This window comes from Sceloporus undulatus, chromosome 5 (genome assembly GCF_019175285.1).
Source record: "Sceloporus undulatus isolate JIND9_A2432 ecotype Alabama chromosome 5, SceUnd_v1.1, whole genome shotgun sequence".
Classification (NCBI taxonomy): domain Eukaryota; kingdom Metazoa; phylum Chordata; class Lepidosauria; order Squamata; family Phrynosomatidae; genus Sceloporus; species Sceloporus undulatus.
The window spans coordinates 37243883-37297773 of NC_056526.1; the positions used below are offsets into that span (position 1 = coordinate 37243883).

The 53891-nt window shown below is 38.6% G+C and overlaps 1 protein-coding gene across 1 annotated transcript; it reads right to left on the reverse strand.

Moving 5' to 3' along the window:
• Positions 1 to 4607: 4607 nt before the first annotated feature.
• On the reverse strand, positions 4608 to 52430 carry ENTHD1 (ENTH domain containing 1). The gene is made up of 8 exons (XM_042470366.1): positions 52400 to 52430; positions 48303 to 48438; positions 46186 to 46644; positions 43805 to 44011; positions 38208 to 38326; positions 19383 to 19476; positions 8577 to 9017; positions 4608 to 5226 (listed from the first exon to the last, which is right to left on the reverse strand). Exons 3-8 carry the CDS (start codon positions 46532 to 46534, stop codon positions 4646 to 4648), a joined length of 1791 nt encoding a protein of 596 aa, XP_042326300.1. The 5' UTR covers positions 46535 to 46644; positions 48303 to 48438; positions 52400 to 52430; the 3' UTR covers positions 4608 to 4645.
• Between the last annotated feature and the right edge of the window lie 1461 nt (positions 52431 to 53891).

The following is a 53891-nucleotide window of genomic DNA, read 5'->3' on the forward strand; positions in this document are numbered from 1 at the left end:
TAAATTAAATATATAAATAAATAAATAATCTTAGTCAGCCTTCTCTGGACACATTACAGCCTGTCAATATCCTTCTTGAACCGTGTGGCCCAAAACTGGTCACAGTATTCCGGGTGAGGGTTGACCAAATCAGAATAGTGTGGCATTATTACTACCTTTTACCTGGATGTACACTGACACTATTCATGTGGCCCAGAATTGCATTGGCTTTTCTGGCTGCTGCATCACATGTTTTATCTTGAGAAACTCTGTGGCAAATGGTGGGCCAAATAGACCTGTGTTAATGGCCTTTTACCCTGGGGCCAGGCTGCATCCACCAATTCCATCTGGCCCGATCCTGCCCCTGATGTTTTGGCCTGATCCGTCTAAACAGGACAACACGAGACTGAGGGAACATGGGCCTTTTGGCCTGTACAGACAGCCTTTAAGTCATGTAGTTTTTATTATGACTACTTTTTAATACAACCAATAAACTCCTATCTCTAATTCCCAAGCTCTGTTCACAATATACAAGATCTCAGCAGATTTCACCTTTAAAGAAAATATGATTTTGATGTCTAGACAAAATCAGCAAACTTTTCAGCCCTTCTATGAATTCTAAAGAGGTTCCCAGCGTGCCGCAATACCCAATATTGCTACCACAAAGCACAGCCTTTTTAAGTCAAGAGGCAGAGATTAATGAGCCACACAGGAGCCTAGTATGTGTGTATTGGTAGAGATTAATTATATTAATTGACCATGCAAAATTAAGTTTAAAAATTTCATTCACTGTTACAAGCATATATATATATATATATATATATATATATATATATATATATTTCAATACTTGGAAAGAGAATCTGAAATTATGCATTGCATTTCATTTATAATTTGTAAATAGTGTTTTCTGTTATACATAAAGTTCCTTAACACAATGAAACAAAAATATGAGCATGTAGAGGATTGTAACAGATATAATACTGACATTTTAATAACAGTAGCATAAGAAATGCTTAATACATATCACTTTCTGTGACAGATAAAACTGGTAATCATTTGTCATAAATGATAATGTGTTTGACTACAACTTGCATAGTATTTACTTATTACTAACAATTATATGCCACCTTTTTATCTGTGACATTCAAGGCAGCACACGATCCAGTATTATATTGCATTATGCATAGATTGTACTGTTTTGTGTTGCAGTGCAATGAAGAAACCATATCTGAAGGTTTGCATAACCATTAATGCAACTAATACAATAATATAAGTTTGCATTGTGTTTCTGTCAAGGCAAATAGGATTAAATCATTTCATGTGGTGGAAAAGGCATGCAGTATAGGTATGCATATTCATGGTGCAAAGTAGCAATAAGTCCTCACTTTTATTCTTGTTTTCAGTCTCCTTTGGACTCTTCTCACTTCTTGTGATTACTGTTCTTTCTTGTATTGTCCAAAGATTGTTTTTCCTACCTTATTCCCATAGACAAGGCAATGGAGTGGAAGTAGGGAAGGTATGAACATCAATTGCAAAACACACAGCATCTCTAGGCTGGGGTGCTATAGGTGCCATACACTGGCTATTTAATTTCTTCAGACACTGCAGAAGCAGGTGTCCAGTACCTACTTGTGCACACTACCTTAGATTGATCACAATGGGGCATCGCCCCACAGCCAATTAGAGGGGCTGGTTCCCAAGCACCATCTGGTTGCAGTTGTATAGGGGGAAAGGAACAGCTTGGAATAATTTAATATAAAAGGAATTTTAGTATTCATGCAATTCTAAAGCCATAGTAGAGAATATAAATCCAAGGATCAAGAGCTGGATCATGATGGTAATAGAAAATAAAGTTATTCTGTTATTATTGCCATCAGTAATATTAAAAATATTATTGCTATTCAAATGCTTACAAATATGCGATTCCTGACTCAGGGAAAGATCTGAATCACACAGGGTGACATTATTATAATTCTCATTACCTAATATCACATACTCTCAGCTCCTATTTTTTTCAAGTCATGTTCTCTGTTCTTATGTTCAAAATTATCTTACTCCTAGTTTGTCTTGACAGAAAACATGCACAACACACCATTAATAGTGTCATATTTTAATTTTGTAAGCGTCCTTTTGTTTTCCATAGGATTTACTACTTTCAGATGTTGCTTGGAATCATCTGTGAAAGAGTAGGACTACTATATTATCATATTATGTCATATTGTAATTGCTAAAATTGTATTTCACCAGCAAACAAATACTCGGCAGCGACGTTAGGAGCAAATTAATAATATTGGAAACATTATTTTACTAAAATATGTTTATTGAGAAGAATTATCCAGTGAAGTATCCCTCCCATGAATCTTGCCTTGTGAAATCCAGAAGAAGAAGAAAGAAAATAAAAGGCCAAATTGCTTCACTTTGTGGCAACAACAGAAAAAATACTGGAGTGGAAGATGAGGATAGTACAATGCCTACAATGATTTGTGTGTGTGTTTTAAATGATGCCGTAAGATTTACTAGCCTAGTGTTTTTTTCGGCAGATTGCTTGCTAATGAGCTAGATCTAGATTATTTAGTTGATGTCTCTTTATTGCAAGGTTGGGTAACTGACAGGGGTTAGAGGGATGTATTGCCCTCCTTCTCTGGAATGTAGGGGTTTGCACCCTCTTTCATTGCCCCAAAAACAATTTTGCAGGAATCTGGGGGCAATTTCACCCGTGTTTGGGAAGCTTCTGGGCTATTTTAGAAATAGAAGATGCTTTTTTTCATTAGATAGCACGTAGAAGGCCAATTTCCCAGGCAGTTTGGAGACTTCACTTACCCTACCTTTGCTTTATGGCAACAAATGAGTAAAAAAATATTTCTTGAACAAAGTGTCAGGAAATGAATTAATTTGAGCTGTTGGTCAATAAAAAGTGCAACACTGTGAAAGGACTCTCATTCAAAACCAGCAAAACAGAAGATGCTTGTTTCCCTTTTTGCCCCCTCCTCCTATCCCATCTGTCAGGGATGCTTTGATTTGGATTTCCTGCATGGCAGGGGGTTGGACTGGATGGCCCTAGTGGTCTCTTCCAACTCTATGATTCTATAGGAGTTTATCACACAGGAGGAATTTCTTGTAATTTTGAATGTAAAGAAAGTGGGGCCAGAACGCATTCACGTGAATTCACTAGTTCAGTGAATTTACGTGAATTCAAATTGCATTCAAACTGACTTCCCATTGCCCGAAAATAGCTTGCCATTGCCCAAAATTGTGTATGATCACCTCTCATGCAATAACGTGAAACCCCATGATTGTGTTCGGACTGACTTCCCATTGCCCGAAATTGCATGTGGTAGTCTATCATGCAATAATGTTAAACCCCATGATTGCATTCAGATTGCCAATGGTTTATACTTCCAATTTCCCTTGTCTAATAACGTCCATAGTTTTTTGTCACTGTGGCAGACATCAACCCCACCCACGCTGAAAGGCCACTATGCAGCATCATTCTAGTCACATTGTTGGAAGGATTCCAATCATGGGATGGGGTTTCTTGGTACATGTCCTGGAATCCCTCAGGCAGTATGGTTAGTGGTGAGCAGTACTGTACTACAAAAAAAATAACTTTCTCAAGCATTGGGGTGATTTCCTGTCTCGTAACAATTTGTATACTGGTTGTGTCAACATATGCTGTTCTTAAATATTTAAGCAAGTTATTGTAAAATCATTGTACTGTTCCAGAGCTTTTTTCCCCGCCAATGGAAACCAAAAGCTAAGTGGCACTGCTCTGGGAACTTCTCACCACTTGGGGGAAGTGGAGAATCTGCACTCTTCTCTATCAATCCCCAGACAGGGTCCCTGAGATTAGCCATAGCTGTGTTTTCCATTAGCGTGCAACATTTCCATCTACACTTTTTAACATCACGCATGCTTTTCTAAGCAACCCTCACAAGTCTCCCCTTGTTCCCTAAGTTCTTTATCAGACAGCATTTAAACTGTCACTTGAAATCAGGGAGCCAGGTTCTCCAGCTGGCATTTCCACTATTGCTCCCCACTGTAGAGACTCTTAAATCAACGAACCAGGGTTATCATTTTGTCTACTGTGTTTCTATGACTTTAGAGCTGCCAGGTAGCTTTCTTGTACAATGGTTTGTCTCAAAGGAGTGCTGCACACAGCTCTATTTCAGGCCCTTTAGTACTAACTGCAAGTACTCACTGTCATGCAAAACCCTACCTGTCCTTAAGAGTTTCATGGATAGCATGGAGTTTTAATCCATGTGATGGCATCCAAGAAGATTAAATATGGACTATGTTTGTTGAAAGCTGTTTAATTGCTCTATGATACTTCTGGGGCGCATGCTTTATTTTTTTTAATCTAGCTCACATGTTTAGATTTCAAATGTTCAACAAATCAAATAAATCAACAATGTTCTTTTTTTTTAAAGCAAACTACATTAGAAGATATAAACAACTTTATTTTCCATAACAAGAATATAAGGTGTGTCTGTACATATATGTATATGTCTGTGTGGGTACATCTGTGTGTGTGTACATATATGCACTTCTATATCTATTCATTTCAACTCTAAACTAGGAGATCTGATAAACAATGTAAAGCAAGATAATGAGGCACAATACATAAATCATTTATGGCACTTTAATTAAGTGGCCTTTGGGCTAACTATTGTTTGACAGACTCATATTTGTCAGTCTGGAGAGCTACAATGAATTGATTCATATTTTGAACAGAAGCCACTATATTTGTTAACTCACTACTAATAATATGCAGTTCCTGTGCTGCATTGCAAAAATCCCCTCTTAGTCCACAAACTTCATTTTTAATCTCTTCTAAAATACCTATGCATTTTGGTTCAACACTCATGCAAAGAAGGTCTTCCTCAAGAATATTCACATCAGGAGGTGTTTCAGAAGCTGGTGCAGAAGGTGTCTCATGCACTGTGTTGTTTTCCCAGCTCTCACCAGAAGCACGAAATGTTCTGCTTGTAAATCTATCAATATTATCCAGATGTGGACTTAAAATAGTAAGATTATAATCTTCATCAGATGCTGGGCAAGGAGAAAAGGAATGTGCAATTCTTTCCTTGAGATCTTTATAGAAAAGAGAAGATAGTCCTTGTGGTGAAGACAAATGAGGTGATCCATGGGGAAGAACACACTGGGGCTGTGGTGTATTGTTTGGAACAGCTGATTCAGGGGAAAAAGTAGAAAAGGAAGATCTTGTTCCAACTGAGCTGGTGGAGTCTAAAATGTATAGAAAAGAAAATACAGAATGTTATATGCTATTTATGAAAATTTGCATTCATTTTTAATACTGCTGGATCCACTAATGGAAATAAATATACATATCTTAATTTATGATGTGCTGTGCTTAACTAAAATAAAAGATGGCATCCAGTCCACAGTGGAACCTGGAATTTAAGAAAATCAGGTCTGTTTGTTAATCTATTTTCATTTGTATTAGATGTTGTTCCAAATAGAGCTTTTCCATTTAGTTTATTGGATATGCAAATTCAACAAAAGGCACTGGAAACTTGCCTTGAAACAACAGGACACTCAAGCCTAGAGTGATCAGACCTTGTTTCTTAGCCTAGGCCCTAGCTCAGTTCTTTCAAACCTCTGAATTCATCAAGTTTGGATCTGCTGATCCAGAGGGGAAAGCAGTTGTATGATCCCACCCTAGGTTAAATCCATATATTGTATATGGAGTAGAACAAAGAAGATACAGTACATAGTATTTACTAATGCTCAAAAATCTGAACAGACTATTGGTAACATGGCATTTTCTGTTTATAGATATATTTTTTCTATGAGAAGAAAATGAATGGATATAATCTGTTCATATGTCACATGTAGGAGATTATCGTTAATACCAAATGATGGGTCCATTACACTTCATGGACAGGAGAAGAATGGGATAAGTGTGTGGGACATGATCATCTTTTCCCTGATCACGCAAATGAGACGGGATAAGAACGGGAGCAATCCACTTTGCTCCCACTCTTATCCTCCACATGATAATCTCCATTGTAAGTCTACATGATATATATGTCAAAATGTTAAGAGACTGGGAAAACAGATATGGGCATTTCAATTTAATCCTTTAGTTTCATATAAATAATTGCTGAACACTAAGCTATTGCTATTGCTATCCTTTTTTTTTTAAATCGATTCAAATACCATCACAAAAATGAGCTATTTTGGCTAAATTCAGCCCCCACTGTCCTATCATTTCCAAAACAATTAAAATGGTTCCAACATGCCCAGTGTTCTGTCAAAACCAAAAACACTGTAACATCATAGTTTTTTGTGGGTTTTTTGGGCTATGTGGCCATGTTCTAGAAGAGAATTCATCTGTGGCTGGCATCTTCAGAGAATGCTTGCCTGGAAAGGACTTGGGTATATATATTGTGTGACCTGGAAAGGCAGCAGTGATTTACATGTGTATTGTTCTGTTGCTAAAGGCAGGCTTCAGAGTGGGAGAGTCTGCAAAAGAGGATTAGTGTCTGCTTGATAGTGCTCATTGTCTGCTGGGAGATTTCTCATTTGCATTTGTTGAGTCTTTATCTTGCTGTTTTTCAGGACTGGTAGCCAGATCTTGTTTACTTTAAGGGTTTCCTCTTTTCTGTTGAAATTATCCAGATGTTTGTGGATTTCAATGGCTTCCCTGTGCATCCTGACATGGTAGTGGTTGGCATGGTCCAGAATTTCAGTGTTTTCAAACAGTATTTTATGCCCAGGATGGTTTGTGGCATGTTCTGCTACTGCTGATTTTTCTGGCTGGCCCAGTCTGCAATGTCTCTCGTGTTCCTTGATTCTTGTTTGTACACTGCATTTGGTGGTCCCTATGTAGACTTGTCTGCAGCTGCATGGTTGGTACACTGCGGCTCCCTCGCACAGCAAAACAAGGTGCGGGCAGACCGCCCTTTTTGGGTGGTCTGTATCCTGCCTAAGGTGTTTAAATTAATTTGAATAAAACAACTCTTTAATAATATTAAGATGCAAGTAAAAATAATGTGAATCATCCCAATGCTTATGTCTTCATTGGTCAAAAGGCTGAAATTAGAAACAAAGTTATTTTTTACTGAGCAGTTAACTGGGTCAAATACTACTTGTCCATTTTCCTAATAAAAGTAAGTATACTACCTATAAATTTAGGAAAGGGGTTAAAAATATGCCAGAAGAGAACATGCTCTGGATGGAAAGACTGCAGAAATCAGCTCTCTGCGCCCAGAAATGTATGTAGGGGCATACATACTCTGCTACACATATACATAGGATACACTGAGCTATTTACTACACTGTGTATACATATACCAAAATAAATAAGATATCCAAAAGTACACAACACAGATTAAATGTCTTGTTATATTCATCCCATTGTGCAGACAATGGACTGGAACAGACCAGCCAGTAAAGCCAGCTTCCATGCAGCTTGAGGGGATGGCATTTAGACACCGCAGGCCCCCAGACATCCAGAAGCCAACCTGGCTGACCAGATATGGGCAGTTTCAAGACACTCCGGAAGTGTGGCGTTTACACACCACCGGAGCAGCTTGAATCCACCCTGGGGTTGCAGCTGGGCTGCCTAAGGTGGCTTTTTACCACTGAAATAGGAGCAGATCTTTTCCACTCCTATTTGGGCCGGCTCCAAGGAGGATTGGGCCCACAGCGTGTGGTTAGCGTGATGCTGGGCCGAGCGGCACCACAATCCCAATCTGCTATTTTCAGGCGGTCTGTTTCACCCCTATGTTTCAATAGCTTTGAACCTATATCTGAATTACCTGCGCAAGAACTAATTATCCACCTTTTCCCAACAACACCAAACTCAGTTAAAATGCAAGAGTCTCCACCTGCTCCAAATCTGACCAGAAACTCTGAAGAATTCCCTGAACATGCAGACTGCCTATGGATGCAGGGACAGAAGATGAGCATTGATGGGTAGGTAGAAGATGTCAGGAGGTGGTGCCTTGGGCCAGGCAAGCTGCTGACCTAGGGCAGTGTGCTAACAGTGATGCCGGTATTGACCCATTGTGTTGTGTAGAGTGCTCATCCTCCCCATGGATCCAGACGCCCCAACCATGCAAACACAGACTATTTTAAAGTACTTTTAAAAAAAAATAACCAAACTCTACAGTCACCTTACCTCTATCTCCAGTTTCACCTTGGCCACTGTTATCTAATGTTTACTATGTAGCTGTAGAAAGGAGACATTTAACCTGTTTGTAATCATGCTCACCTACTCTCCATTTAAGTATCTTAAACATTCTATCAGCTATATAAACAGATTGTTATGTTAGTAATTATGAGAGATGACAGCTAGCTTCTAACAGTATCATAACACACAAATCAGTTCTTTTTAACCTTCAGTCCTCCAAATGTGAAGTCCAACTACCAGAAGTCCCAGTCAGCATGGACAAATCTGAAATGTCTGGAGGATCAAAGGTTGAGAACCATTATTCTAGATGATGTGGAAGCCAGCTTCCTGAACAATATCACAAAATCATCGTTTTATATTAGTTACAAAGTATGAATGTGATGGGGAAGCAACAGATATACTTGTTTATGTGGTAGACAGAAAACTACAAACTCACCTGGCCGTGTGGGATGACTGCTCAAGTCAGCTGTCTGTCCAGTGCCTGGTATTAAGTAGTGGACATTTTGCAGGCTAGTTTCACTAGGCCCAGAGAAATGTACAGAAGGTGGAGCTGATTTTGTGTTCATTGTATTATCTGCCAAAGGATCAAAGGCTTGAAAGGTAGGAGACTTGTAAATGGTCTCAACAGAGGCACCAATGTGGCAGGAAGGGACATCTAATGTGGGAACCTGTTGCTTGTTGGTAGCAATAACTTCCTCTGGACCTGATGACCAAATATCATATAAAGCTGTCCCACAAATCTGAGTCTGTATGCTTGACTGCCTCCTTGGTGGGGATTTCAACATAGCTCTGGAAAAGATTGCACTCTTTAATTTTCTGCCGAAATCCCACTTTTGCATGGGTAATGCATTTCTTTCTGAAGGACTCAAAGCAGTGTCTGCAAAATAATAAAATTTATGTCACTGACAATAACTATTTTTAATTCTGAAATTTATTGCTTTGTTTGATGGTTTTTATAATCATCCCACTTTATTGTCAAATGACCTTAATGTATCTTACAATAAAGAAAATCTCCTTTCCTCAAATAAAAGAAAAGAATACACACAGAGACACACAGTGCAGAGAACAACAGTAAGATCAATAAATAAAAATCCACATAAAATATCAAGAAAATACAGAAACACAATTGAAAGAGGTGCCAATGCTGTTAAGTCATTAAAATTTGAAGTATATTAAGAATAAAGTAACTGTTAAGGAGGAGGTCATGCCCAGATTTTAAACATGTATTAATATGGCATGGTGGATTGTGTGCTACATTAGGACTTGAGTAACAAGTTCAGTTATCAGTCCCATTCTTTTAGCTTGCTGTTCTCTATGACTGATTTCTTTTCTCCCCAAGTTAAAATTGCCACTTTTTGAAAAACTGACATTCAGGATCAAAAAGGCACATGGACACTAGCAAAGGACACATTTGAGACACTTTGGTAGTTATTCATTATATAAACTCATAAAGAAACATTCCTTCACTGGCCACCATCCTCAAAACTTACTGTATATATTCATGTATAAAGTCTAGAAATTTCAGTTAAAAATTGATCCAAAAAATGGGGCCAACATATCCATAGGTTAATAAAAGTACTGTACTTTAATGTTTATCTAAAAATAAAAAGCATCCCCTTCTCTGAGCAGAGTGGGAAAAGGCAAGAGCATAATTCATCCTGGGAGCACCTAAAAGAAGCACCAACCTTTAGGGCTATTAAGCCTGCTAGAATTTCCTATCTTCTTTGGCATCATTTTCCTTTGCTCCATCCTTTACATCCTTTGTTACATGCCCTTAAGTTTTATCCTTGACTTTCACGGGTCATATCAAAATCCATAATTTTGGTCTCCAAACCTGTCCTCAACTTATACATGAAGTTAATTTATAGTATATATGATAAATCCTGGAAAAATCTATTATGATCATCTCATAATGATTCAATGCACCTAAAACCTATGTCCTGACTATTATGGCTTTATGTTCTTAAATCTACTGCTCATCTTCTCTGTTTACTTTGGCCCTGAAGCCTAGATATCACTCTGAATCTCATCTGAAGAAGTGGGTTTACATCTACAAAAGCTCATGCTAAAAAAAATCAGTTTTAAAGGTGCTGCTACATTCCTTCTTTGTTCCTCTCCACTGCCTTTTCTTCCTTTTTAGATAAGTATATAGTGGTCTCTCCACATTCACTGGGGTTAAGGCTGAAGGACCCCCATGAATGTGGAAAATCTGCAAATAAAAAACACTATTCTTTTTACCTAAGAGAACACCGCTCTATGAATCTCCAAGTCCTCCAGTGCAACTCAGTGGTCAACATCTGCTAGAATTTGACCACAAAAGTATGCTGGAGACCTTCAAATGTCTAGAGAAGTATTTTCTCTAGGAATTTCTAGGTCCTCCCATGCAAATCTGTGGTCAGTTTTCCACAGAATTTCTCCGAAGGACTTAGCAATTCCTAGAGATAACAAATTAATCAAATCCATAAATAATCAAATCCGCCAAATTCAAAGTCGCAAATGTGGAGGGCTGACTATACTTAACTAAGTAATCTCTCTTGGCCTGATCATTACCATCCCAAAAAACCTGAAAGAAACTTTCAGTGGCAGAATGGAGCATCTTCTCCCCATGCAGCTGACACCCAGTAAAGTAGGTTGGAGGGGAAGTTATAACTGTGGTAATAGTGTCAAAATCATGACTAAGTAGTGACTGTGAATAACTATTTCATGTTCTTGATCGCTACTTAGTAAGGATTTTGATGCTATTCCCACAATCATATGCCCTGCCCCCCAAACTACTAAACTTAAATCAGGAACAGCTTTTGGGATGAAAAACGTAGCATAAAAATCACGGATACTGATCCCAGGGACACTGGGAGCCAATACTCTTGAGATGTTTTACAAGCCCAAATATATACCTAGTTTGCATACACACATCATTCTGCTAGGCCCAGCTAGAAGGAAGACAATGATTTGGCAACAGAAAGGGACAGAAATACCATTTTAAGGTGGATTAGTCTATTTCGAAAATTTGGGAGCCACATTGGTCTTTTAAAAAGCAAGAAGCAAAACTTTCTCAAGATTATTATTTTATTAGAAAAAATACTTTTCTTTTTCGACTCAGGAGACTGTATGGGTTGGGACTGTACAATGTGTGCATGAGGGATCCCATGTTATAAATTTACAGTGGGGACTAAAAGTGAGATTTGGACCTTGAAAAGACACAATGTCACTAACATATAGGACTGATGCCAGGATGGCAGTACCATTGCCTTTATTATCAACCCTTTTGAAACAAGTATTAGTAAATAAATCACTTTTGGAGATGTTTTCCTGATTATACAAATATATATATATATATATATATATATATATATATATATATATATAGTGAAATATGTATATGTTTTAATGTATATATGCTGGGGAAAATAGTAAGTGAATAATCCCACTATGATTGTAAAAAATGTACTACGGCTATTTTAAATGTCATCTGCCATAAATCTTTGCCATTGTGACTTGAATGTAATCTGGAAAAGCTTGTTATTTCAAGTCTGGCTTCATGTTACTAGTTAGAACCAATCTGTGTAACTGCACTTAAATATCTATAATTACAAGCTATAATAATATTGTATTCAAATTTGTCTGCCTCGAGCTGAACATTGATTTGGTGAATGCAGTCTTTAATGGCTATCTGTCCTATTTAAATGCTAATCACCTAGAAGAGGCTTTATTCCCAGAAATCACCATATCAATTTTATACAGTAGCTTTATTATACAGTGCAAATCTCAGACAAAGTAAAGAATCCTCAAAATTGATACCGCATTAGGCTGTATACAGACACAGCAGGGAGGGAAAGAATGACAGCTGGAAACGTCTGACATTAAAGATCCACATACCTGACTTCCTACCCATGTGTCAGAATCAGGGAGTTGCTTTAAGCCAAATGCTTAGCTTGAGAAGAACAAAATTGCATGTATTGGGTTCAATTAACTCTGGGACAGAAAAAATACTGATGCATATTTTCTAGATTTCACTCAAAATCTTCCCTTCAGTTTGCTCTGAAGCCTTCTGCTTGGACTTGGCAAGCAATGGGACATTTCAAGAGGCATACAAAGGGCACACTTTTCTGACCTTTCCTCTTCCTGATCCCAGACAGAGCAAGTACAGAAATTCCCATGTAGACTTCTGAATAGTGGAAAGGAAAGAAAGAGGCAGGCTTAGGAACAGTAGCGATTGTATATCTTTTCCATTATGGGAAAGTATTGAGCCAACTTTCCTTTCTTCTGTGATGAATGGCAAACACCTTTACAGACCAAACTGATTATGAGCTAAATTTGTCATGAACAAACCAGTTTGTAAGAAAGTTTGTACTGCCTTTGTATGCAGGCCCTTCTTCTTCTTCTTCTTCTTCTTCTTCTTCTTCTTCTTCTAACAGGGTTGATGTTGATTGTGTGAATGGCAAGTAACATGCAGAGCAGAGACCTAAGCCCTTATCAGATGAGTGTGGAACTGGGGGTCTTCTGCACTGGGCGATTCAAATTCGCGTTATTTCGCAAAGTACTGTCATACCTGGGAGTCCTTCCGCATTGGCAGGATTCAAATTGGCCAATCTGCATTCGCGCGAAGTGCATTCAGTGCAGAATGTTTTGTCACACCGGTGCTCAACATGAGGATTGGCCGATTGGCTCTAGTCTAGTCAGACATCCAGCAACTCATACCCCAACTTCCATCTCACACAGAAGTCAATAACTGTCCTTTATAGACGACAGTACTAGAGAGCCAGTATGGCGTAGTGATTTGAATGTTGGACTACAACTCTGGAGACCAGAGCTCAATTCCCAGCTTGGCCATGAAACTCACTGAGTCACATGCTCTCAGCCTTGGGAGAAGGCAATGGCAAATGCCCTCTCAACAAAAGTTGCAAAGAAAACTCCTTGATAGGTTTCCCTTAAGGTCACCATGGGTCAAAAATGGCTTATGATCACCATAAATTGGAAATGGTGTAAAGGCACACAACAACAACAACAACAACAACAACAGCTCATGTTAAGTTGATAGCTAACATACATCTGTGCAGAAAAAGGAAGGAGATGGACTGACCTGCACAGAAGATTCTAGCAGTATGCATGGCTACAGAAAAATAACACTTAGTTGTAACTGCTGTTAAATGCCACTGCCACACATTTTGGCACATCTCAGCTGCCATTTACTTCCAGTGAAGGTAATGGGACAACACTTCAGAGAGACCTGTTTGTGCCTCCCATATTATCAGTCAAGATACGTGTGCAGTCTTTCCTAGAGCTTGCCTTTATGCATGGGGAGAGGTTAAAAGAACTTGGTCAATCTATCTAACAATTCCTCTGTGAGTGGGTGTTCCTCCTTCATGAAACAAGATTGTATTCTTGGGTTTTGCAATTTCCCTTCTCCTTAAGGCAAATGGAAAGCAACCTTATCCTGATAGCCAACCTTGTACATTTTTCCAGATATTATCAGCCTTTTACTGAAGGGAGATAACATTCAGTGTCCCTCTCAAACTCGCATTGACAGGACAAGACAAAAACAGCCATAGACACTGTAGATTTGTTTAAATGTTTCAGAACATGTCCCAGTATTTTAGAGCTTTACACCCTTTTTCTAATATCTTTTTCTTTGACAATTCTTTCCTGGGAGAACAAATTTTCTGAAAATTGATCTTATTGGATATTATATGTCATAGCAGTAAACTATTTCAAGTTGTAGAGAACTAGTATTAGACTCAGACATGAAAACTGGTGGAATATAAATAGTTTAAGCTATGCAGATGACACCATATTACTTACAGAAAATAGCAAAGATTTGAAATGACCACCGTAGAAAGTTAAGAAAGAAAGGGCAATAGCAGGGTGACAGCTGAATATTAAAAAGACAAAAATAATGACTACAGATTAGTTACATAACTTTAAAGCAGATGATGAAGACACTGAAATAGTTAAAGATTCCCCCTCACTTTTGCTCAGTCATTAGGCAGAATGGAGACTGTAGTCAAGAAATTAGGAGAAGATTTGGAAAGGCCGTCATGAAGAAACTAGGTAAGATCCTCAAGTGTAAAGACATATAATTAAATACCTTAGTAAAAAAAAAAAAGATCTAGGCCATAGCATTTTCAGTTTTTGTGTGGGTGTGAAGAAAGTAAAGAAATAAAATAAGCTCATCTGAAATGTGGTATTGGTAATGGGTTCTACAGATACCATGGACTGCTAAAAAGATAAATTAATGGGTCTTAGAAGAAATCAAGTCTGAACTCTGACTAGAAGCAAAGATGGCTAAACTGGGGCTGCCTTACTTTGGACACTTTGGACATAGCATGAGATGACATGACTCATTGGAAAAGATGGTAATGCTTGGTAAAGTGGAGGGCAATAAGAAAATAAGGAGAGTGACTACAGATGGATTGATTCAATCAAGGAAGCCACAGCCCTGAGTTTGCAACAATTTAGGACTGGGGCTTTTGGAGTTCTCCCATTCATAGGATCTCCATAAATCAAAGTTGACCTGACAGCAAACAACAACAACATTATCTGCTTTCACAGACATTTAGCTGTGCTCGTCTGGAATATGCAAAGGGATCTGATAGCAGTTAGTCAGTTAGGAATATATCACACAAGAAAGCAAAATGGATTGGGAGAGTAATGATTTTCTCCATGCCGCTGTTCTTTTCCCAAGGGGAGGTAGTCAACAAAGCATGCATTTTGTGGAATTGGAAAAATCCATTCTGCAAAAGGCATGCTTTGGTGACCATCTCCCCCAGATGGATTGTGGTTTGTATTTATTGCAGTCTGAATTATTGCACACCAAACCTCGCTTTTCTGTCATCTTTGTCAGTCTATTTAACCTTTCAAAGATGTTTCTGCTGACAAAATAATGGATGTTTTCACCATTTGAACTGCAGTCTGAAAAATATCTAAAGGGTGAGCCTCTTTGGCTTTAATAAATTATGGATTTTTATCCATGTGCCTTTGATGAAAAAACAAGAATGCAAATAAGAATGCAAAACCAGCAAAAAAACCTTGAAATTAAAACTCTGTGGAATTTTAAGGGGAAAGGATGAAACTACTAGTATTTAAGAAATGCAAGAGTAAACTCTCTCCAAAACAGATGCAACCTGTTACAGTAATTATAATTATGAGTCGTACTAAAAATTTGACTGCAAACAGTTCATTCTTTATAGTGCCTCCCGACCCCTGAATTAGCTTCCATGAAAATTAAAGATTTTATTGTATTTAAAAAAGTCAATAAATATGAAATTAGTAATAAATACTGCTGTCTATTCTGCAAGTATAGCATACGCAGTGCAGTCTTATGTATGTTCAGTATTGCTGTCCTATATATTCAGTGAGGCTTATTTCCTAATAAGCATGCTTAGGATTGTAGAGTAAGGCAAATTAAGCTATTTGAAAGGCATCTAAGATGTTGTTCCATTTAAAATTTTCATGTGCTTACTGATGGTTGTACTTTATTCCTTTAAAAAGTTTTTGATTTTCGTATGTTGTAATTAACCCAACATGTTTTGACTAATACAGTGGGTCCTTGGAATCTGCTGGGGTTTGGTTCCAGGACTACCCATGGATTTCAAATACGTGAATGCTCAAGTCCCATTAAATACAATGGCATAGTAAAATGGTGCCCCTTACATAAAATGATGATTTTTGGAATGTATTTTTTAAAAAATATTTTCAAGCCATGGATGCTGGAATCTGTGGATACAGAAGGCCAGATGTATTGAATGGTCTTTTTCAGGGGCTATACTAGAAGTCATCATAAATAACAATAATAAATAAAATTCAGAATGTAGAAAGAACACATATTTCTAATTAAATATGTATAAAATCCTAATGGTTTACATTAATTCTATTTAATATTTTAAAACATATACTGTACATTTGTCCGTCCACATTTGCGGCTTTGACTTTTGAGGATTTGATTACAGTATTCACGGATTTTATTAATATGTTCACTCTAGAAATATCTAAGTCCTCCAACACAACACTCTACCAAAAGTCACACTGAAGGACCAGATGTTCCTAGAGAGAATACTCCACAAAGCATTTGTAGCTCCTCCAGCACAATTCTATAGTCAATGTTTGGCAGATGTTGACCACAGAGTTGCAGTGGAGGAGCTAGAGATTTCTAGAGAGGTGTTCTCTCAGGTAAAAACATTGTGTTTTTCTTATTTGTACTTTTTCACATTCACTGTGGTCCTGGGTCCCTAACCCCAGCGAATGAGGAAGGACGGGTATACATAGCATGCCCTCAATCACTGGTTACACGCAAAGTAACATTTGCTTGTTTGACTGATGACCAACGTGGTTTTCTGAGAACATAGGGTGTGAATTTGCTGTTTCCTCATCAGATGAACATGAGTGATGATTAATTATATTTCAGCCAAATACCAACCTCATTAGTCGACAAGCGACTTGATGGCAAGCACACACACACACACACACTCATAACACTATTTCACTATTTAAAAAATAATTTCAGAATTCTAACACAGAGTTAGGCAGATAAAGCCTCAGTGGTTCCAAGTGCATCTTTGTAGTAGAAAAAAAGGAAATGTTATTCTCAAGATTCTTTTACAGGACTGATCTCTCTTGAATGGAACAAACAAGTACTGTACTCTGTTATGTAACCATAACAAAAATGAACCATAGTCAGGAATATCTTGCTGGCAGAACAATATATTGACTGCTTTCTAGTTAAGCATCTGTTTGCTTTTTGCTCAGTGTATATAATGGAATCAGTCTACCATTGTCTTCAGTTTTCTCTGAGAGTGCAGTGTGAGTCTGAAATAATCTGACACAAGATTGAGTGCCCCATCATTCTCAGACTAAGTTGGTGATTATAGTGAGCGCTGCTGTGGAACGCCCTCTTGGCTTGGTGAAGCTTGTCACTGTGGCTCCATCTTGGATCCTCTGGAGATTGGACAAGATCTTTGTATTTTGTAAGGCCTCTGCATGGGCTGGCCCAACAGCACTACAAGGCTAGTACAGTGGGCCCTTGGTATCCGCTGGGGTTTGGTTACAGGACCGCCCGTGGATACCAAAATCCGTGGAAGCTCAAGTCCCATTAAACATAACGGCACAGTAAAATGGTATCCCTTATATAAATCAATGTTTGTCTATGGGAATTTGTGTATTTTTAAAGTATTTTCAAGCTGTGGATGCTTGAATCCATGGATAAAAAATCCGTGAGTAAGGAGGATTGACTGTACTCTCATTTAATCTTACTGCAGACTTTAGCTATGTTTTAGTTTTAAATAGTTTTACATGAATTATTTTATGTGAACTGAGGTGTGGAAAGGTGTCATAAAGTTAATAAACGTACTGAAAGATACTTCAAACTTAGCTTGGTCTGCATGGAAGGTTGTGGAGTTTTTTTCTTTTGGAGAGGCTCAGGCCGACGGACCTGGTACTATGAAAAAGTAGATTCACTGATCATGCTGTTCTATTTATGTTTTTCTCATGCTCAATGAGACCTTCTCAGATCTTGCTGCAAGATCTGAATTGAAGGTAGGACAGAATCTACCTACATGTTCACCTTATCTTTTTCAGGACTATAATGATACTGCATTTTTCAGATGATTCACAAAGGCCAAAAACAGTCGTCCCTAAAAGAGTCTTTGTGTGCCGGATTGGGGCCTCAGCATCCACACACTGTAGCCCCAATCCGGCCTTTCCCAGGCACAAAAAGAAGCAGCAGAAAGCTGCTCCTTTTTGCCCTGGGGAAAGGGTGCCTTTGCCACTGCTGTGGCATTTCTTCAATGTTTCTTCAGTGTGCAGCGTCTAAATGCTGCGCCACTGAAACATCGAAATGCTGCCTGCCATCTGGTTGAGGACAGAGTCAGGGCATGCGGTGTGCAGACACCATGCCCCCATGCCACCCTGAAGCCGGTTCTTTTTGCCAGTCTGTACCGGCAGAAAGTTAATTGTTTCAAATCTTTACTCTTCTAATTTCATTAGTGCAAGTTCCATATACAGTCAACCCTTCTTATACATGGACTTTTTATACACGGATTCAAGCATACACAATTTAAAAATATTCAAAAAAAGTATAAATTTCAAATATCAAACCTTGATTTTCCCATTTTTATAAGAGATACCATTTTGCTATGTCATTATATTTAATGGGACTTGAGCATCCACGGATTTTGGAACCAAACCACAGCATATAGCAAGTGTCCACTGTACTTCTGTAGTCATGTCTGCTTCCAAGAATAATCATGCTGATAGTATATAGCTTCCCTCTAACATGTGTAGTAAACACAAAAATGTGTAGTTCAGAAAAATGTAAGTACACAAAAGTTGTTTAAATCTTTAATTACCTTCATCTATACATATTTTCTACCTACACAATTTTTTAAAAATTAGAAACAGTCAGGAGAAGAAAGATGGCAATAAAAAAGAGCCTGTGAGATCTCAGGTAGTTCAGTTCACCTTTGGCCGAAGACAAAAGATCTGATGATACAATAGAATCCCATTTTTTCCCAGTTTACAATGTCCACCAGCTTATTTTCCTGCCAATAATATCTTGCATCTGGGATCCTATCTGTCCTGCATGATATTAATTGGGTATGAGGCAAGAATTTGTGACCTCACAGAGAATGTGCTAACCCATGTGGGAGGGTGACAACGGTATTTTATTCATCCCCTTCAGTAAAAAAACAAAAACAAGACAAAGCATTTCCATTTATCCAGCTTTTGTTGACTTCAAGTTCAAAGATTATAAGAGAAGCCTCTAATGAATTATGATATGGATTGCAAAATGCTAAAGCCAAACATATTACATTACACAATGTTTCATTTACATGCTTCTAACTAACTACATTGCAGTTTGACACCACTTTAAAAGCTATGGCTCCATCCTAAAGAATCTTGGGATTTGTAGTTTTGTGAGGCACCAGCACTCTTTGGCAGAGTGGGCATCATAGCATGGTGTTACAACACTTAAAGTCGTGTCAAACTACATTATTTCTACAGTATAGATGCAGCCCACATCTTTCTTCAAAAGAGGAAACTACTAAGACCCCAAACTGAGCTAGAGGGAGGTTACCCCTTTTGAATCCCATAACATTTTAGAACTAAAAATCTCCTTTCCCACCACAAGCTATTTGTCACTGAAGGAAAATTTCCAACAAAACCTACTTTTTCTTTGTTACCTACTATAAATATTGTTGAAGTGTAATGTATTAGACATTCCAGAAGTTAAAGGCTACTGCTTTTGTACCTGTTGCCAATTCTTCTCTAGAGGCTTTAGCAGAAAATGTTGATTGCGCAGAAGGAGGAGGAGGAGACTCATCTTCGCTGAAGACTATCAAGTCCTGATGCAGAAGAAAAATAGAAATTAGACAAGTGGAAAGAAATGATTAAAAGCCACACTAAGAATTGGAAAGGGAAATGTCATGTGACATTTAACATAAGGGGCAGTGAACTAAAAATGGCACAATATTTAATATTTCAAAAGAATCTGCTGCCTCGAAGATTTTCTAAAGACACTATGGATTCTAAATCTCGTTATAATGCTTTTAATTTTGGGGGACTACAGTATTTTGAACATTATGACATCCCCCCAACACACAAAAACTGCAAAGTATTTCTTCTGGCACCATATTATTTCTTTGCCATTTTCCAGGTGAAGGCCAAGCTGCTTACAAACTGCGGGAAGTTTATGCAAATAGTCCACAATATAATCCACTTGCAATGCTTCCAGTTCACGTTCCCAGTTATTTTTCTTCTATCCATCTCACCCTGACCTGTCATGCCTATTCGAGATTAGCTCCACATCCTTCCTTGGAAAGATTTTGGAATATAAACACTTCTTTTCATACATGGTTTGGAGAATACTGTATTGTCTTTCTGTTATCTGAAGCCCTTCACATATGAATTCAGCTCATAATGAAACTGGATCTAAGGAAGATAGAAAGATGGTAGCTTTCTCTTACCCCAGCAATGGCAGATCAGAGCTAGAGAAAGGAGGAGTCTCAACTGGATCTAGGCCAAGGTTCTCAGACTACCTCATCTCGTCTCAGACACATGCTTGAATGCTGTTTTCTCTCCCTCAAAGTGTCCTCAGCAACATCCATATGTTATTGTTTGCCTTCAAGTCATTTCCAACCCATGGTGACCCTAAGGCAAACCTACCTTGGCAAGATCTGTTCAGAGAGGGTTTGCTTTTCCTTCTCTCTGAGGCTGGGAGAATGTGACTTGCTTGAGGTCGCCCAGTGAGTTTCCATGACTGAGTCAAACCTTTTTTTCCAGAGTTTTAGTCCAATGCTCAAATGACTACACCGTGTTGGGTCTCTTAACATACATCTACATTGTCTACATATGATGATGACCTAATGTCTTGGTACAGTACAGGAAATTCAATATAGAGTTCATTGCTACCAAGAAAGCGTCTCATACACTGTCATCAACTATTCCTCTGAAGCAGAGCTTGAAAAATTACTTTTACAGTAATTACAGCTATAGTTCCAATTTCCAACAGAATAGTTACTTTTATAGCTACATTCTTTTTTTTTTTTTTTAAAGTAGCTCTTAACTTTCCCATTTCCTGGGAGCAGCTGAAATTGATAGTTTAAATTACTTTTAAAAATAACAACCACAGAATGCATTAACATGAGGCATAGCATGGACCACAACTGGAATTTCCTTCTCAGCCATTTAGTGAAGCCACATCTTGTAACCTGTAACAATGACTTAAGCTGTAGCAATAACACTTCAAAAGGAGGGAAAATATTGGTTCCCACATCACAATTATATCTTCATTTTTCTTTTTCTGCTTCTTTATTTTGCATTTATATTTACAAATCCAATAAGAATTATTGCAAAGTAACTTTTTATTTGTAACTTGTTCAGTGTCCTCTGAAGATAACAGGGCACACAGTATAGTAAAGATGAAAGTAGAGGACAGGAATATTAATATGGAAGAAGACAGGTAGCCAAGTCCCGATATGTTTAGTACTTAAAGGAAGTACATGGTCCAGCCAAAATTTAAATCAAAATATATATTCCTGCTGACATTTTCCAGGCAGTTTTTAGGGGCTTCAGTGCACAGAGTACATTACTGTAGTCCAATCAAGAAGAAACCAATGCATAACGAAATCTTACTATATCTGTATGCTACACACAGCTGGCGCATTAGTGAAATCATTCCTGGATACATGTAATGCTTAAAAATCAAATAATAAGGTCAGTTTCAGGAGAAATTCCTAAACTACCAATCTGGTCTTTTAAGGGCGGTGCAGCCTTATACAGAAGAGTCTGCCATCCTACTTCTCAACCACTATGACTTTCTTGATTAATTTCCAAACTCCACAAGATATGATAGGAAGGAGCATACTTCCATACAACACCAGCATACTTTTAAAAACCACTTCCTCCATCAGTCAGCAAGTTCATAAAACAAAGCAACATTTGGAATAACTAGACCACAAATTTCCCCACTCAAAGTTCCAGAATGTTCACTCTAGATTCACTCCCCTCCCAGATAAAACAATCATAATTGCCTTCAAGTTTCTTAACAGCTTAAAAAAACAAAATGGAATTGTTTTAGCTAAAAATAAAAGTTTTGGAAGTATATTCATTTTAATCTAGCAGTTCTGCAAAATTAGTATCATTTCAGTCATTTTCTGTTTTCTGTATCATGCTCATATATACTACGTATTTGTAACTGCTCCATAATTATTCACAAACAATAAATTCACTTAACTGTTTTTAAAAACATTCTTACCATTATTTTGCTTTTCATTCCAGCTTGAATACTCCACTAAAGTGCCGTCCAATTAATTCTGATTTATTTCTATTAATTTCAGATTCAGATACTGCACTAGAATGCTGGATAATCTCAGTTTCCTCATTCATTTCACAGGATTTTGACAGCTAATCATTAGAACGTCTGCATATAGTTTGATCTCTTCTTCCCTGCTGCCAGTTATCTTGGCAATTTGGCTGACAGGTTGAAGCTCCTCATGATTTTAAGAGGTAATTGTGAACAGACTGTGCACCCCAATGCTGTTGATAATTAAACTATTTTAATTTATGCTCAGTTAGTCCCATAGTCTGCAGGCATGACAGGAACCCTGGAGAACTGTGAATCTCTAGTTCAGTTCAGTTCAGTTCAGTTACAATAATATGTGTGCTGGGATTCCAAATGCCCTTACAAAACATCCTGTTTGAACACTGAGGGTTTTCCATGCCAATTTCAGTAGCAGCCTGAATGTCCCCTCCAAAGGGTTCATCTGAACAGCTTTTCCATGAGTTTTGAGGGCCTACAACAGAAATAAATATCTTGTCTCTTCAGTAAAGGTAAAGGTATCTCCTTTGACGTGGTTGTCTAGTCGTGTCCAACTGTGGGGTGGTGGTGCTCAAGTCTGTTACTAAGCTGAGGGAGTCAGTGTTGCCAAAGATGATGCTGGTCATGTGGCCAGCATGAATAAAGGCCAAGCAGCATGAAATGCTGTTATCTTCCCAACCGAAGTGGTACCTATTTATCTACTTGCACTTTTACATGCTTTTGAATGGCTAGGTTGGCAGAAGCTGGGACTAGTGATGGGAGCTCACTCCGTCATGCAGTGCTTGCATCTCAGACTGCTGATCTGCCAACCTTGTAATGGTCACAGTGGGCATCTTAACCGCTGAGCCTGCATGTTTTAAATTATTTCAATTGTGTGATACAGGGGTGGATCTTGGTACAAAAGCATCTGACATGGAGGTTGTATGCACAAACCAAAAGGTGTATGTTCCCCCAAGATTCACATCATCCGGTTTGGACCTTGCAGGCCATTAGCCCCGGGCTGGGACTGGGACTGGTTTTTGCAGCTCTAGTGGATCCAGCTTGATCCTGGGGCTTAATGTGGATCCAAATGAGTTGCTGTTTGCCACAAAGTTTTATGGAAACTCCAAGGCAAACCATGGCAGAGTAGACAGCCCCACACACCCCTTGCCTTATTCAGCCATTGCCACTAGTGAGAAGCTCCCCATCACTGCATCTGACATGGAAATAGGGCACCTGGATGTAATTATGTGGACAGGTGTCCCGTTTCCCCATCAGACGTGGCAGCAGGGGGTTCGCACTAGCAGCACTGGCTGGGTAAGGTATGGGGTGTGTGTCAAAAGCTGGTTTGTGATACGGGGACAGGCAGGTGTGTAAACAACTACCCATCCTTGCACCAGTGCAGAGACCAATCCAGGGCTTGGCCCATGCTGTCGTGGCCCATCTTCTCAGCCCCATAGTCTAGTTTTATACAAATTAATTCCTTGCTGAATCCCAGGATTTCTACTACATGAGCAACTTTGTTTCCAAAACCTGGGTCTGCAGTTAAGTGGTTTTTATTTTGCTGCAAGATAACTTCAAAAACACAAAATGTCTGCAACATTGACCTAAACCGTTACGTAAATGAGGATTTTCTGTTAACATCTCTTTTAAGTTCTGTTAATAGCTATTGTATGCTATTAATAATTTCAAATTGTATATTTCCTGACCACTGCAACAATTTTAATTTGTTAAAGTATAAATTCTTTGAGTAGAAATTATTTCTGTGCTTCCATATGGGGAGACAAAATAAAATTCTAAAACACTGTAGAGGACCTGAAAATAAAATCTAGTTCTCTTCATTTAAAAAAAGTTTTTCAAGCAATCTGATAGGTTGGGCGAAGATTTCAGCTAACACAGCCCCATTACAATAAAGAAGCCGTGATGATTTCCCCTGGGTTAGATGGACCATACATCTTGCATTTCACTTTTTCTAATACGTGCTCCATCCTGCAAAATTAAATATTCCCCACACATTATGTACATGAAGGAAGTCCTAGCTCCCCAAAACATGTATCATACATTTTCAGACACTGGGCTTGCTACATGCATATGCTATATATTTAGATGTACATGTGAAAAGTAATGTGTAAAATAACCTTTGATCCACTTATAACATTAAGTCCTATATGATAAAGCAAAAATTGCATTAATTTTCTCCATGTCATAAATGCATCTGTTCAAAGTTTCCTGTGTTTCATGAGATCTAACACACTCAAGCACTTTAATTCAAATGCAAAATTCTTCTCACATACAGTATATATCTGAAACATTTTCTCTTCTTGAACAGTTTAAAAACAGTTTAAACTAGCATCTAGCATTCTTCACTGTATAGATTAAAGAATATAGTGCTTGAAATAGTTTAGTAAACCCAGATGTGTTCTGTAATAGAAAAACAACAGGTGACAGTGCTTAAGCTAATATAAAACTCACTCTAACCACAGCTGTAGCTAAGGGCAAACCGTATTTGGTGGTGTTTACACCACATCTTTTGAAGCAATCTTAAACAGTGCCTGTTGTTTTGGTCTTCCATACAGTTAAAGCCACCAACAGCAAGAGCAGCAACCTAATTGTGTTGTTTGAACCAACAGAGTAGCTTGAACTAAAATCTGAACTTTCAGAATAGACAAAAATAGTCCTGCCCTTTTTGCCATGTCAGATAAGCCCCAAGAGACTGGCACCAGTTTTCATGCAAGTATAATTCTGATTTGACATATGGATGCTGGCATTGATTCAGAGTGAAATGCAACCAAATGATCTTTTAGTTTATTTTTGAAGTTGATTAAGACAGACACATGGAAATAGAAAGACGTTTCCTGAGGAAAGAGGATGAAAGTTAGGAACAGAAAACTGATGAGCCCTAAAATGTATGTACAACCAATTTTGCTTAGAAGAACATATAAAACCTTTTAATTTCTTAGCACATGCTGACGCATATTATTATACCTGCATATTATAGAATGCAAATCCTATGATGATGTCATCGCTAGGAAACAAATACTATCAGGGACTTAGCTATGGGTGAGGCTCAATGTGAGGGCATTGCCTCCCCCAATAAGAACTCTGCCACCTCAAATATACATGAACGCACATGAATTTGGGTCTAAAGTTAATTGCTCTGTCTGTATGAAGAAAGCAAACCAGAACAGCCACCTGATGAAGAGAGGCCAAGAGTCAGTAAAGCTCTGAGTTGGGAAAAGGGCAGGATATAAATTAATAAAATAAAATATTAATATGAATTAGACAGGCAAATTGCTTACAAAGGTTGCTTCAGGCTTTACAAGGCAGCAAAGAAGGCGAATGTTATTTTAGCCTACATTAATAGGAGCACTGTATTCAGCTCTGGGTGCCTCATTTTTGGGAGGATATAAACATGATGGAGCAATTTCAGAGAAAGACAACAAGGAGCTAAAAGACTCCCAATTCCAGTCAAATAAAATGTAATCCAGCCACATGCACTTCACAGGGATTTGAGGGATGTGTGTGAAAAACTCCTTAAACTTCACAGGAAAAGACTGCACAGTTTTTACTAAACTGTCCACTGAAAATTGCAGAAACGTGCACATGCGGGCATCTGTCTGCTTCTCATGCATTTGGATGACCACACATTTTCAGCAGAAGAAGGGTGAACAGATGTGAATAGATGTGAATTTGTGCAGGAAAGTGAAGGCAATTTACCATCAATGGGAATGTACAAAAATGAGCAACAATTCACAAAGTACATTTACTTTTAGACTAGCCCAAAATGGTAAGAGGTATGGAGGACTAAACATATGAGGAAAGGTAAAAGGAACTAGTCATGTTCAGCTTGGTGAAGAGAAGACTGAGAGGTGAGATGATTACACTCTTTTAATATTTCAGTCACAAAGAGGAGGGAGAGGATTCTTTCTTGCTGCCCTGGGTCTAATGGTTTGAACTTACAGAAGAGTAGATTTTGACCAAACATGAGAAGAAACTTTTTGACAGTCAGAGCGGTTCAGCAATAGAATCAATGGCATAGAGAGGTAGTAGGATCCTCTCCTGGGAACATCTTCAAACAGGGGCTGTATAGCTACCTCCCTGAGATGTGTTAGCTGGAGATCTTGCACTGAGCAGAGTGTTGGACTAGATGCCCATGAGAGCCATTCCAACTCTATGATTCTATGATTCTGTGAATCTAAGACCAAAGGTGCGTTGACATTGGCTCCAGAAAAAAAATCAAAACCAGCTAAAATGCTGTTGATAAATTGCTATAAACTGGACTGAAAACTGAAAATTAGTAAGGGGGCTTTCACACTCATTTTTCTGTCCCAAGAAGATGCAGATCACTGCACTGATGCATATTGGGTTGTTCTCATTTTCTTTTGGGTTCATCAAACTCTTTGAGTCATTTTAACCCGTGTGTTATTCACACTGCCATCGTTTCAGGATAAAATGAAGCCGCCTCCCTTCTTTTGAACAATAAAGAACAATCTGAATCGATTTACAAGCTTATTCACACTGTTGATGATGTGGATCTTTTAGGAAAAATCAGGAAAAAAACCTGGAATCAAATATCTCAGGTTAAGTAGGTTTTGTGCCTGCCCCTGCCCCCCCCCCCCCCCCGCAAAAAAGAGCATAGAGTGCATTCAGAATGTGTATGAACAACAAGGATTCAACCTGGATTCATCCCGGATTATTTTTGTAGTGTGAATGGGGCCTAAATGTATCTTCACATATCCTGATATTAATCTTGGAGAGAAATTCATTAAGGACATATTAAACTGTATGTTAACAAGGGAAACATAATAATATTTATTTATTTATTTATTTATTTATTTGTATCCCACCTCTTCTGCTTGGGGATCGCGGTGGGTAACAACAGAATTTATGCAGTACACAATACAAAAACAATAAAACCCACAAAACCCTCCCTCCCAAATACGTAGCAAGAGTGTGATTGGCCAAGTTGCAAGAATAAAGCAAGAAAGAAAAATCTCAGAAATTTAATCTAATTTTGATATATTTGCCAAGTTACCAGTGGTGCTCCAGCAGAACAGAGTTTCAGATTATCTCCTGCCCTTAAACATGAAACATAAAAAGTGATACTCACGTTGGCAAATAATTGTGTCACAGTACTGCTATGCTTTTATCCTGACCATGGGAAACTGGGTGTTTGAAAATTTCCTGCTGTTCAACTGCTATAAACTACCAGACACATAATAATCCTTAGATTGCCCTTAAAGCATATTATATATAATTTTGTGTCATCTTATACTGCTTGTAGGATTGGGTGATGTAAAATGGGATTTAAGTTTGATCACATTTTGGTAGAGTTTTATACCTTTAAAGTTCTTAAATCTCCTAATAGTTTTAAGGTTACTGTTAATCTTGATGCTTAAAGTGCTACCAAAAAATTGCTATATATTTTTATTCTTTCATTGTTCTTAATTATTGTTGTGTATCATAATTTTTATATGTTACAAACTGAAACCAGTTATAAAACCAAAACTGTTATAAACTCTAATATGAGATGTAAATTTGAAGTATGGTATGAAATTTTATCTTCCCAAGTGTGCATGTAGAGGTGTCATGAAAAATGGTAAGTGGTTTCTACTGCAGCATTTTCAACTGTCTAATATCACTTTCTGAGACATCTTGTTACTTCCATTTCCAAATGTTATATTTCCCTCTTGACTTTAATACTCTGTTAGTGCGACTCATAAGTATGCCAGATTTCAATACATTTGTGGGCATCTTTGCCGATTAAGTGGTTTGTGATGTTAAGCTTTGTCCAATTCCCTTGCCTCCCCTCTCAATTTTGGGCTTGTTTCCCGTTGTGTTTCCAGTTTGCCACTCTCATAATCTGTTTCCATTCCAAAGGATACTTTCTGAGGTTTTTGAATATACTTTTAAAACTTTGGTAAGAATGCTAAGTCACCAAGCTGCACTGCCACTTTGCTAGTCAGTACACTAATCATTTAGCTCACCATACTGCTGCTTCAGCCTGCTGTTTCACCTCCCTGATCCCTGCTCATATATTTGCCTTGGAATTTACCCTCTACCCCATGGCTCCTTCCTATATTATTTTTTTAAAAACCTCTGTAATAAGAGTGTTAGATCACTAAGCTGCAGTGCTGTTTTGCTAGTCAGTGCAATATTCATTTGCCTCACAGTATTCTATTCTATTATATTTTCCACCCTATTTTCTGATTTGTGTGCAAACTGCCTTATTTTTCCCCACCCTGTAAAATAAATGCAGCTTTTTAATTTCTATTGTTTATTGTTTTTATTGTTTAGTGAGGTTTACTGTGAGGTTTGCCTTGGTACTAAATCTAGTCCTGGCTATGTGATCACATTCCACTTTTTTAGTTATTTGTCTGAACGCCCTTTCACAGTACACAATTATAGCATTATGTTTCCATTTTAACTGCCATAGCAATATCCCTGGGATTTTCAGTTTAGGAAGGGATATTTAGAATTCTCAGCCAGTCTTCTATATTGTTGTTATCTTATATTGTTATTATTATTTTTAGTTGTTTTTGATGATTGGGAGAGGGATTGGGGTATTTTATTGTATACTGTAAATTGTATTGTCTATTGTATTTTATTGTTGTTCTTGTTTTGTAACCCGCCTTGATTACTTCGGGAAAAGGCGGAATATAAATAAATTATTATATTATATTATATTATATTATATTATATTATATTATATCTAAAGATACTACAGGATACAGCTATGGCAGTTAAAGTGGAATCATAGTGTTGTGTTGTGTGAAGAGACCTAAGGCTCTAGACTGGAAGATGCTGGTTTTACCTTTGGTTCTTAGAAATCTTAGAGAGAGCTACCGGTAAGTCTCCCCTGACTCAAGCTGTTGACATAAGAGGTAGTGGCATCCAATCCTAGAATCCTAGAATCATAGAGCTGGAAGACACCACAAGGGCCATCAGGTCCAGCCCCCTGCCATGCAAGAACACAGAATCAAAGCACCTCTGACCATTGAGCCTCAGTTTTAAAACCTCCAAAGGAGGAGACTCTGCCACACTCTGAGGGTGTGTTCTACTGTCAAACAGCTCTTACTGTCAGGAGGTTCTTCCTAATGTTGAGGTGGAATATCTTTTCCTGTAGTTTGCATCCAATGCTCCATGTCCTAGTCTCTGGAGCAGCAGAAAGCAGGCTTGCCCCATCCTCAGTCTGACAGCCCTTCAAATATTTAAACAGGGCTATCATATCACCTCTTAACCGTCTCTTCTCCAGGCTAAAGATTCCCAGCTCCCTAAGTTGCTCCTCAAAGGGCATTGTTTCCAGACCCTTCAGCATTTTGGTTGCCCTCCTCCAGCATCACTAGTGTGTCACTCCAGAGTAATACCTCCATGGCTGCACCCATCACCCAGCAGAAGGTGTGGGGGGCAGTGGCATCACTCTCACCTCTTTTGTCCACAGAGTCTTAAGAGCCCCTCTAGTGTGGTCTCCTCACCTGGGCACAGCTAGGAAACCAAAATGTCTTAGGCAGCCCAGACACTTGGCAAGTAGAGTAGGAAGTGGTGGGCAGGTGAGGCACAAATTAAGCCTGTGGAGTGGAGAGCAGGGAGAGGAATGACAGGTAGAGGGAGGGAGAGAAACCAAGTGAGAGATGGTGGGAGAAAGTGCACAAGGAGGGATCTTTTGGAAAGGGCATTAAAAAAAATTAAAGGAAAGGCCGCCACCCTGCCCAAGGACTGAGCCTTCTCCTCCCCTCCTCATCTTGTCCTGACGGGAAAGGAGTTGCTTCAAGAAAGGGGATCTCATGCAGTAGCAGCAGCAGGTTCCTAAGCCAGGGTCTCTCCAGCTGCATGAAAACCACAACTGTGCCTGTTGTGTGACAATGCCTTTTCAAACACCACGGAACACTGAAAGGAAGAATGGCTAGCCCAGCAGTGTGAAACATAGCACAGATTATTATTATTATTATTATTATTATTATTATTATTATTATTATTATGCTGTAGATTTGCACAGCGCTGTACATAAAAACAATAAATATAAAAGAGTAAACCTGCCTATGGTGTACAATCTAAGAAATAATAGGATAATACATATAAAATACATAGCAATACAGGAAATGGTTCAATAAAATAAGTTTCTTCCAGCATTCTTTTTTTTTTCCTTTTTTTTTCCTTTTTTTTTTTTTTAAGGGGGGGTCTTTGAGACAGAGAAGGGGCCAGGCAATGGGAAGGGAGGCACTGGAACATACACCTGGCTCCAGTCAGAACTACTGCTGCTCTTTCTCATTTGCCAGTATTTCTCCTACTTCTATGCAGCCTGCATGCATGCCTCCATTGGGACCTCCAGAGGGCTGAGCTGGTAGCAGGGGTGGTGACAGAAAAAGAGGCCAGCTGCTCCCAAGAACTGGACATGAGTGCCTAATGAAAGTTCATGGCAGCATCCCCGAGAGGACAATGAGTGAGGTGGAGAAAGCAGTGGCAGCAGAATCCAAGGGGGTGCATCAAGGAGGGTTGGTGAGCTGTACTTGCTGCTCTTGCTCTGCCTCTTCTTTCAATCAAGCACCTCTCTCTGTGGTATCACCTGGTGCAGTGGGAATCCTCACACCCAACTAGTGACCCACTGGTGGCAGTAATACTTTGCTGGATTGGTTTGAACCCTAGAAGGGAGATGAAGGACCAAAGACTCAGGTTGGCTGGGTTGTTGCCCTAGGAATCCTGTCTCTTCTTGATCCCCTTCTGTTATATTTGGAGAACTGTGGCTTATTTAAACTATAATTAGGAAGAACAAGCCAGAATTCAATACACAAGAGTTGGGACTAACAACTGGATTTACGCCATTGGTTTTGGATCTTGTCTTATTTCTGAAATTACAGTTTAAGCAAGCATCTCTCCTATGAATTTGGACACCATGAGGAACTTTGTTTAAAATGAGACATAAAAGCTTCTGATGTAGGAAGAGATGAGAGGTGTGCTTGTGAGCTCAAGGCCCACAGGCCTTTTAAAATGTCAATAGTCACTGGGGAAAAATTAAGTACATATGAGTTAGCTCTAGCAATAACACATTTCCCGCTTGAACAAAAACAATCAGTATATGTGCTTCCATATTAGGATATAGATAGTAGATTTACACAGAATGGGAGTTCATTTTTGAGAAAATAACATTAAAGTCTGATAAATTTTCAGGTATTAGTATGGAGATTAGAAGATCAACACTGTGAAATTTGATGAGGGGGCAAATGTGTTTGGAGAAACATAATATTATAGTTAAGAGAAAACAAGGATTAAGACTGATCTATTCAGTGAACTGAGAGCATCATATTTAATATTTCACAGCAGATGGAACATAATAAGAAAAGCAATTTTCTTCTGACTGCCGTGGACTTTGTTATTTATGCATCATGATATTTAAAGATTATTACTACAACTATTCTTTAATAATTCCTCAGTAAAATGTGTTTGCATATAGGTAAGCAATTAATGGTATTATGTAAAATTAAAAGCATATTGTAATGAATAAATCCCCAGTTTATCATCTTCTAATTTACTCTGCTGCTTCTGTTAGGAAAAATTGTACAGAAAGGATTAATCACAGCCATAGAGAAAACACCAACAACAAAAAGGAGCACCTGCACTGATGGATATCTTTTCAGAAAAACCTTTATTAAGGAAAAAATGTTCTGCTTTTTAACTGTTTGGGACAAAGTTTTCTCTTGCAGCACACCTGAGCAAATGAGTGCAATGATATGCACACACAAGTCTAAAACCAACTGCTATTCTAAACTAGAGTCCACCCACTGAATCAATAGAACTTAAATGTTGATTTACAAGTTCTCATTCATTCAATGGATTTAGTATACAATAGTTGGAATCAGCAATTGGACTTATACCAGGGATGTGTGTTAATTTTAATAACATCCCAATGAAAGCTCTTTCCATCTCTCAGTCTAATTCACCGTTTTTTCATCAAGATCAGATTCTACAGTGTTCACTTTTTTGTTCTCTTTGCAACACAGGATGCTGGATATATCAAGTCAGGACTAAATTATCAGTAGATTCCTGCTATTAATGGCATTTGTTTCCTTTGGTCAGTCAGATTTACTGGTGATCTTACATTTGTTGTGATACTGTTTCTAAGGACTTTTTCTTACTACGGCTATGCAACACCTTCAATTCATCCTGAATTCTGGCCTTTCAGACTGATTTGCCCCAGGATCAGATTGGGCTAATTTAATTCCAGAGCAGAATGGTGCAGTCCAAAGTGAAGAAAGATTCAATTGTGTGTCTCCAACATGATCGTATAAGGGAAGTACCAAGGTGGTGTGATATGGAAGGAAAAAGGAAGGGGACAGGCCTTTATTCATTGACAATTTTAATGAGCAACCTGGAGCAAGAATCTCATCCTGCATTCTGCAATCACTATGCTATTGGGAGTGATTGTGTGATGACACTGAACCTATATAATCGATTATATCCTGCAACTCTTTATTTATGTGCTAGATTTAACTGTTACTGGCAGATGGTTGAAAAAATTATGGTAAGAGATCAAGAATAATAATCACACATGATTTACATAACTTTAAAGCAAACAATGAAGACACTGAATTGGTTCAAGATTTTCCATACCTTGGCTCAGTCATTAATCAGAATGGCAACTGCAGTCAAGAAATAAGAAGAATACTAGGACTTGGGAGGGCAGCTTTGAAGGAACTAGACATGATCCTGAAGTGTCAAGATATATCTCTGAATACTAATGAGAAATGGGGGAGGGAGAGAAGCAGTGGAATTGAAAGAAAGAGATGCCAGAAAAGGAATGGGGTGGCCCTTACCAGCAACATTCACTCTAGATTCTCAACGGCCTGTTACAGACAGGCCAAAATAAAGCTGCTTCGAGTCACTTTGCAGGTATGGTATTTCAATGATGCATGAGTCCTAAGAGTCCAAAAGCCACACCAAAGCTGCACTCCAGTCCTTAGGTCTAGAGCGTGGCTTTTGTGCGGATTTTGGACTCTTAGGACGCATGCATCATTGAAATACCATACCTCCAAAGTGACTCGAAGCAGCTTTATTTTGGCCTGTCTGTAACAGGCCAACAACACCAAAAATTTCCACCAGTTCTTTAAAAAATTTTGTCTCACCTGTAATAAAAAAAACCAGATAAACCCACATAGTGAATCTGTGGAAAAGACACAAATAACAATCATACTTGCAGAGGTTGTGTTAAGTTCTTATTTGTAAAACAGGAAATGAATGTACCAGTTCAAGCATTATGATACAGTACATTATCTGGGGAAATGTTGATATTAATGGCACCTAAAGTGATGCTTAGTCAACAGTGTGACTTGAGACTGTGAGGTACTTCATATAAGTGATAAGTATGATTAACTACAAAAACTGAAGCAGGAGAAAGGAGAAAACATTGCTCAGTATTGAAATTTCTGTTATGAGCAAGAAACATGAAAGGAATCCATATAATTTATCTCAAATCATTGTTTAACTGGTAGTGTGGACAGGATTTGGAATTGTTGCAACTACAGAAATGAGTTATTTCCAGTTATCAATGCAGTATTGTTCCCTTTGCTGAAGACCTCTTACAATATTAACAAATCATATATCACATAACTTCTGATTCTATTAGGACAAGTGTGACACTCCTACCTCCAAACTCAGGCAAATGCCTAGTAGCCAGCCAGCCTACTTCTGCCTGTCTCCTCCCATGTAACCAGTCTATTTAGTTGTACAGTCTCCCCAGATGAGAATTAAATATAATATTGTGAGTCTGTTCAACCAACATAATAGACTATTGATTTAAACGTTAAGAAATGTTACAGTGTCATGCAATGGAGGAGAAAGGGAACAGAAGCAAAAGTAATTGCTTCCTGTTGACTTTGGCTTCTCCGTCCAATGGATGCGCCCTCCCACCAGTACTGATGGGCATCAACTGCCAGGGTTACCATGCTTTATCGTATAGATCTCCTTTTTAATTGAAGAGCAAGTGCTTTTGAGATTAATTAGATGATAAACATCATAGGAATACAGTGGAAGAATGACAGAACATAACGTTTTTCAAAGAGATTTTATCCTGTTTCCAAAGCAGGGACACCATTTACATTCTTACGAATGTGAAAGAGGGAGAGTAGTTTCGTTAGGCACTCATATAATTATAGCAATAATAAACATAAGAACTGCCTTGCTGGATCAGACTAAAGTCTATAAATACGTAAGACTCCAGAACAGTTACTCTTTTGACTACAATTCCCAGAATGCTCCATCCAGATTGGCAGCTGTCCCAAAAGTAACTTTTCTGCATTTGGTTTGCAGGTGTAGCTGTCTTATGATAATAGCCATCAATGGATCTTTCTCCTCATCAGTTTCTCAGATGCAGAAGTTCTGTTTAGCTGAAGTTCTGTTTAGCTAAGTGCCACTGTTATTTTCATGTCCCTTTAGTGGAACAACACACACTGCTGGACATCATAACCTTTTATGGCAGCAAATTCCATGCTCTTCTTTGTGTGTAGTACTTCCTTTTTATTGTCTCCAATAACTTTTGATTTTATTGAATAGATTTGAGTTCAAGAATCATGCAAGACATAAAATAAATCCCTATTCACTCTCTCCACACCAGTCAATGGTTTTAAACCTCTCTCATGCCTCTATACTTCTTTCTCTTTCAATCTCACTCACAAGAAAAACCACTTTTCAACTGAAAGTACAGTTTAAAACTGAAAGGACTTTCAAAAGCTCTATGTGACTGTTGTGCTCAGAACAGTGAATTAATTTTGCACTACTCCTACTATACAGCCCAAGCATTCTTCCCTTAGACTTGGAAAAACATTTCAGGCAGCTGAAGGGAAGCTATGTTAAGAGAAGATCCCTGTCTTGTTCGTGAACCTGTTAAATGATCAAATGTAGACTGCTGGGCTTCAGAAAGTGATTTGTTGTCTTTTTCACTGAATATGGTACAGAACCTTACAAAGAGGGAGGTAAGACATGGAGAAATAATATATAGTATTATTATGGTCAAGATCTTTAGTTATGAGGCAGTCTGTAGTTTTAATAAATTGGTAAGTGACATTCAAGAGACTAAGCTATAAATAATAATAACAATAAAAATAACTGACAAAGATAATTACTGTGGAGCTTGACAATTACCAGACGACACCAGCATCCTATGATTTTGAAATTGTTGTTGTTAAGTGGCATCAAGTCAGCTTCAGCTTGTGGTGACTATGAATGAGTGGCTTCCAAGAGATATTGATAGTCCTGTTCAGGTTTTGTAAACTCAAGACAACAGCTTCCTTCACCTGTAATGGGTTTTCTCTCATTTCTTATTGTCTGCTAATTTACTGAGCATTATCATCTTTTCCAATGCCCAAATTACAATGGCCTCACTTTTATTCATTTTGGCTTCTAGTGAGAACCCTGACTTGATTTGCATTTTGGACTAATCTTTTCAATCGTCTGTGGCATCTGTAGAGCTCTCCTTAGGCACCTCATTTCAAATAAGTTGATTCTATCCTGTCACCTTTCTTCACTGTCTAGCTTTCACATCATATACACAAACCAGAAATACTATAGTATGGATAATCCTGATGCTGATATTCACTGTTATTTCACTGAAAGGAGTGCAACCATTAGTGCTTCTGAAGAAGTGAATTGATATCCATGAAGCTAGTGCTAAAATAAATCTGTTAGTGTTCAAGTTGCTGCTTGATCCTCTTCATTTCCCCTCACACACACTCTTCCATTTTATGCTGAGACAGACTACTACTGAGTATTGAGCTGTAATCCTGCTTTTACACTTTCTTTCTTTACTTTCTTCAGTAGTCATTCCAATAATGTGCTCTTTTCTGCTCCTAATATGGTTTTATATGTATGTCTCAAATTATTGGTGCTTCTTCCTCCAAATTTCAAACTACTTTCCTACCAGTCTAATTCCATATGATAAATTAAACAGATAGGGTGATAATATGCATTCTTGTTTGACATACTTGGTAATCAGAAATCATTCTGGTCCTCTATATTCCATCCTAACAGCGCTCTCTTACCCAGCATATAGGTTATACATCAGGACAATCAAATGTTGTGGCATTCCCATTTCTTTTAGATTCACAGTTTTTAATGATCCATGCAGTCAAGGCTTTTGCTGCAATCTATGAAGGGCAGCTCACCATGGCACTACCTTTCTCCAGAGGTGGGTTTGCATGCTCCTATGCGGCAAAAGAACACTAAACTAACCATCATACCAAAATACAACACGAACATCTACATAGAATTTATAGATAATGTCAAAATAAAATTGCACTATTAAGCCTAATAGGCTGGGAGTGAGAACTCTGGACAGAAGGCAAAGACATTGTCAAGGAGGAACGCTGTCAAATTAAAAATAATAATAATTGTAAGCCGCTCTGAGAGCCTCTAGGGCTGAAAGGCAGGGTATAAGTACTCTAAATAAATAAAAATATATATCTGCAGCCATAAAGAAAGACAATTCTCAATGAATGATAGATGAAACTCTTCAAGCAATTAAGAACAAATGAGAAGCAAAAGGAAAAAGCGACAGAAATAGGGTCAGAACTCTGAATGCAACTGTTCAACAACTTGTGCACAGGGACAAAAAGACGTACTATACTAATCAAGACAGAGAAACAGAACAAAAAAACAGAAGTACAAGAGATCTCTTCCACAAGATCTGAGAAATTAAAAGGAAATTTAAACCAAGAGAGGGGATGCTATATGATCAGCACAGGAACATGACCAAGTACAAATGAAAAGACAGTAGAAATAATACACTGAAGAGCAATATAAAATAGATGAAAGGATGGCAGATTCATTCAAGCAAGAACAATTTGAAAATGAACCTATAGTTTTAGAAAGTAAAGTGGAAGCTCTGATCAGAGCACCTGAGAAAAATAAATCACCAGGAACACCTGGCATACCAATAGAGCTGCTTCAATCTACAGAGACAGAAGCTATATATATATATATAAGATAAATTCTATAATCTCGTCATCATGCATCTCTATTTAAGTCTTTCACAGTTCCATGTTCAGAGGAGAGGCACATAAATACAAAACACAATATAAGAGTAAATACAAAGTAACAATAGAAGTCAGTATTATATGCCAACATGACCAAGGCTGTACCTCTGGCCAAATTAATGAACTACAAAGAAGACAAAACAAAGCTGAAAAAATGGTAGAGGAATAGAGAGAATGCTTGCAGTTCAGGAAATAAATGACAGAAAAGGATTGAGGCAAGGGTGGGAAAACTGCATTATCTTCTGATGCTATTGAACTCTAGTTCCCATGAGCTCCATCCAGTATCACCAATGTTTCGGTATCTCAACTTGTTAGATGTCAGATTTCCTTTAAATATATCCCATATAATAAATACTGATTTGAATGACATATTTAAATACATTTTTACCTTCCCTCCTACATAATTTAGGAGATTATCACAAGCAACTATCCCCAATAGGATAGACACATGTTTAACCCGTTGATGATGGATCTAACCACATTCCCCATAGGCAGCCCGTATGCAACCCAGGCTTATCCCATAGCTTTTCAAGAATGGGAAAATCCCATCCTTGAAAAGCTATGGGATAAGATCAAGGTTGCATACAGGCTGCCTACAGGAACAGGGTAAGATCTGTCATTGATGGGTTAAACACACATTTATTTCCCGTTGGGGGTCGTCACGTGTGATAATTTCCTAGTTAATTCTTCATTAATGGCACCATGTCACTGGATTTTCTTACTCCTTATTATCTCATTATATTGTTTTGCTTCTTGCTCAATTTTATCTCCATTTTCACCAAATCTTCATGGTTTCTCACTCATGGTTCTGTTCACACAACTTTCCTGAACTGAATCGAATTACTAGTTCAACAATGAGGAATTCTATTCTTTTGACCTCTTCTAACTAATTCTAACATGTATTATTTCAATTTTAATTTTGCTAACTGTTTATGTCAAAACCATTGTCATTATATTAACTGATATACGAGAATTACGATTTATGAATAATATTAGTATTAAAAACATTACTAAGGATTCTGTATGGTGTGGCATGGAAGAAGGCCAGTGGGGGCGTGTGACACCATGAGTTACCACATTAGATGACACCAATCTTAGTGATGCCATTATCCTTATGTGTACTCTGAAGGAAGTCGCATACAGTGTAATGAGGCTAACTCCCAGATTTGAATCTTAAGTCTTACTAATTGCAATATGAACAGTTAACTAAATGAATAATTCAACTATTTCTTCTTTCCAAATGCATCACATGATTTACCTCTGATGACTTTTTTGCAGCCATGTTAAGTGCTGTTCTTTCTTGAACTATCTCTGTTTTGCCTGATGTCTGAGCAGGCTGGCTTTGTTCGGCTGCAGTTGGTGCCTTGAGGGGAAGATCTGTCAAAGAAAAGGGTTGTATTTTGTTTTGCTTTTAAGAGTGGAAGAAATAAACAGGTGTTAAATTTCTGAATTAATTGAGCAAAAAAAATGCCACTAAAGTCTTGTTTGGTCCATTAACTACAATACTACTTGAGTGGCTGGATCTGAATGTTAAATTGTTTTATAATTCTCTCTGATAATTGACAAACTTGAACAGAACTCTCCTGTTCTTAACTGCTAACTCTGCTTATTTCCCCACTGTGTGAGACAAGTCGTCTTTTTTCCTCCACATGGGACAAATTAACATAAAGAGCCACCATTTCTGCTTGTTTATGTGAAAATTATATGGAGGAAACCAGAAAATTAAGGCCAGTATCATCTCTCTCTGTCACCAAATCTTCCAATTAGTATTTAAAAGAGGTGTTATTAGTGTAGCATGGCAGGCTTGTGTTTCACTTTATGAGCAGCTAAAAAGGAATTTAAGAGACTATTTGAAAGATAATGGGAAAACTTTTAGGTTGCAGCCCTGTAGCAGGGATTTTTATCTGGAGACAAATGGAAATATGTAGCAATAAATGAAGTGACGGTGCAGTCGCATTTCTGTTTTAATCAACTACTGTTTCATACTTTCATAATAAGAGTTCTCATACTTTACATCTTTTAAGGGCAATATACAATTCAATCAGAACAATATTTCTGTTTTCTTAGGCAATTAATTACTGTAGGCCAATTAACATGTTATGGATTAGTTCATATGTTGTAAAGAGACAGATTATTCTTGCATTGCTTTGTTCATATCTTTAAGCACAAATGTGACTTACAAAGACAACAAGATTGATCCAGGATATTTTATTACCTGAGATGGAACAGCAAAAGTGGACCCTTGCTTACCTATGGAACAGAGTACCTAAAGCCATCCAAGTTATTTTAGGACATGGGGTAGAAAGTCTCACAAATACCTCTCCCCATCCTAGACAGTAAAAATATAACAACAACCCATTTCCTGTCATTTCAAGGCACTCTAATCCTGGCAAGTTGCCTCATTTCAGCTCACAGTTAACACTGACCCAGAAGGATGTGCACATCTTTGAGAAGTAATGTGAGGCAGCCAAAAGTGAAAATGTCTCTCTCTGACCTGACCAAACAAGAACATGCCTTCTAACATTTCACAGGTGAAACCCAAGATACATGTGGCCAAGGAACATCACAGTGTGGTCAAAATGGCAAAAAACTGTTGATGAGTAAGAACATACAGGCTAGGAAAGGCTGCAGCAATTTACTTTTGCTTCAGCCTACTGGGAAGAGCAAAATTCCCACCCTCCAATCCTATCCTCTTTCCTCCCTCTCCCCACTGAGTTAATTACATGTAAACCCTTTTTTGCACTTTGAACTTAGGTTGCAGCAACTGAAGTAAGCTGAAGACAAAGGTGGAAAGTGGGAGATTGAAAGAAAAATGGACATTTTAAAAGCAGCTGAAATGTGGGAAAACAAAGGATTAACTGAGATTGATCAGGATACATGGAGGGTAAGCAACATCTTCACTTCTCCACAGGGTGAACAAAAAGTGGTTAACCACTTAATCTGTTTATAATTAATGGCAAGATGCAAGCAATAATGACTCATGGAATTTAATATTTAAGGACAAAAAAAATCACTTCTTTACCAGCTCTTTTATCCAGAACTGTGATCCATTGGTCACTCAATTTTTAATTAGAGCCCAGATGACACTGCATATCCTATCTTGTCCTCCCATTTTAAAATCCTGGTATGTGGTTCTTGTGTGTCTATTCGGTTCCTAGTGTAATTAGATTATCAACATAATAAGTGGTTTTTATTTATTTATATTCTAGGGTAATTATATGACCATTCTGTCCAGTGTAAAGCAGCAATTCTCTGTTGATTTTTTTAAAGGCTACTCTCCCTTTAATTAAAAACCACCTCCCGGTGGCTTCTGTATAATGTTTCCTAATTCTTAGTGAGGATATAACTAAACTGATCAATGATTAGAGTCTTCCTGTTGTTTGCCAAGAAAGGAGTGGTAGTTTAATTACCACTTTCCTTTTTGCAACCCACAGTTCTTCAGTCTTCTAAAAGAATATTGAGAGCACAATTTTACAACTGTGATAATTTTAAAAAAATGATAAACCAGACAATTGCTGTGGCTACAAAAAAGGCTGGAGCAGATCATAGGAAATAAAGAAGGTGGGTTGAGGGCCAGGGTTACCAGCTTTAAGGGTGCAAGACCTGGCAGGGAAGATAAAAAAATTCTGGGCTTAGCATTGCCAAAAGGAAAACTAGAGATGGCTCCTGTACCTTTAATGGTTGTGAAGAAAAGGGAAATTTAGCAGGTGTTGCTTGCTACCTGGCTGAATGACAAGCAACACTTGCTCAGCTGCCCACTTATAGACGATGAAGAAGCCTCTCCGGTTTTTAATATGGCAGCAATACATGCATTGGCAGCCTATAAACTCTCCCTGCCCCCAGCCCTGTAACAACAGCTACCTTGCCACTGACAATTTCTTCCCATCCTTGGACAGAAAAATTGAGGTACCCTGCCTTGAACAATGGCCCTTACATACTACACTACTATGATTCTACTTTAACGGTTACGGCTACAACCTATGGGACCCTGGGATTTGTAGCTTGGTGAACTACAAGAGCTGGGAATTCTCTGGGCTGAGAATTCTAAATATTCCTTCCCAAACTACAAAAACCATGGCAATTAAAGTGGAATCATAGTAGTATATTCACTGTGTGCTGTGAAAGTGATTCAGAAAGTGAATATATAGTACTATATTTACTGTGTGCTGTAAAAGTGATTCTACTGCTACTTGGACCTCTTCCTTTCAAGTGCCTTCTAAGAAGCAGAGCCCTCCCTCCAGTCCATCTGGTGCCATTCCACCATGGAGGGAGAGATGCAGGCCCAGCTCCATCAGGCCTGGCCTGGACTAAGAAGAAGAGCCCTCCTTCCAGTCTATCTGCCTTGGTCCAGGCCTCAGAGGGAGAAAAGAACTGCTGGACCTGACCCCCTTCACCACCACCATTCCCTTCTCTTTTTGTGTTGTGTCTTTTTGTATTGTAAGCCTGAGGGTAGGGAACTGTGTAATTAGAAATAATAATAAATGTAAGCCACTCTGAGAGCTTTTAGGGCTGAAGGGTGGGGTATAAATACCGTAAATAAAATAAACAGAACATCTATGTGAGGAGCACTTTGCCTACTCCCTTGGGTTTGCACTTCTAGGGATAGGAAAGCGCTGCAGGAATCATGCCAGCAGCATTTGGACAGGAGGTATAATCTACAGGTTTCCTCTGTGGTGCTGCACCTCCCATCACTAATACCACTTTTGCTCTAAAGAAAGGTGCACACTTTCCACAAAGTAAACTGCACTGCACTCAGTGGGGCTTGCAGTAAATATCCATTGGCTCTACCCATATCATACACAGACCTATCTTTCAGGTTTACACAAATTTGTTAATAAATAACAGCAGGAATAATTTGTTGTTGATTATGTTGATGTTGTTATGTGCCTTCAAATCAAAACTGACTTATGATGACCCCCCATCCTAGGGTTTGCATGGCAGTTTGCATGGAAAATTTGCCATTACTTTCCTTTCTTAGGCTGCAAGATTGTGACTTTCCCAAAGTCTGTCATTGGGTTTTCATAGCTCAGCAGGGATTCAGACCCTGGTCACCTGAAGTTCTAGTCCACTACTCAGACCTCTACACCACACTGGCTCTCTGGCAGTAATAAAAATAATGGAGCACTATTGGCTTACTGTAGTGTTTTGTTTAATAGAATTGTTACTTATCAGGAGGCACTTGGTTGTCTCCCACAAAAGCAAAGGATTAGAATGATTATTCATTATAACCTGAATACATTTTATTATGAAAGTATCAGTCACTGAAATGTTTCAAACCAAAACATTATTTTTCTTAGCTATTCCAAATTCCTACAGAAGCATCGATTTCAGCAAGTCTGCATAACTCTAGTAACATTTATCAGCAGCAGCTTGTAAAGCTATTCTAATGTATCTTAAAGATACTGCCAAAATAAAGCTGCTTCGGGTCTCTTTGGAGGTATGCTGTTTAAATCATGCATGCATCCTAAGAGTCCGGAGGTCGCACCAAAGCCACACTCCATTCCTAAGCACTGGAGTGCAGCTTTGGCACAGCTTCCAGATTCTTAGGATGCAGGCATCATTTAAACAGCACACCTCCAAAGAGACCTGTAGCAGCTTTATTTTGGCAGTCTGTAACAGGCCTATAATTCTAATTTAATGACTTCTGCATCAGAACTAGGAAAATGTTTTGGCAACCTTCATGTTATCTGACTGTTATTTGATATTTGCTTTGATATGTGATATTCAATGTTTTTAATTTGTTGCTTGTTTATTTTATCTAATGCTATCTTGTATTATTATCTATTGTTTTATATGTATTTTGTTATTATCCTGTAGAATGTACGCCATTGGCAGGTTTCATTTTTATCAATTTTTTAAATTGTATGTACAGTGCTGTGTAAATCTACAGCGCTATATAAATAAAGTTTAATAATAATAATCCAAGCTGTTTGTTTTTGATTCCTTCTTAACCTGGTAACATCACTTTCCTCTTCCCTTCTTCAAGGGATTAGTTTCTTTGGGGCTGCACAGACCGCCCAAAGGGGTGGTCTGGAGCCACCCATTCTCGCTCCAGAGGAGATCCTGCAGCAACCAAACTGTGCGGGCTCCCTCCGCTCCAAAAAGAACCCACTAAAAGCAAGTTATTTTCAGTGTGCAGGGAAGACATCATCAGTGCACCATTGGTGCACTGTGACGTGCTCATGACACAAGCACAGCACCCAGAGGTGTGGACACGGTGCCATGCTTACATCATGTACGCACATCACATATGGACGACGCCACCATCCATACGTATTAGGTTTGCAGAGCATGTGGTTGCAGCATGCTCTGCAACCCTAATTTTGGCACCGACACGGCGCTTGTGGCCTATCTGTACCGGGCCTCTGTTTCCTCTGTTTGAGAAGGGAGCATCCATGGGGTCCAATCCCAAAGATGGCTGCTAACTTATTTCCAAACATGAGAGCCAGCTTTAGGGACTCTTGTAACCCATTATAGCTTACCTCCTTTTGTGTATCTCCTTCCCTATCCTTGGATTGACCTCCTGGGACAATAAACATGACTGTTCTTCTTTACTTCACTAACATGATGAGTAATGTCTCCTGTCTCTGCCACAAGTTTATACTGTACTACTCCTGCACTACATAATATATATATACTAAATATTCCTAGAGGCCAAAAGTCTCTTAAGTCTAGCATTACGCCTCCCATGTCCAGCAGATGGTTCCTAATCACATCACCATAGCTAAGCCACTGTTACATTCTCATTTATAAGAGTAAAGACAGTTGGCATTTAACCAAGATCATCTAATGGGATTTCAATTGCAAAGGTCTGAAATACAAATACTTGTGTTGCAATTTAAACTTGCTGCTTACGTTGGACATCTGAAGGAGGATATTCTGAAATAGACTCTGAGGCAGGCATTGTTGGTAAATGACCTTTAGTAGAAGGCTTGGATGGGAACAGCATTCCATAGGAAGTGCGCCGCCTAGTCCGACGTGCTATTTCACGTTCATTGTGCAAAAGTTGCTCATCTTTTAATAAAGCCAGGACTTGCTTAGCCTTCTCCCTCACATGAAAACCTGTTGAAAACATACCAAAATGTACTAATATTACTACTGTGCTCTGTATTGCTTTGTAGGTCTGCCACATAGTCCTGTGGATATAGAAGATGCTGAAGTGTCCAGTAACATTAAGCTCTGGAAACCTAGGACAGAGTTAGCAAAACAAAAGGGGGAGGAGGTTGAAATCCAACACGGTACAAGCAGAAGGCAACCTTATAGAACAAATCTTACCATTCCCATACCATCTTTTTAGATCTCTGTATCTCCAGATTTTTGGGAGGATCTGCATAACATAGTAAAGTGTCCTGACTTCAGTGGGAGAAAGAAATAAAGGTAGGAATTTTTGTGAGCTCTGCAAAATTCTTTTGCCTGATCACTATTCCAAATATACTGTATACCTAAGAGCCTCTCATTTAAAAAAAAAAAAACCTTACAAGCAAGTATATTGGCTGTCATGTGTATCATGACCACCACAGAAGTAAGGAAGATTCTATAGCTGCTGCTTCCCATCCACCCTGAATCTGTCCTCTCAGAATGCAAGCTTACAAGAAAAACTTCCATTTTCACAGATATTGCTCTTTGCCCCAACTCATCTTTTTAATAAGGTAATTCATTTGCTGCAAAGTTATTCACACAATACTAAGAAAGCTTTACACATGCAGTTCTTGATGTAGTTTTGTCTTTACAGTACATTCTAACTCTACAGTATATCCTAAGCTTTTCTTAGGAAGTTTATTTAGAGATGTTTACCATTGCTATCCTCTAAGGTTAAGGGAGTGCAACTTGCCCATGGTCACCCAGTGTTTTTTCATGGCTGAGCAAGGATTCCAACCCTGCTCTCCCAGAGTCCTTGTCCAACTGGCTGTCACACTGCAGTTTTTGGCACTGCCCAAATAGATTTTACAGGCTTATCACAGAGTTCTTCCTCATCATCTATTGCCAGATCATTACCTCTAGGTTGAAGAACCTCTAGCTTTCAACCTAATTCCATTTAGTCTGCATCTGCAGCCAATTCTGAGCTCTCTAGATGCTGTGCCACTTAAACGCTTTGTGTGAGTGAAAGAGAAGCAAAGAACACCTTGATAGACTTTCCAAAGGAACAAGCAGATATATTAAGAAGTGAAGCAGGAGATAACTGGACTGGTGTGGCATGGCACATGTATGTTTTGGAAGCAGCAGAGCCATACTGGACCACCCTTGCCTTTTATTGTTTTACCAGTGCCATGCAGAGGGAAGAGAGAACCTGGGGGAGGGGGCTCAGATGCAACTATGCACATTATCCCAAGGGAGAAGGTCCCCATACTGAGTCAGCTCTTGTCAAATACAGCTTCTTGAGCACTACAGGTGATGCAAGTCACGTGAAAAGAGCCAGATGAGCCAGATGATATAGTGGCAGTGGTGGGAAAAGAGAAACATGAGGGAGGAACAGAGTGACACAGTAATACAATACTGTACAAACAAATCCTATGTAAACCTGTAAACTGCATACTTTGGATTATGCCCATCATCAGCTCTAGCACTGTTCTATGGGCTCCAGTCACTGACTGACTTTCCCCCATGGATCAATATCTTTAATAGAAAAAGGCATTAATCTCATTCCTGCTTTCTTTCTTTTTTATTATTATTAATTTTTATAGACTTTTCAACAATGCACAATATGACATTAATACATCTACAGACACACATACAAATCCATATAAACAAACACATACCACTACATATATATTTACCAGTTTTAAATTCCGTTATTACGCATGGCTTCATTGTGACAATAACTTTCTTATTAATTTCCATCTTCCATGCCTTCTTCTATCTTGATCTTTTGAACACATATACCGTCTCTCTTGACATTATTTTTAAAACACATATAACATAAAAGAGTACTTCCTACTACAGTACTTGCATTTTTCCTTAAAGTCCTGGTTTTTCTCCTTTGTACTATCTTTTCCTTTCTATCGAGGTTCCCCTCACCTTAAAAAGGTTAACTCATTCCTGCTTTCAAAGCTGAGCCTTTCTCCATCAAACCTGTGTTCCTCCATTGAATTATGACCTTTCCTACTAACCATGCTTCAAAACATTGTAATACCTGAACAATTAAATAGCTTCTTCCCTCCCTGTCCTGAATCTGAAATGGTCACTCAAACAGCACTCAGAGCAATTTAACTGACCTCTCAAAGCACTTTTCGCCTTACCTTGATCCTTCCCAGCGTCATCCAAATGCTGGAAGTCCTGTAACACATGAATGTTAAAGAAACCCTCTTGACACAACTGTATGACTTTCTTTGATCCATTCTTGAGGAGATAATCCAAGAGTGTGAGAGACTTGTATACATGCCTCCAGTTCTTTCCATGGTCATTCATCCTGTGCCAGATCATGCTCATAATCTCAGAAAGCGAAACCATGTTGTATGTCAGGTCACTTATCTCTAACATCAGAGAACTAGAGGGGCCCCAAGGATCATTAGAAGTTGCTTCTCTGACTTTTATCTCTGCTTCAGAATAATTTTTCACAAAATTCTTCACATGCCTCCTGAATGCCATGAATGTGGCACACTGTTGCTTGATTCCTGAAACTATGAGAAACACTGCATGTTTTTTGTGGTGATCGCTCTCTCCTGTTCCATTCTTCCATGCAATGAATTGCTAAAATTCTTTAAAAAAAAAAAACAAAAGATCAATATGGATGATGCCACTTAGGGGTTGCAGAGAAAGGGTTAATAGTATCACCAATACACCATTTCTTTGGCTGAGTTCCAGCATTTTAAAGGGACACAGGTGAACATCAAAGCCCCTTTCTGCCAATAGGCAGATGTTTGGGGAACATTAGTGTCACCCTCCTTAGGTTGTCACCTGGTGTAGCCTGCATCCCCCACAACCTTCTACTGATATAAGAGACAATGCTACTGAAATGGTGTACATAATAATTTTTGTGGGTTTTTCAGGCTATGTGGCTGTGTTTTGGAAGAGTTTATTCCTGTCATTTCGCCAGCATCTGTGGATGACATTCTCTGACGATGCCAGCCACAGATGCTGGCAAAATGTCAGCAATAAACTCTTCCAGAACACAGACACATAGCCTGAAAAACCCACAAAAAACTATGGATGCTGTCTATGAAAGCTTCAGCTTCATAATGTACATAATGTTTCTAACTATGATTTTACTATTAACTTGCCAGCTTTCGTCTACCCGGTAGACTCTACCAGAACACCGCCTCTTTGTTGTTCATTGTCTACATTTGTATCAGATCAACAATAAATGTTTAACCTCTGTGCAAACAACTGTGTGAACTAAAGTTAAAGTTTTTTTAAAAAAAAAACTTCTGTAGAGTTTATTATTAAGTTTAGGCCACAGATGCAGAACCTCTGAAACACAACTGCTCAGTTTGGGACTAGTCTACATGTTAGAGATATGAGAATTGGTGCACATTTTGGTACATTTGCATAGCTTGTTGATTGTCTTCACTTTCCAGCACAAATTCACATCTATTCACACCTATTCTCACTGTCAAAAATGCACAACCTCCAAATGCATGAGAAGCAGACAAATGGCCACACAGGCAATAATGCATATTTCTGTGGATTTCAGCAGATACTGCAGTAACAACCACAAAGCCTTTTTCAGCTGAGTTGAGTTTTTTTGTGGGAGCCTGCAAAAAAAAAAAAAAAAAACCAAACCAAACTCCTGCAGATTGTGTGTGACTGGATCACATTCTATTCAACTGAAATGAGGAATATTTTAAACATGTTTATTAGCCTGTAGTGGCCATTTCCCTAATGTTACTCTTTCCCTTTTCTAATGTCTATGACTAAAATTGGCTCTGATGTTCAATCAGGCAAAATATAGGTAAATATTAATGGCCTGTAAAACTAGTCTGCATCCCCACTTCAAATGCCCATAGGGCAATTACTTCTTAACATTCTTCCATCTTTTGACATCATGGTAAATATTGGTTTGAGTGGAGGGACTCTGAATGTGATGGGAGAAGAGAAACACACAAGCCTGCAATACATTCTCACCAGTTTGGCAGATCAGAAATGTGATACAGTATTCTGAAATGAATCAAGACTATGCAAAGAAAAAAATGTAAGGGCTGGATGTCAGATGAATTGATAATCTGTACTGTAGGTGGTTGTTTCAAAAACAATCCTAGCAGCTGTTCTGGTACTCCACACACATACAGAGCTTGTTGTAAATAGGTGTTAAAATTAAAATCTAGGTATTTTGTCCAACATTATCTGACAAAGTGAAGCTAGAAATGCAGGATCATTTTATGCATCTGGAGCTGATGAACAAAGTATTTCTTGTTACCTTATACTGTGTGGGACTGAAGTGCGTTTCCATCATGACCATCACAGAACTGTGAAAATGGCATTTCTGTCCTGATTAGCTTGACGGTTGCGTGTTTCGCAGCTGGTGCCAGAAACATGGGAGTGCAGTTCAGTTGCTGCAGTGATGACAGGGAAAAAAAGGATGTAGCCTTCCAGTCAGCTTAAATCATTGTGATTTGCCAGCCCACAACTTTATGAATTTTTCTTCTCTCCCTGTTCCCTTTATTTTCATGGACTGATATCTATTCAGTTCTTGGCTGAGTCACCAGAGAACATTGCCATAATCATGTATCAAATTGATTTTAAGCTCTGACATGACCCCAGGCATGACCAGAGAGATAACCCATAATCAGATTTTACATGCACAAATAGCAAAATATTAAAATTCATGACTACTATGTTTGTTCTCCATCTCATGTACCTCTGCCTACTAACACTAATGTCCTTTCTCACTACTGCTATCAGTTCTGATTAACATTTCTGAGAGTAAGGGCCAAACTGGATTTGAAAAGGAAAAAAACCCCTAAATGTTGCCTTTTGGTTTCATCGTGATTTTGTGAGGAGGGATACTTATCAAAAAGCAGGAGAGAAAGGAATTGTTATTAGGTGAGGACTATACATTTTATTTCTTCTATGAGCTTGAAATGCAGTGGAGTCTATCTATATTGTTCCTACAGATAAAATTATAATGTGTTTCAATGAATCTATTAAAAATTTCAGCCTTTGAATGTGTCACTATCTTTTCAGGCAAAGAAGCACTGTGACACTGGGTACACACAAGAAAATATTGATCTGTTTTTTCACAAGTAATTGCCAGAATCATAGATTGCTACAAAGAAAGCATAGCCTTCCTTTATCTTTTTCTCTAGGGTCAATTTCAACCTGTTTTAATTCTCAACAAATTGATTCAGTATACTTTATAGAACTCTTCTGACCTCCCAAACACACATTATGCAACATAATATTGTAACACAGTTGTTTGGAAGCAACACTTGGTATGACTATATAATTTAATAAATATAAAACAAAAGTTTAAAATTTTCAAAAAAACAACACTATGAACAATCCATTGCAGCAGAAGGATCTGGTTAAACAAATCTGGAGGGGAAAAAATAACTTTCCCAAGTAATTATCAGAACATCATATACTGTACTACTGCATTTCCTAAAAACCAAAACTGAATAGTTCTACAATGGTAGTTCAATAAACTACCATATATACTCGACTGTAAATCGAGGTATTTATGCCCCACAATTGACCCTAAAATCTTAGGTCGACTTATATACAGGCCAATACACTAATACTGGTTAGAAAGGTCCTAAATCAAGCACCTCTGTGATGCCCCACTATTCCTGCCTTGAAGCAGGAGTTATTGTGGTGCATTACAGACTGCCTGAAAGTGGTGGTCTGCTGGCGCTGCCGGTTGCCGCATCCAGGAACCGCAGCGGCCAAACCACACGGTTCCCAGATGCGGCAAAAAGACGCCTGAAAATGGTGCTTCTTTTTGCACCCCGGAAGTGGTGCCATGAGGTGCTAGTTGCGCACTCACGGCATCACTTCTGGGATGCGACGTGCGGATGGTATGCGTCCGCTACGTCAAGATAGCGGCGCCCGTGTGGAAGGGTGCCGCCATTTTGTACATACCCAATACGTACTAAGGTTAGGGGCGTCAGGAAGTGATGCCCCTTCCTAACCCTAGTATGTCCTGGGGATGTACTATAGGCGCATCTGTAACGCGCCTGTGTGTGGCTATGTGTGTGTGTGAGAGAGAAAGTTTCCCAATTCGATTTGAAAGCCTTCTTTATCCATCAAAGAAACACCCCTTTTAGCTCCACATCTTTCCCTTCCCAGGCCAATTGGAAAACCTTCTCTGCCCATCAAAGAAACACTCCATTTAACTCCATTTCCTCCCCAATCCGGTATTAAAACCTGTCCTCCATCCCCAGGAAATTTGGGTTTGGTGGTCCAAAGAAGTCCAAAGAAGGAGAAGGAGGCTAGGAAGTGGTGTTTTCCTTTTCTTTTGTCCTTTACGTCCTCTGTTACATTCTCCTTTGTTTCATTTTACCTGTGAATAATCCATGACTTTGACCCTGAAACCTTCCCTCGACTTACACATGAGGTCGACTTATACACGAATATATATGGCAGTTCGCTTTGCAGATGGACACTCTATACATGCCCAGAGGGAATCAAACTGTTAAGTTGCTTGAAAATACAAAATACCAACCCTCCCTTTATCCCACAAATCTCTGTATACAGTCAGCCATCCATATCCATTGATTTCTAATCCACAGATTCAAGTAGCCACAGCTTGTAAATATTTTTTTAAAAAAATATATAAATTCCTAAAAGCAAACCTTGGTTTTGCCATTTTATATAAGGGACACCATTTTAGTACAACATTATATATAATGGGATTTGAGCATCCATGGATTTTGTTATCAACAGGGGATCCTGGAACAACACTCCAAAGGATACCAAGGGCCTACTGTACATTATTTTCACATACCAGGTGAAGGATTCTAACATACAAACACAGAAGTGTTTCAGTTTCAATGTTGGGTTTATACAAGCACATTAGATATATGTATTTATCCAGTATACAGTAGGTCCTTGTTCCAGCCTCCCTTCCCCACCCCTCACCTCCCCATGGATACTATAATACATGGATGCTTAAGTCCTTGTGTCTCTTATATAAAATGGCAAAATCAAGGTTTGCTATTTAGAATTTATACTTTTCTTGAATATTTTCAAGCTGTGGATGTTTAAAACCATGGACAAAGGATCCATGGATATGGTAGGCCAACTGAATAAATAGACTGACCATATGTAACCTCTTGAACAGGACAGGACTTTTTTTTCATATGTCAAAACTGTACCTTCATCTTAATATAAATGTCAATTTAATCTCGTTTTCATCTTTTATCCTGTGTTGTTTCCTTTGTCAATTTCATCTTGATCCAATAGGATAATTTTTTTAAAAAATCCGAAAATCAAACTTTGATTTTGCCATTTTATATCAGGGACACCATTTTACTATGCTATTGTATATAAAGAGCATCCACAGATTTGGGTATCCACTGGGGTCCTGGAACCAAACCCCAAAAGATACCAAGAGTCCACTGTAAATATTTATAAGGATTAGTCTTTAGCCTGAGGTTTTCAGTCTGGCTACAATACAATTTGGGTGACTCGCAATATCCAAAACCAGGCCACCAACCTAAGTATTCCTTTACCAAAATGGCTGGCCCTCACGGTCCCTTATACTCTATTTTATATGTGGATTCAGATCAAATTGTATAACCAGGGAGCATATTAGTGTTGTTTGCAAGCCATCTCTCTTGAAGAGCAATGATATCAAAGTTGAATAAGAATTTTGCAAAATTTTCACTTTGCTGGCAAGTGAAGCAATATTCCAAGAAATAAATTTAACTGGCCCACAAAGCTGGAGATAAATGCGAGTGTGTAGGAAGGTGATCCTGGGCAAGTCACACTCTCTCAGCCTCAGAGGAAGGCAATGGCAAACCTCCTCTGAACAAATCTTGCCAAGAAAACCCCATGATAGGTTCGCTTTAGGGTCGCCATAAGTCAGAAACGACTTGAAGTCACACAACAACAATGTAGCCTTCGTGTCAGCTGTTGACTTATGTCAACCCCATGACTTTTATAGAGTTTTCTATGAAAAATTTGTATGAAAGAATAAAAGTTTGACTCTATCAACACCTTATTACAAAACTCCTCACACAATTTTTTTAAACATACAACAGACCCACAAGAGAGAGATCCTGAGTAACTAAGGCCCAAAACACGCTGCAGAAACAATCCAGTTTGAGACCCGCTTTAACCACCCTGGCTCATTCTAGGGAATTCTGGGAATTGTAGTTTTGGGAGACATTTAGCCTTCTCTATCAGAAAGAGCTCTGGTGCCACAATAAACTACAGTTCCTTGGATTCCCTAGCACCCAGCCAGGGCTGTTAAAGTGGTCCCAAACCGGATTGTTTCTGCAGTGTGTTTGAGACTTAAATCCAGCCCCAAAGGGGATATTTTTGCTCCACTACTTTAACCCTATTCTCTACCTGAGGAAACAGCTCAGCTGTGACAGTTAGGATCCTTTCAAACTGTCATCAATCATTTGCAAAATCCACCCCTCCCACTCATCCTCCAATTGGAACATCCATTCTGTAGCCCCGCCTCCTTTCTGCTTTCATAGTGGAACTTAATGACTAGAGCTCTCTCTTGCTCTCAGGCCTTGGCTTTGTCCCTTTCATCCAGGCTGAACAGGTGCCCTCCTTTCCCAAGACACATCCTACATTTCAGGGATTCCAAAATGCCCTCCATTTTGAGCATGTCTAAGAAGCACTACTATATATATTTATATTAATGTGGGTTTTTAAAGCTTTTAACTTGCAATGTTCTACGTTTTTCTTGAATTCCCTACATTTTGTGGCACCTCATCCGAACGTTAGGACATTTAGCACTGAGCCAGCGCACCTAAGGCGGCCTCAGAGTGGATTATTTCTGCAGCATATTTTGGCCCTGAATTAACTGTATTATGTAGAAAAGAACTAAAACTTTAAGTGCTGTAGATCCATCCTATGGAAATCTTGGGATTTGTAGTTTTATAAGGTCCTTAGCCTTGTCCGCTAAAGAGTGCTGGTGCCTCAAAAAGTAAAAATCCCATGATTCTATAGGATGGGGCCACGGCAGTTAAAGTGGTGTCAAACGGCATTATTTCTACAGTGTAGATGCACTCTATTAGTGTGCCATGCTTAATTAGATTTCAAGACTGAAGGGAAGGGAACTGTTTTGTTGTTCTTTTACTTGTAAAGTGCCATGTACAGTGATAGTGCTATGTAATAATAATAATAATAATAATAATAATAATAATAATAATAATACGATCAGATGATGTGGCAGTTTTCGGTTGCACCTGGTATATCCGCTAGGGCTGGTGAAATAAAGAAACAAACAGTGGTTTGAAAATATACAGTTTTGAAAATATAACTATTAACTTGGGACGGTCTTCATCATTCTATGGGGAGAGTTCCTTGGTTATAATCTACATTTGAAGCAGAAGATTCTTCTACTATTGAAGACTGGGGCTGCATCCATACTTCAAAAATAATCCGGTTTGACACCACTTTAACTGCCATGGCTCAATGCTATGGAATTTTGGGAAGTGTAGTTTGCTGTGGCACCAGAGCTTTATTTGCTTTGCTTTGCTTTGCTCTGCTTTGATTTTCTCTGGTGCCACAACAAACTACACTTCCCTGAATTCCATAGTATTGAGCCATGGAAGTTAAAGTAGAGTCAAACTGAATTATTTCTGTAGTGTGGATGCAGCCTGGACTTGATCAGGACTATTGAGGTCCATTCTGGTCCAAAAAACACTGCAGAAATAATCTTGTCTGAGACCACTTTAACTGTCCTGGCTCAGTGCTAGGGAATCCTGGGAATTGTCGTTTACTGTGGCCCCAGAGCTCTTTGACAGAGAAGCCTCACTGTCTCACAAAACTACAGTTCCCAGAATTCCCTAGCATTGACCCAGGGCAACTAAAGCAGTCTCAA

Bases quoted from the DNA above. Each gene is read 5' to 3' on its own strand.
- ENTHD1 (XM_042470366.1), bottom strand. From the start codon at position 46,534: ATGGCATTCAGGAGGCATGTGAAGAATTTTGTGAAAAATTATTCTGAA. The intron at 19,477-38,207 runs GTAAATCATGTG...CTTCTGCATCAG, and splicing joins CTGCAAAAAAGTCATCAGAG to GACTTGATAGTCTTCAGCGA. The intron at 5,227-8,576 runs GTGAGTTTGTAG...TATACATTTTAG, and splicing joins CAGTCATCCCACACGGCCAG to ACTCCACCAGCTCAGTTGGA.